The sequence below is a fragment of the Sylvia atricapilla genome, chromosome 1, assembly GCF_009819655.1.
Source record: "Sylvia atricapilla isolate bSylAtr1 chromosome 1, bSylAtr1.pri, whole genome shotgun sequence".
Taxonomy (NCBI): Eukaryota; Metazoa; Chordata; class Aves; order Passeriformes; family Sylviidae; genus Sylvia; species Sylvia atricapilla.
Window position 1 is genome coordinate 124,593,657 of NC_089140.1, and position 63,327 is coordinate 124,656,983.

General features: G+C 40.0%; 3 protein-coding genes across 4 annotated transcripts; 1 reads left to right on the plus strand and 2 right to left on the minus strand.

Annotated features, from left to right (window-relative positions):
* Positions 1-21,452: 21,452 nt before the first annotated feature.
* Positions 21,453-31,158, minus strand: IMPA1 (inositol monophosphatase 1). 2 transcript variants are annotated; one of them, XM_066332816.1, is made up of 9 exons: positions 31,101-31,158; positions 30,931-31,012; positions 29,507-29,640; positions 27,463-27,567; positions 26,152-26,197; positions 25,903-26,011; positions 25,086-25,194; positions 23,663-23,814; positions 21,453-23,234 (listed from the first exon to the last, which is right to left on the minus strand). In XM_066332816.1, the coding sequence occupies exons 2-9, from the start codon at positions 30,991-30,993 to the stop codon at positions 23,116-23,118; spliced, it is 837 nt and encodes a 278-aa protein (XP_066188913.1). In that variant the 5' UTR covers positions 30,994-31,012; positions 31,101-31,158; the 3' UTR covers positions 21,453-23,115. The 2 variants fall into 2 exon arrangements, with proteins under 2 accessions (XP_066188913.1, XP_066188923.1); XM_066332826.1 differs by having other exon boundaries at positions 31,114-31,132.
* Positions 31,159-34,869: 3,711 nt separating this feature from the next.
* Positions 34,870-42,477, minus strand: ZFAND1 (zinc finger AN1-type containing 1). Its single transcript, XM_066332727.1, has 8 exons — positions 42,411-42,477; positions 41,346-41,388; positions 40,034-40,073; positions 39,548-39,675; positions 39,371-39,462; positions 38,473-38,597; positions 35,508-35,663; positions 34,870-35,369 (listed from the first exon to the last, which is right to left on the minus strand). Exons 1-8 carry the CDS (start codon positions 42,463-42,465, stop codon positions 35,199-35,201), a joined length of 810 nt encoding a protein of 269 aa, XP_066188824.1. The 5' UTR covers positions 42,466-42,477; the 3' UTR covers positions 34,870-35,198.
* A 1,047-nt stretch (positions 42,478-43,524) lies between these two features.
* CHMP4C (charged multivesicular body protein 4C) lies at positions 43,525-59,999 on the plus strand. Its single transcript, XM_066332742.1, is given in 8 exon segments — positions 43,525-43,555; positions 43,558-43,611; positions 43,614-43,837; positions 43,839-44,052; positions 51,063-51,240; positions 52,457-52,571; positions 55,083-55,191; positions 57,407-59,999. Coding segments are annotated over 8 exon segments (990 nt in total). The 3' UTR covers positions 57,472-59,999.
* Positions 60,000-63,327: the final 3,328 nt, after the last annotated feature.

The following is a 63,327-nucleotide window of genomic DNA, read 5'->3' on the forward strand; positions in this document are numbered from 1 at the left end:
AAAATTTCACCCTTTTGATTAAGGTTTTGATGTTTTCCATCAAAAATGTTTCCCATTTTTTCTTATGGAAAATAAAGATATTTTCTTATGGAAAATTAAGATATTAAAACTTAGCTTACCTTTTAACAGTATTTCTGTGATAAAAATACAATTTTTTTTACCAAAATTGCTTGTGTCAGAAGACTGACATATGGGTTATTAGTAAGTGGATGTAATGGCAGAGTTGAAAAGTCCCTTCTAAGTGAAGCAGATTACACAGCCTGTGCAAACCTCACAAAGCAGGCTACTCCCTGCAGTTTCATTTCGAGCCTGTGCTGAGTCTATTATTCTTTCTTTGCCTACAAGATATTCTATGGATATTCTCTGTCTTCATAGTTATTGCCACCTTATTCTTGCAAATAAGATAATAAACTATTTCCTCCTCTCTTCTATCCCTATTTCTCTTATTTCTGTTTTAAAATGTTGTCAATAAGAGTTTTTTAAAAGATAATATCATATATGCATTCACATATCTTCTATACATATATGTGTATATGTACATATGAAAATATACATAGAAAACATGTCTTATTAAGTTCTTTCATATATTATAGTATTTTTTTGCAGGAGGTTGATCTCAAATTCCCAAAAGGTGATCAATGACCTTTCTAGATATGGTGAAGGATGAAAAGAAACAACTGTTTCAGTATCATGATTCGAGAAAGACTCATTTACACTCTGTCCCTAAGTGACCCCATCCATGTGACACATAAAACCCAGACTTTTCTACTGAATGATGACACATGCTACTTAGGCAGAGCTGATGTTAAAAAGTGTCTCAGAAGCCAATCCACAAGCCCTTCACTTTCATATCTCAGTCTTAAACCCACAGTATTTCACTTTTCCCATTAACGATTCAGCTGAGTCTGAATTCCCATTAACAATCTTTATCTGCTTCCCACTCCTCTGCTCCATTCTCAAAGGCATAAGAGGGCAAGTCTAGATAAGTGACTTGGCAGTTTTTCAGGGAGGCTGATGATGCTGGTATGGGGGTGTACATGGGATGTTCAGTGCTCTGGTCCTTGGCTGAGCATCAGCAATAGGCAGGAAATATCAGAAGGAGCGAGTGGGAAAGTATCAGAGGGAGACATTGGGACATCTAGTAAATCTAGGTTTAAGATGGCTTAAAAGGTTAGTGTATAGTGATGCAGAGGAAAAGAGTAGAGGAACAAATGAATATTCAGAGGACAAGAATTTGTGGGTTTGAGAACTTGATTATACAATGACAAAGGACTTTTTCTGGAACCTTTGAAAGACAAAGCAGAAGTGAAGTTTCTGGGGGCACTGGGAAGGAGTGATTGCCATTGAAAAGGAGGTGAGGAAATTCAGGGGTATGCTATGAGTAGAGAAATGGTGATATCACTTCTGTATGTTGGCAGCAAACAGAAAAGAAAACAAGACAAGTATGAAGAGCTCTGCTCAAATAGTCTGTGTGGCTGGGGGAAAACCTGCCTGAACAGCTTCAAATATCCAGAGAAGGAACATGAGCTGGGAGTTATCTGGGCAGTATCCAAGGATTTCTCTGTGTAATTCATGGAGATGCTGTTGTCAGGAGCTGAAAGCTGTATATATGTTTAAATATTAACTAAACAACTGCCCTTGCCTTCTGCTGGTGCTATGTGTTTTTGACCCTGTTTCCCTGTTACGACATAAATGGGCTGGAGCTGGGAGACCAGCAGGTCCCATCAGGTTGTCTGGCCATACCACGCATTTTGTACCATGGTGCTCGTTAGTGTTGCCTTTTTTTGCAATAGCCATTGAGGAGGTGAATAATTTAACCTCTGAGTAAGATACCAGCAGAGGAACTGAAGGAAAAATAAGCTTGCTGGGTAGAGAGATATGCTGAAATTCACATTTATGCTTTCTATTGCTTAGGTTCTTCCTTGGTGTTAGAAGCAGCAGCTCATTCTGTGCTCTTTAGTATCATCACAACTGGAGTTCTAATTATTTCACTTGATGTAGGTCATCTGGAGCATAGCATTTTAAAATGAATTCATATTTAATTTGTATTTAAGACTTTTCTTCAGATCTAAAATGGATGTAACCATTGGAAAAATTAAGGTTGGTTTGGAAGAAAGAATTTTCTCAGAGGAATTTCTTGCTTCTGAATGTCTGTATTTATCACATTACCTTTTTTCCCCTGTGTGCTATATTCAGATTCCAGAGCAATTTATAATCACACAGTTTTCAGCACAGCTGAAAACTGCTGTTTGCTTGGGAGTCATCTTGAAGACTTTTCAGACGGTCCAAACCCATCATTGTGTAAAATTTGGGATGATATGGTGGTGAACATAGCCCACCTACCACTCTGGAGATTTAGGAAGTTTTGTTAGACCCATGTCGGGGGAGAGTGAGGGTGGGTGGACCCCTGCTCAGGGCACTGTGCACTAAGAGGACACACACAGAGGGCTTGTGCTCAAATCAAGAGAATGATGTAAGCAACAGAGAGTATATAAGGAATTAAAGCTCCTAAGATTAATATTTCCTTCTGGAAGTCTGTTGCTTCATGACTCTCTGTGAAAGGACCTGGGAAACTCCTGTGCTCCCAATGAGACACATGCCACTGCAGGAAATGCTGACCAATTATTCAAGCTACCAATGTGTTATTTCTGGTGTCCAGCTCTCTGTGCCCTTACCATTTCCCTAATCTTCTTTTCACTAAATCCTTTTCTAAACAATTACTTAAGAGAGAAAGCAGTACCAGGTAAAGCAGGATTAAAATACTGATCTTCTCAATGAACTGAGACTCAGAAAAATGAAGGTATCTCACAAATATGAAAGCCACTAAGATTTAGTTTACTTCTGCTGAATAGGATTAAAAGGATTTTGACAACCTGATGATGTTTCCCCAAGGGTCTCCTCCCCAACACACTACCCCAGACAATCATGTAGAAACCTATTGAAGAAATTGAAGAGTTCTCTGAGTTTGAAGTTTTAAAATAAATTCTTAACTGAGTCATAGACTTTGTGTATAAAAAGTACTGAATGATGTTCAAAACCCAGTGATGGATATACTGTTGTGATGTGGTGAAAACTTGTTATTAAAGAAGAGACTCTTTAAATAGTGGTTGTATCACCATCGGGGCATAACAGTCCAAATACCCTTCCCACACCTTCACAAAAAAAGTGCAATTTGCCTTTGGGAACGTATATGGAAAAATACACACACCCTCCAATACCTGATGGGAACCTTACCTGTGTGGGCAGGGCTGGCTGATAAAAGTCTCAGGTGTACCAGCAAGGCTGGCAGATTGCTGCAACAGCATTTTCTTTCCAGAGAAATTAAGTTTTATTTGTTTATTTTTTTTTTTACATGTAGCAGGTGCCTTGCTAAAAAAAGCAATCCAAGCTGTGCCAAAGCCCTGACAGGAGCTGATGATGAAAAGAGCCTGTAGCTGTGTGGCTTCACCTTTGGTGAGCATAACTGTAGTCTGGAAGCCTTGTCATTGCTAAGATTGATCAGCAGAAAATTATAAAAAAAATTGAAAAAAAAAGTACCTTATCATTTATCTTCCTAGCAAAACAGGATATATTATTCTGTGTAGAACAACAGCACAAGCATTTCTTCCCTTCACAGAAGGAGACGTGAAATTCTGTTATGACACAGATATTGATGTTTTCTGGTATTCACCTTATTTTTTTCACTGTGAGTTATTCTGTGCTATTATCAATGTCCTATCAGTGCTATGGTTTTGAAAAGCATCAAAAATCAGTCCAAGCACTATAATAGATCTGACCTTTCTTGTAGCTTTTTTTAGACCATTTTTTTTCAGAAGAAATGTGACCATTTTCTGATTCCATCAGTTTTGGGATCATTCTCCATACTATCTGCACAGAATACTTCTGCTCTGCTATCAGTGTTTCCAGTTGATGGTTCCTTCATAGTTTCCTCCAAGTCCCATGGGAGACAGAGATTTTCATGTAAAATCTGAGTTTATGGCTTTGCTGACTACAAAAAAGCCCAACCCAAAACCCCACTAAAGATGTGTATCTGAAAAGAAATAACACCTAATTTATCAATATAAAATACATATATTGAAAATTAGCCATATGAGATCATTATTGTTTGTTGGGGGTTTTTAATATTGGGGACTGACTACAGTGAGTTTTCTTACATATATATTTATTTCTCTATACTGTGGCTAGTCAGAGGTTGGTGTTGACTGACTGCTAATATCATGTGTCACCTAGTCTCCTCTGGCTTGTACCATCAGAGGACCCTAAACTTCTGCTGACCCAAATCCATGAAGATGTTTAAGAAAGTGGTGAGGTTTGTAAAGTAATAACAGTGTTTACAGAAAACCTGATATGTAGAAAGAAAAATGTGGACTAACTTCTGAGCCCACCAGGTCTCCCAAAGTTTTCTTTGATTTTCAGTCTTTTATGTGCACAGAACTGCAGGTACATCAGCCCTGTGGGCTACTGCCCATGAGGCAAAAGGCCTTCTGCTCAAAATCAAACAAACTCTAACAAACAGCTCCAAAACTTGCAGTTTTGACACTGTGTCCATGAGTTCTGCAAGCTGTAGCAAGATCCTGGTGAGCTGGGTTGCTCACTTCTGTTTGAAGGGCTTCCCACCAGGCATCAGGGCTGGACAAGGCTCATTCAAGGGAAATTAGGTATCAGCTCCTGGACCTGGACACGTTCCCAGCCGTGGGCAGTGTGGTCATCCTGAACAACTAACTATGGTGCCCAACAGGAGCACTGGCCACCTGTACTATTGCCATGGTAGCCGTGACTCTGGACTTTGTCCCCTCCTGTCTTTCCCAGGTCACACTTGCAGTGTGAGCTGAGCATGGCATTCTCCCTTCTCCCATCACTGCTGGCATTGCAGCCTCTGCTGCAGAATGAGTTCTCCTGAGGACAGCTCCCAGGTCCAGAGGCAGATGCAGTGAGCTGGTAATGGGAAGATGGTGAGCAGACCACATAAGTTATACCCACAGGACCTGTTATCTTATAGACCCATTATCCAAGAAACCTTAGAGTCACTGGTGATAAAGCAACAGTTTTCTGATATCATCATAATGGCAGATTCATAAGGGTTTCTCATCTTCACACATTGTGCATGTACACACAGATCACTGGGTGGGTTATTTGAAAAACAAATCCCAGGCTCTTCAAACTTTGTCTTCTCTTTGTTACTACATGAGAAAAAAAAACCCAAAAAACAAAACAACCCTACAGGGCCCAACCTACTCTATTTTTGTCCAGTAAGGGGAGGCATTTTTGCATTTTGGAGACAAACTCTGACAGAGCATTCAGCAAACAGAAGAAAATAAACCCCAAACCAGTCCCATGCCTCTCTGCTTCTCTCACCATCCCCTAAAATGAAAGTACCTTAAAATAAACTCAATTTTCATCTTATAGTTTGGTTTTATTCCATTTCATTCTATACCTTCAGAGTATTTTAATTTTCAATAAATGTAGGAGAGTGAAAAATGCATTCTACAGATAGAAGTGGTTAAGCGCAATTTTTTGGCTTCTGATAGGTTTTTAGAAGACAAAAATCCTCAAAACCAAGAAAGAGAGAAAGTGTAGAATCTATGAAACATTCTTCAGCTTGGGATAAACTTAATACACTTAGCAATACAGTTAGCATAGCTGCACTGCAGCCATAAAAAGAAGGTAGCAGGTTTTTATGAAGCCAAATGATGCTGTCAAACTGATGGTTTAGGCAGGAAAAAGGGGGTTTATTTCATCTTGATAAATAAGACATATATTATTGTCAAGTACATTATTGTCTGGTTATCAGAAACAAGGAGGAAAACAAAAGAAAGGGTCTGGCTCATTGTGGATGAATTATAAAATGCCTGGACAGGGAAAGGCCTCTAAGAACAGTGTGAATAACATCCATCATACTGAGTGAGAGCTGTGTGATCCAAGCAGAGCACATACATATAAAAGTGAAATTGGCTGTGATTTCATTTGGAAATTACTGATGTTGGTTTCGTTTAAGAGCACTGAAGATTGAAGGGTCTAAACTCAGCGGACTCCTATAAACCTGCATCTCTCCCTTCATCTTATGTATGAATACTGAGCATCCATCATACTCAGTATCACCCACTTCTAATTAAACAGTTTGTAGAGAAGAGCAACAGATTTTAGCAGCACTTTCAGGAAGAAACATTTTCCTAAAAATAGCAAAGACACAAATAACTTAACAAGTAATTTTTAGCTCTCCTTTTTCACTCTAAAATGTGGTTCATACACAGCAGAACACAGCATGACAGAGGTGGGCTGAGATAGCTGGCTTTCACAATGTCCTACAGCTTTTCAACTAGGTCATGAGTCTTAAAAGAAGGCTTTGATGTGCCAATTTAGAGGTAGAATGTCATTTAGCCTGGGTTTCCCATCTCAAACTATTCCAGATACAGACATCCAAGATTCTTCATCAGCCATTTTCTGGTATGGGCAAGAAATTACCTGACTCCAAGAGAAAAACTGGTCTTTAACTGGATGGATGAGCTTTTCCCTGACCTGGGTAAAAACCAGGTAAATCTGAGCTGTGTGGGGATTCTTCCACTCCTTGCCTACCTTGAGTTGCCTCCAACCATGCCCAGTTACTCACATCTCCATGTTCTGGCTTCTGTGGGTGCCTCCTCTATGACTCTTCCTTTCCCCCTGTTCTTTGTTCCTGCCATCTCTGCTGACTTCTAAAGGAAGGAGACCTGAGACAAGACACTATGTACTCCAGGCAGTTGGAGTCAGGGTCCCTGGAGCTTGCTGGGACACACTTTGTGTGCTGATTTTGGCTGGCATAGTGCTGATTTTCTTCACAGTGGCTGGTAGTGTTTTGAATTCATGCTGGACACAGTGTTGATAATATAGAGATGTTTTTGTTACTGCTGAGTGAGGCTTGAACAGAGAAAGGCCTTTTCTGCTTTTCATACTGCCACACTGGTGAGGAAGTTGGGGTACTTTGGGAGGCTGGGATGAGACACAGCCAGAACAGGTGACCAAAGGGATATTCCAGATCATATGACATCAGCATATGAAATGGAGGGAAGAAGAAGGAAAGGTGGAGATGTGTTTAGAGCGATGTCATTTTTCTTCCCAAGTCACTGCTCTGTGTGGTGGGGCCCTGCTGTCCTGAAGATGGCTGAACACCTGCCTGCCCATGGGCAGCAGTCAATTAAGTCCTTGTTTTGCCTTGCTTGTGTGCATGGCTTTTGGCTTTTTTTGTCTTTATGTCAACCCATGAGTTTTCTACCTTTTACCCTTCTGATTCTGTCCCCAACCACTGGTATGAGTGAGTGGCTGTGTGGGGCTCGGCTGCTGGCTGGGGTTAAACTACAGCATCCCACCCAGGGGGCACCTGCATTTCTGTGTGTGTCAGTTCCTGCTTTTCAACTTGGATCCTATTTCTCCAATTGCCCAGTGAGCACCCATGAGTTTTTTTAGTTCATTCCAGCTGTTCCAGAATACTTGTAAAGTTAATTTCAATTATTTTTTAGGTCAGCCTGACTCTGGACAATTTTATTATTTTACAGGAGAGTCTCTTTTTATTTTCCCAGCATTGCATAATAGAGAGTTTGATTGCATTACAAAATGCCTGGGCTGAGCTGCTTGAATTTTGCTGCAAATGTAGCTGAGAGTAGAGAGAGAATGCCCAAAAACCTGAGATCAGAAATCATCAGGTCTTGTTTAAACAAGCAAGTTGAATCCACTACAGGCTTTTTGCTGAGTGTGCAAACAGCAACAAAGAACAAACTTCAGTGCCCAGATGGTGTAACTGCTCCATTCTCTTCCCAGTGGCTCACATCTGACAGCTTGATGAGCTAAGCTGCAGAAACAAATGGGACACATTTTGTTACCTTCATAAATGTCTTAACAACATTTTTCCCACTTTCATCTGTACAAAATCCAAGTTACTGCATTTGGTGCAACACGCCTCTTCAAGATCAGGATTTTCTCTATGTGACCTCAATTCTACCATTTTGTTAGAGGTTTAACTAACTCCGTAATTAATAGCTAGGGTCCTCATGGCCTTGCCATAACAGAGGTTGGTATCTTGAGCGCTGTAGTAGTGGTGCCCACCGATTATTAGAGAACCTCTCCTGGTGCCACTGCAGATGAGAAAACTACTATTACTTGTTACTATAAATATTTATACATCTTCCAACTCTGCAGCAAGCCCTAGAGGAATGAAAGTAGATTCTGTTTCCAGAACTTCTAACTGCCCTTACACTTATCATATAAGCAGAAGTTTTGATTTCTGCATCCAAATTTGTTTGCTTTTTATAGTCGGACACTGTCCCAGGGACTTCCAATCTCCTGAGGCAAAGAAGCAAAGGAGAAAAATCTTCTAAAGTTTTTAGCTGGATTTTCCTCCAGTTGCTAACGTCTGTCAAATCTGCATCTGTTTGTATCTCATCACAGAAGTCAGGCAATATGGCTGGAAAGGACCTTGAGAGGACCTTGGCACCGAAGGGATCAGCACTAACACTGCATTTCTGACGGGTATCTGCATAACTTGCTCTCGAGAACTTGCAAGTAGATATTTCCCACTCTCCCCCAATTTTTTTTCTTATGAGAATTAATCTGTCTTGCTGCAGTTTAAATCTATGATCTCTTGTTCTGTCTTCACTGAATGTTCATTCTTTTATTTTTTACAGAAGCCACCTGAACATTTCAGGTAATACTAAATATGCCCTCAGTTTTCCCATTTCTGTTCAATAACTTTCCTCCTTCACAGTCCAAGTCTTTCAGGTGCCAGATCCTTCTTGTTGCCTTTTTCTGACCTCCCCTGACAAACACAGCAAGATGGTCTTTTTAAACTTGCTGCTTCCTTATTGCTGTCAATGCTAGGCACACTTTTTAGTAATGACTAGCAAAAAACTTTCAATATGACTCTCTGTCTGGTCCTTCTGCAGAAACCAGTTTAAAAAATACTTTCATTCTGAGATGTATAAAACCAGATTATGAGGATAGTTATAGTCTTCAGCTTTGTTTTCTTAGTCATTCTTCTGGCAGAAATTCAACAACATTTATGCGGAAAGAGCTCCAAATTCTTCCACGTACAGACTTGCAAGTGAGAGGAAAGGCAATTAGTGACCCATTTATGTGTTGAAGGAGAGGCAAGTTCTTCGTGAGGCAAATGAGCAGAATTTGAAGAGATGAGTTTCCAAATGAGGAGTTAATGGTCCTGACCAGAGAGATTTGGTCCTGACCAGAGAGATTTGTTCCTAACCAGAGAGATTTGGGGGTTGCAGCATGCAAACACACAAGCTGATGCTTTAAACTATGAACTATGAACACTATACTGAATGCTAAAGTTAAAAGTGTTCAAACACTACCTGGAACATTTTCTCCATGACCAGAATATTTTCTTTTTGTCACCAGAAAGCAAAGCAGAGCTTCTGTTGGTTCCATGCCTCTGCTCCTGACACATGCAATGACTTGGTGATGGTTGAGGCAGATCACCTCTGACTACATCAACCACCTGGGAGAAATGCTGAGAGCATCCCCAGGATTTACATCACGTTGTGTCTTCCCTGTAAACATTTATTTCCTGCATTCCTCTACCTACACTGACAATTCAGCAGTCTGTTGAGAACTCAGCAGATATATTCATTTTTTCCAGTGCAACTTATCTGCTGCCTGGACACACAGCTAACTTCCTTGTGCTGGAAAGGTTTTAGACACTGTTTTCACTAAATAAAGTTTTATGAAGTGTGAAGCTGCAAATGACATATTAAGTTTGGATATAGTGCTGTTATCAAGACCAAGAGGCTCTTATACACACACAGTGTGAAGCAATCTTTACAGTCAGAGGTGTTTGAATCATAGAAAATTATGGCTGGAAAGAGCTTCCACAGATCAACCATTCTACCTCCTACCCAGACACTGGATAAACTCTACCTACAACTTTCCTGGCAGATATTTGTCTTATGTCTTGGTAAAAGTTTCCTATGATAAAGCTTTTCACAGATTTCCTTAGGCAATTTATTACAGTGCTTAACTATACTCAATCATTTTCCTAATGTGTAATTTAGACAGAATTATCTTTACAGAAGAAAGCAGTATGATCAGAGAAAGGTGATATTTCTATTTATCACTAGTATGACTGCAATAAGAGAGTGACACACACATATCTTGAAAGCACTAACCCAGAGAGACCTGTGCATAAACATGTGTGGATGTGAGTGTGGCAGCAGAAAAACTGACAGGGAGTTATGCAAACAAGGTGGCTGGAAATGCTGAGCTCTGACATTTTACTGAAGTTCCTCCCTCTCTGGGTCATCAATGGCTGAGCCAGTGCTGTGAAGTAATGCTTCCCTCCATGCAGATTTTACAGCTCTGAGCCTTCACCTGGGGCATCTCCTTTATCAGAAAGTGAGAGCTCACTCCCGTTCATCAACACAGATTGGCTGGAGGAAAAAAATCTTTTTATAAATCACTCTATTGTGAAGCATTCATGTGAGCTGAGGAAAATTGGGTTCAATGCCCTCTCTTGCCTAGTGAGTCCTAACTCATAATTTGCACTCAGGTTCCTTGTTTTCAGATTGCTCACAGTTTCCCTCTTTCGCAATGCCCTGCTTGACATGGAAAAAAAATTAATTGCACTGGAAAGCAAGAGTGTGACTTACAGTATTGCAATTAGATTCTTACAGCAAAGCTTGGAACAGTTGGTTTGGGTCTGGCCACAAGGGTTGCATCAATATTTTATGCAATATTTGTTTCATGTAAAATGCAAACACAAACTTTGGCTGAAAGAGCATCACCCTCCAGCCCAACTGCTTCTCTCAGGAATCATGCTTACTTTCTGTGACTCACCCAGCGTTTAACTTTTCCACACAGTGGAACAAGTTCAGCAGGTGAAGCAGAGCCTCCCCTGCCCTTGGTTACACACCCTCTGGGAGGTGAGCAATGGTGCTTTTAATCCTTTCCCACAAAGAGAAGAACGAACCCTGTATCTCAGTTCTTGGTGATTGTTGCAGGGTGTTTAAAATATTTTTTATCTAGCTACATTTTGAAGGAAAACAGCAGCTTCCATTGGGCTTCCTGTGGCTGGGGGGACACAGACAAGCAAGGGCAGGGGCTGAGCTGCAAACAGCCATCCCAATGGGCGTAGGAATGGAGTTGCAGAGTGGAGACCATGGCAGAAATGCCCCTTCCTTCATGGTGAAGTACTAACGAACACAGGTCTCGAGGGTTAAACAACTGGAGCTAAATTTAAATTGTCTTCCTAAGCAAAAGAATGATAAATCTAAAAACTTTTCATGTCCTGGTGAATGAAACATAGCCTTATAATGCCACTAATGTGTTAGGGGAGAGTGACTGCTTTTAAGAATGTTATCCTGCATTTTAGAGATCAGGACACCAATTAATTAATTAATGTAACCTTCTTACTACTCTTCATCAAAGAAATTTTATCTAATTATAGGAGTTTACTACAAACTTTTCCTCGGGGAGTTTCAGACTGTGGTATTGGTAGATGTGCTGAATTAATTAAGGGTGCATATTTCTAATTCAACCATTCAGGAGTATTTTAGGGCCTAATTCTCACAGAGTTTCTTATCTCTGTTGTTTTAATTTCTGTTGTCATGAAGTTAATTCTGGAAATTACTTAATAAGCAGTAGAGGGAATCTGATACTGAAATTGGCTTGCATAAATGTAGACAAAAGAAAAAGAATTCACAAATAAGAGGTGAAGAAAAACGCAGACTAGGAAAGCAAAACCACAGACCCCACAAAAGAATATTTGACTAAATTCAGGTATTGCATCCCAAAAATTTCGTGTGAAGTTGATGAGAGGGAAGGTTAAGCTAAGAAGAATGGCCATCATTCAGAAAGGATTAATAGGAGAGACAGATACAGAAGCAATCAGACAGAACACAGAGGCAGCTTGCCTCCTTGTCATTTCATCACTGCCCTCAAATTCAAGAGGAAAAAGAAATTAAAATGAGGTCATGTTCACAGTTACAGGAAAAGAAGAATGAGCTTGAGCAATTACAGACAGTATCTGAAAGACCAAGGCATAAAAGATGTCAAATAACAGGAAATTCGTCTTTAAACAACCTTAGAAGGAAAGAGCCAGGCAAGAGAAAGGCATCTTTGCTTCACTTGCAAAACAGCTTGATAGGGAGAAGGCCAAAACATCAAGTTATTTCTTTTGTTTTTGCTTAAAATGTTCAATGATGAGCTGGTGTGTAATAATTAATATAAGTCCAAAAAGTGTAAGATTTCAGCCTGGTGAAGGATGGGATAGGGAGATCTTGGAAGATCTTAAAGATCTTGACAGATAAAATTCTTATATGTTTGATGCTTCAGCATGGCTGATAAATTGTTCAGAATGATATTTAAAGACAGCCTGAAGCAACCTGAGTGGAGAATATACAGGAAAGGAACAAAAGAACTGGAGGGGACATGGGGAATTCTAAGTATTTGGGTGCTACAAAAAAATTCTGTTACTTGACAAATTATATGTGAAGAGGAAATTATGTAATTTCAACATTTTCTTCTTCAAAAGGACCATTGTGCTTACAGTTCAGGAAGGAGTAATATTCCTTTTTGCTGTGATTAGAAGCATTCAAAGAAAAAAAAAAAAGACTGAAAATGCAATAAAAATAGTTTTTCCTAACTCTAGAAAGAGAAGAACCCTCCCATTAATTCATGAAGTCACGCACTTGCACAGCTTTGAGAATTATCTGTGATGTATGTGAAGATCACTATTCATCTGTATCTTTTATCTTTGTTTCCAGTAGCTGCAATCATAATTAAATTCCAGCATTGCTGTTGTGGTTCATGTTAAAGCTTCTTGCTTTGGTGTGGCATAGCTGAGACACCTATTAGTCTCTGGTGATGTTAATTAAAGAATGAGCATTGATGGCAGAGAATATTAAAAAGGGTTTGTTGTGGGAGAAAAAGATCTATATAGAAATGCGGGCATTTATCGAGAGAAGCAGCAGCAACATGGAGAAAATAACTCCAATGAGTGAACATAACAAAAGAGCTTCAGCAGATCTAGTTATCAAAAAGAAATGTCACTGTTGTCTCCTTGGAATCAGCATGTGCACTGCTGCTTCCTGGGATGGAGAGCTCTGCTCCAGCAACACCCTCAAATCTTTGCATGTCCTGATATGAACAGCCACAAATGTGGAAGGATGAAAACTTCTGCAGAAAAAAGAAAATGTTCTGCTGAAAAATACTGACAGAGAAAAGTCTGCCAGCCTGGAACTGTGATGCAGGCTTGGGGAAGAGAAACATGCTTGAGAAATGCAGCTGAAATTTCTGAAGTACAGCTGTGTACCTGTAAACCAGAGACATGCTGAAACATTAGTGATAGCCCCCAAATTAAGAAAATTTATTGTCTGAAAAACTGGAAACAGTCTGGAAAAATAAAGTGGTTCTATAGGAACAGCAAACAGCATCATCCGTTGGTTGATACACTGCAAAAATGGAAATTCACAGCATCTCTTGGCTGCTTGAAGTGGTGACATCCCACAACTCCTTATGCCTCTATGATCTAAAAGGCGTTTTCACCCAAAGTGAGGCCACTCTCTGAGTACTTCCTATGCTTCACTTGTTTTTCTTTCCTAAACAACTTAAATCCCACAGAAACTTTCAGTGAGCACTTGGTATTCCCTTTGGGTACAGTTTTGGGGGACTGTCTTACCACCTCTGGGATGGTTGGGTAGCCCCTCTGGGGTCAGTTTGTCCTCTTTTTTGGGATGGTTTGTCCTCTTTTGAAATCTGTCTAATTCACTTGATACTGGCCAAAATTATATACCCATGGAAATAATCCATTATAATCTATTCACTAATTATGTTTGGAATAACCTGTAAAAACATATACTCCCTTTGTTGCTACTACACAATTGGCTGCTATTATCTGCTGTACTAATGATGAATACTATTGATTATTAATTGCTTATCATCATTTTTATTGCTTGATATATGTATATCTTCATTTTATTCATCATATCCACTTGCTATTGTCGATTTTTGTGTTATTAGTGCTAACCTGTAACAAGGTAGAGAAATTTAGAGGATAAAAGTCCCCATGTCTTTGTGTATTACGGAGTTCTAGGAATCAGTTATGATCCCTACCCATCCACAAGCCAGCTAGCCCATTAGATTGTGACATGTTCCCAGGCATGTACTTAGTTTCCCTAAGCATGCTCCATGGTGCCTTTGGGAATACAAGTGGACCTAGAGGTAAGGAAGTGACAAAATGTTTTGCTGGGTGTACAAAAAACTGTAAAAATCAGTAACATCCTACAGATAAGATCACATAGGAGGTTCAAGTGAAAACACAGCTGCATTAACCAAATGGCTTCTCACTCACTGAAGATATTTGAGAAGAGGCTGCTCTCTTCAGATCTGTGGTGTTGCAGGGTTCAGCTGCTGAGCATTGAGCTACTCACAAGGCCACAAGCACTGGGTGATTTCAACACTTGCCCCCGCAGAAGCTGGGGGAAAAGGGACTTTACCAGAACCACCTCCTCCTCTCTGGCATGGTGTTTGTCACTGCTGAAAGTGGAGACTTAGGGATGTAAAGCATTTTGGTGGTAATGACAAGAAAGTATTTGACTCAAAGTCTCCTAGCCTAGCCATGAAAAAAGCAAATCGATGGGAACAAGTTAAATTAGTATTTATCATGTAAAAGTTAAAGATTTAAACTTCATTATACATGATTTTTTACAGGAAATTTAACTTTTCCAAACCTGCTTTTCTGTCTTTATGTATCTGGATATTGGCTAGTTAATAAATATGTATAATATAGATGTATTGAATTTGGTAGATTAACATAACATTTTCTCCTCATACTACTGGGAGTCATTTCCGTGGCTCCTGAATGTGGCAGTATGAAATCAGTAGTTACACATAGAACTACCTTGCCCGTCCAGGTTTCCTCCCCTGCTTTCAGTCACCTAATTAGTTCAAATTGCATCAACTCCAGTCTAGTTTAATGTGACAAAGTACCTGCTGTATGTCTCTTCAGGCCCACCCACGTACCTCCTGTGAATGTGTTTGCTTTAAAGAGCTGGTGAACTCAGAGCCAAAATTGAACCAAACCAAGCAAATTCTGTTGCATGAATCTTCTGTTTACCCAAATATCTTCCTTCTAGCGGAAAGCTATTGCAAATTGTCCTTTCTATCATCAGCTTGCAAGATCTCTGGCACCATAAGACAGCCCCCCCCAACCCCCCTTACACGCCCTTTTCAAAACTGAGTGCATCCTGTCAATGGTGTTGCTGTCTGAGTTCATTAAGTTCATGCTGTCTCTGAAGTCATTGATAGAAGACATTACAACAGGCAGGGTGGGAGTGGATTTACACTTCCTGCACTGTGTTTGGAAATGCTAAGGATAAATTTTCACAGACTGTAATGGAAGAGTCACACATCTGAGACACTGCCTCTGTGTGTCATCATGCATATGTGGGAAGATATAAAGCAAAGGCAGGGAAAAAAGCCTTCAAACGAAAAAAAAATTAATGAGCATGCTCAGGTAAAGATGAACAGAGCAGAAAAAAAATCTGTCTTCTTTTATTTGATTTGCTGCCTAGGTTGTCTCAATAGCTGTAATTTGATTTGGGGGATTTTATTGTAGCTGATGCCACTTCTAGAAAATCATTAGTCTCTTTATAGGTTAAACTATAACTGAGTTTTTCCTGCTTTCTTATCCTCTGTTTCAGCTTCTATGCAGATGGTGCCTTTTCTTGTGAAAGTTAAGCCAATTTAATAGCTTTAAATATTTGTAAAAAATTCTGACTACTTATACTCCTAGATGTTCTGCTAAAATAAAATTATTTTTCAAAGAGGTGTAAATATCTATTTTCCAGAAAGCTCAATCTAAAGTCTTTACTATGGATTACATGAGATCCACAGGACTCTGCATAGGTACAGACCCTCCTGGACCAGAGCCATGTGTGGAGCTGGAAGTAACTGCATTTAGTGCTCATTTCAAGTAAATAAAAAGATGTACTTCCATTGTCTCTTTTTTTTTTTTTCCTTCATCTCTTGAAGTTATGTCATTCTAAAAGGAAAAAACAGGAGGGCCTCTATCCTAAAGAACTCCAGTGAAGAATGTATTTTCCTGAGAGAGAGAATGGGGTTGTGATTTCTCTCTCTGCTTCCCATCCTTTGAATATTTTGTCCATAATTCTTTCATTTCATTAAAAAATCAAACCAAATCAAACCAAACCAAACCAAACCAACCAACCAACCAACCAAACCAAAAACATAAATCAAAACCAAAAAAATAGCAACAACAAGAAAAATCACCTAGACAATCAACTCTCTATTCTGGATGAGCCAGGAGAAATAATCCACTCAACTTCAGTTGAGATGCACTGAGGATTACAATGAAAACTTTGGGAAGAAGAAATAAACACTAGTAACAGAATCCACTGAACTGGAGGAAATAACTGGACATAGAATTTGGTGGCATTTCCTAAAACTTCAGGTATTAGTCTTAACAGTTGGTGGGTACAACTGGCAGAAAGAAATGCTTCTGACTAATAACTTCTGGCTAATAACTACTAGTTATTAATTTTCCATGATACTTAAATAAAAGACAGGAGGAGTTAACTAAACTGGAATATGTACTGTGAAAAACATATTTTGCCTACCAATTGATTCATCTGACTGAATAGCAGTGTTTTTCAGTGTCAGCCACACAAATGACTGTTGATGGGAATCATTATGTCCAGGTTTGCATTTTCTTTCAGTGGAAACTGCTATTAACATCTAAGTGCCTACAGAAGCAAAGCTTTTTACCTCCCTCTGCTATGACAGTTTGTCATTATGAATTCCATTTCAACACAGCGAGCTGAACAAGGTGCACAGATGAAGTGGGGTACAAATTACTTTTATGCAGCTATTACATTGCTAATTGCAACTAAATAAATATTGAAACAGGAATTTCTAATAACATTAACCATTGCTCTCTTTTAAATGTGTTTTGCTGGAGGACTGTTGAGAACTGTAACCACAATTTCAAGTGTAATGATGCAGAAATAAAGAGTGTTTTTATTATTTTTGCCTTTCAGTAGTGGGGTGATTGTTTGCCTACAATAGGCCAATGCAAACATCCAGTAAAGTGGAAGTTTATGCCATTAATAATAAAGTCATCCTAATGAACTTTTACACCTGAATTTACTTGTTTTAATTCTGGAGAATCTATAAAAAATTGAAAATCCCTACAGAGGTTTTCTATATACCTCTATAGATATCATACCTGTTTGTTATGAGAGCTGGAAAAAATGATATTTCTAAAACTAGAAATATTCCCTGCAGGTACTAATATAAGGTGGTACCAAACTAAGACCTCCTGTCCCTGCTGCTGTTGGCCTATTTTGGCCAAGTCCCTCTCCTACCTTCCCCAAGATCCCACACCACAGCAAATCCCAGATCAACACATCTCAGCTGAGACACTCTTCCCGCAGCTATTTGTCCTTGGCCAAGAACCCCAGTGCCAAAAACAGCTTTAGGAGGTTTTCTCTTGTCCAAAGGGAAATTTGCAACCAAGGAAGGAAGGACAGTGTAGAAGTCCTACAATACATAGAGAAGTCACATTAGAAAAGAGACAAACCATGCTGATCCCCACTAGAGTAACTTATTTTAATTTACCCTGAGATGTATTAAAGGGCACTGCAGACAGTACAGGACATATCTCCCCTTGCACTACTTGCTTTTAGGAAACAGAGTACCTTGGGGCCTCCCCCACAGCCTTTGGAGATGTGCTCAGGAGCATCCTTATGCTGGGCATGTTCTACGTGGTGTGCCCTGGCAGGGCATCTCCAGATGTGTCACAGGGAGGGCAGGAAAGCCTTTTCCTGAGAAAAGTCTTTTCCTGGGAGGCAGTACCTCTCAACAGCCACACTGAGACAAATAGTGAACCTTTTGTCAATAAGGCATTGGCACTTAACCTCTAGGCCACTGCCTTCATAGGCAAGGTCATAAATACAAATAAATGTTTTACAGGATACAGCACAGAGACCCATGAAACCCTGAAATAAGCAGATGTGTTACCTGTCCATGCTTGAGCAGATCCTGAAATATATAGTCTGAATATACTATTATACAGGGACAACGCAGACACAACTACTATCGTTCCTTTACATCATCACTACACATTTGGAGGCAAAATATTGAGTTTGTGTTCTCTTTGGAAAATAAAAGAGTTATATCTCAAAACACATAAAGACATTCTTATTTGTGTATGTGTTTGTTGTCCCAGGGCTGTATCTGCATACAGATTTATACACGCAAGCCCAGAAGATTATCTGGTAGGCTTAAAGAAAGGCTTTAAAAAAGCCATGTCCTAATTTATGATAGCAAAAAATACAGGGGAAATTACTACAGACTGAAATGCAGAATAATCTAATGACTTTTATGGGTTTTTTATCTTATTTTAGAATTCAGATCTGTGATCATTTGAGGTTGATACCACAATCTTCAACATACATTGAAAAGGACAGAACATTAATTTTGCTGGCACAAATACTGTTACACACTCTTTCTCAAGTCACGAAAAACCAGAGAGCTAAAGTCCTCAAAAAATTCTGGCAAAATTCTTCTGAACAGCTCTCAGTTATTGTATCCAACAATAACTACAGGGAGCAGAAAGAGGGTGGAAGGGAGATGTCGGAATGTTCTCTAAAGCGAAGGAACCCTGGGTCTCCCGGTGGTTCCCGGGCTCCGGCTGCCATCTAGTGTTGTGCCGGGAGGGGCGCGGCTCCCGGCGGGTTTGTGCCTCTTCCCCTAGACCGAAACAGCAGAGGGAGATGTAACCCAGAAAGCTGAGGAAGAGCTCCTATGAAATGATTCCTCACGCATTTGCAGTACAACTGCTTCTAAATAAAGTGATTCACATGGTTGTACACGTAGTCTCTGCAGAGCTAAGGAGTGACATAACAAAATGTAAACCTGGATCTGCTGCTGCATGAGAAGAGCAGGTTTGGTTTACCTATTGCTGTGGCACAGGCATTGCTGTTGTATTTTCCTCCTCTTTTCCTTCCACTTTAATGGGAGTACAGAAGGCCCAATTCCCAACTAAGCAACTTTGGTACGGAGAGAATGACTTGTGTGTAAAAAGATCACTGGGATTGTGCAAACCAAGTATGACATGGTATACGCAGGCAATGTACCAATCATCAAGAGAGGCTAGAAGCTTCTGGAACAGGATGTACCCTCACCATTTTTTTAGCATCTTAATAGCTTGACTTGTGCTAGAAATTTAGTTCTGCTTTGCTTTGGAAGGGAGCATTCCATTCTTTAATCCATTCTCGTCCTCAGACAGGCGGGAGTTTGTAGCTCTTTCATACAGTGCCATAATGTGCTCTCGGCTGAGAGCAGTTCTCCAATTTGTTTGTTCCAAGTGCTGCACACAGCTTTGAAGTGTGTCAGCTTTTCTTTGCCCTGTTGTTTTAGCAGGCAGACAGCAGATAGCAGGCACAGAGGATACTTGAGAAGCTCCTGATCTTTGCGTGAAGTTCCTGGAGAGTGATGTGACAGACTACATTCACTGGTGCTCTTGGTGCTGGACAAGCAGTAATCCACAGCTGGAATGGATTTTGCCACCCAGGAGATCTGGCTGAGAGTCTTGACCTGTCACATCATTGACATCCTTGTGATGCTTGGAGTCTGTGCAAATGCAGGTAGCCATGCCAGCTGCTGTAGATCCAAAACCAATGTGCTGTTGGAGAGTTCCTGCCAGCACTTCAGTAACAGGAAGGAATTACCTCCTCCACAGGTAATGAATAGAACTGAATCAGCAGCTGGCTTTGAGAGAATGGGAAAAACCTCAGGAAAAGAAAAGGATGTTCCTTATTTAAAATGCTTCATTACCAAGGCCACAGATGACATTTTATATCTAGTCAGAATGCCTAGTTCCAACAGGCATTAGACTAAGCAAAATTAAAGCACAGCTTTAGGTCACAGATATTACAATGGATAGTCCATATACCATAAGGGGAGAAGGAACAGAGGAGGGATTTTTTGCAGGGCTATTTGAGAGGTCTGGGCAAGAGCCTGAAGCCTTTTGTGACTATAGCAATATTTCATGGTGGGAAAAGCTCTGCAGGATTGCATCTACTGGAATACTCTGGTTTGCAGCTAGAGCAAAGCTCTGCAAGCCATCATAGGAAACAATCACAAATGATCAGCAAATCAATAAATGGAGAGGCCCAGGGATGGAGGATTGCCAGGATAGTAGACCAAAGCTACCTCCCCTCCTGCACACACAGCAGGGCTAGAAGTCACTGTTACCTATTGTATAGTATTACTTGTTTTAGTACTGGGCTAAAAATCAGCCCCCTATTCTGAAGACCTATGTTAAGATGAGCAGTAGGCTCTGTAGTAACTCTAATGACCATCTTTACCATTTAAAGTCTCTAAGTAAAGGCAAAGGGACTGGTTAAATAGACTCATATAGCCCGTTAATTTCCAGTATTATTTTTAGTATTTTTTTTTCTACTTGCTCCAGTTGCTGACTCTGTCCAGTTGATCTTCCTGCACCTGTAAATTTTGAACATTCTTCACTCAAAGGTGAGGTTCAAACAACAGTGGAATTTACTAAAGGTCCTGTGTTATCCACTGAAAAGCTATGCAAAAAAGTTTCCTGTATACTTGATCCCTCATGAGGAATATTCATTACCTTGACAATTTGTCTGTTCAATCTGTGTTAACTGCCCTTCCTTTCCAATTGTCTCATTGCCCAGCAAAAGCTATCTTGTAAATACATAATTTTATCTTAAATAATAATAAAAAAAAATCTAAGAGGATTAATTCTGCCACTCCATCTTTCGAAGCACAAAACCACACTTATAGTTTTGAACATTCAGGGACCACCTCCTATATAAACTCTCAAACGCATTTTGACTACACAGCAATCTTGACTTTTTTTGTGTGAAAAAACTTGCCAAAATTGAAGGCTAGAACAGAGACAAAAATGTCTTTCAACTTATTAATTACATTTCAGTGTCCTTTCACATGACAAAAGAAGTGGGCACATACTGAAGAGGTATCTGAGAAGGTAACGCTTAGCAAAATGACTAGTTTCCAACACAAATAGAGTGAAGGCCAAGGTAAGAAAAAAATCTTTTTTTCCCTCAGATAACGTAATTAGGAAAGCTAACAATGAAAGCTACGTGCTTCAATCAACTGACAGACCTCCAACACAAATGACTGGCAAGATAATCCATAAAGTTTGAGTCTGAGGTTAGAGATGATTAATGAACTATGATCTCATCAGAACAAGTTAAAATATTCACTCCAAAACCCCACTGCAGGTGCACAAATAATTCTATATCTAAAGGCACAACAGTTCATGATCTGTCCACATCAAAGGCCAAGAAGAAGAAAAGGTGTACAACTCAGAGGGTTTGAGGCCCACAGATCCAGCTCGATGAGTCACAGCCTGACCCTGATGAATGTTAAGAAAGGAAAAGCACAGCTAAAGCCACTGCTGCTGAAGTGTATTTATTTCTAACATGTTCTCCAGTCTTAAGCACTTTTTAGACAAACCTCCATTTTACAAATAAAGTTACAGATTTTGTTAGACGCAAAAGCCACAGAAATGGTACAGAAGACTTCTCAAAAATAACCATGATCCCACACACGTTGTTTACAGCAATAAAGTTACAGTGAAATGCTCTAAAGGTTTACATTCTTGTCAACAGGAATTTTAAAAGTAAAGTAATTTTAAGTCTGGCTTTTTGGGAAGACCTTTAAATAAGAGACTGATCTTGTTAACATTAATCATCTGGCATTAGATACATCTTAAAACTAAGTGTTTCTGAAAAATCTGCAAAAATCAACTGATATAAAACCCTGACATTTATAATATGCAATCTGTTGAAACTTCAATATACCATTTCTCAAAGTAAAAAGAGTGGGACAGCAGTACAGAGTCAGGTTTTCCAAAGCACTGCTGTGTCTTGATTAAACAACCAATGAGACAACTTTCAACACACAAAAAAAACCCAGTCTAAAAAACGATCTGACATCTTTCTTTTTTTTTAAAGTGCATTAATTATCTGAACAGTGCACTGATGCTTTTAACAATCTTAAATACAAAAATGCAGAGAACCAGTATAATTTTCAAAGTTTACAACTGACACCTAAAATTAAATCACTAATATTTCTTAATTTATAAACACTTTAGATTCAGGTATGTATCTTCCCCTGTGTACACTCTGTAAAACACAATGGAAACCTGGTTGGTCATTGCTTTTGCAGCTTATGAAAAATTAGAAAGTTATGTAAAAAATATGGACTATAAGCTTGCTTATTTTTTTGCCAGCTGAAGTACAACTTTCTTGGATTTAATAATTCCTTAGACTTTGAAACGTACTTATCTATGAAGAAAGCAAATCAAAATGAATAAAATGCAAATCATACTGCATCTTAATTTCATGTAAGTATATTTGGTGATAGGTGTGCTCAGACCTTAAATCTGGAAGATGCACATATTTTCTGGCACAATAACTATCACTTTCAAATTGTAATGGATTTGCAAGTGTACTGGCCACACACGAGGCAAAAGAAGAGACTGTGTCCATCTACCGTTGGAAAGGTAGAATGATGACTACAAAACCAATGATAGATAAATAATAAAGGCTTTAAACTGAAGCCAAAACTACAAGCAGCCAACAAGTTCGGAAATGTGTGAACCACCTCTACAAAAACTACAACGAGGTAAGGAAATGGCTGCACTGGAGACTAGATTAGAGAAAGACTGCATAAACAGTAATGCCTTCCATCTTTTTGCGTTCAGGATCAGATGTGATGATGTGGTGTTAGGACAGTGGGTTTTGTTTTTGTCACTTACAGAACTAGAGATCTTTATTTATCTATATATCGAAGAGTCTCTTGCTGTCTGTTCCAGTGTAGTATAAAACCTGAAAATACTAGTTGCATATTGCTTATTTTTCTAGATTTTTATCTAATTGTGATGTTAAATAAAACACCCAACAGTTAAAGCTTAGAACGTTGTTCAATCTCAAAGCTCTACTTAGCAGCCACACCGGTACCGTAAGACTACCATCTATTCAAGGTGCAGAATGACCACCATGGGGGAATATGAGACAACATTAGATAAGGACATTTATGGTGCAGCTTTGGTGTTCAGTCGGTTGCATCATCTCTTCTCAGAGGAATGACCTGAAGTGCTTTGGCTATTCTCTCTCCAATAGCTCGACTACTCGCTGCAATTATTCTTCGAGACATCAAATCAAATGGTCCACCTAGAAAGCAAAGCAAACAAAGCAACCAGTTCATACATGAAGAAAATGAAAAGGTGGTATGAAAATAAGCACTGAAAAAACTGAGTGTAAATGATACATTATTATTTAGGAACAAGTTTTTTCTCTGCACAAAAATGCATTTAACACAACAGGTGTATCATAGGAGCTGCATTTAAATTCTCTTCAATGTATGTTTAGTGTCTTTTTTCACTTTGCCAGGAGTCCAGCTAAGAGAGTAAATGTACTCTTGTTGCTTAAAACACACACAATTAACCCGTTCTTAATCCATTAATGGGTTGGGAACTGTTTAGGAGTGGTAGCTTGGAAAGAGGAGTGAAAAGAACTCCTTGCCTTCTCTTCAGCTTCATTTTTCTCCCTATGAGCCATTTAAAAGGACAGAAAACTATTATGCAGGCCCATGTGTTTACCTGTTACATCCAGCAGTACTCCACCAGCTTCAGTAATGATGATTCCAGCTCCTGCCATGTCCCAGCAGTGAATCCCCATTTCGTAATAGGCATCAGCTCCACCCGTTGCCACAAGGCACATGTTCACGGCTGCTGTACCAACAGCTCTAATCCTAAAGGAGAGACAAGATGTTGTTTGAACTGAGAAGAGTTTGCATGAAAGTTACAGTGTCTGGGAACACTGCACAGAGAACACAGAAATGTCATGATGGAAGTGAACTAGAGAACGCGTGGTGAAATGCTGCAGTGAAACATATAAAAATGGGAATGAAGAGTTGCTTAAGTAGCTTGAAGAGTTTTGAAAATACAGCAAATTTCTAGAAAAATTCTGTTAATCAATTTTTGTTTAAACACATCTTAAATTATTTTCTAAAGTAAAACGTATTATGGAAGATAATTTCCCATGAAACAGTAACAGTCTATTCTGCTCTTTGAATACAAAAATTCAAGGAGAGTGTACACTTTTCAGTGCTGAAAAGCCATTTTTTTTTCAGTTTCTCTGGTGATGCTCAGTAAACATCTTTGACGTGCCAAACCCTCTAATAGTAATCACAAAAAATAAATTACACAGCATAACTTTGGTCTGGATAACTTCACCAAACCCTTGTGTCACAAGCTCCAGTTTCTTTTGGAAACGTCAATGCACTTAGCAAGAGTGACTTGTACAGGAAGGTGCAGTTATTTCAATTAACAGTAAACTGTTACATTAAATTGTAACTGATAGCAGCTAAACTATTGCAAGAAGCAATTTAAATCAACTCCACTCTCAAACTATTGTCTACAAATAAAATGCTTAAGCTGAACTCACAATACATCTAAAATGTATTTCCTACTTACATCTTAGCATATATTCTTTAACAACATCAGAAGCCTTTTTGGAAGTAGAAAAAATCTACATGTTAAGTGTCAAAAAAAGGAATCCTGAGAATCTCAGCATAAAACTTGTTAGACCAGAAACATGAATATGGTTGAGTAACGAAAAGCTGTCTACTGAAACCAACTTTACACAAAATGGTTTGTGGAAATGTAGACTTTGGGTTATCTGGAGGAGAAGAAGCAGTGAATGCAACCAAACTAAGAACAGTTTATGGACAATTCAAACTATTCAGAAAAATTAAAATTGTATGGTTTTGAAAAAGGAAAGGGAGATCTACTTTTGTCTTATATATATAAAACAATTTTCATTACAACAAGGAAAGAAAACTAAGAAATGTAATATAGCTCCTGTTCATCCAGTTTTATCTAGGGAAAAAAAACCCCCACAAACTTGTATTTAATTTTTTAAACCAGTAAATACAATTATCATATTTAAAATTATCATATTTACAATATTAATCACTGTCAATATTTATAAATAAATATATCAAAATAGGAAGCATCTTACCCATGAATAGGAATACTGAGAAGTCTTTCCATATTAGAAAGAATTATTTTTATAGTTTCTGGATCACGATTTGACCCCAATTCTGTTACTAAAAGGGATTTTGTAATATCTGAAAAAGAAACAAAACCTCACTCTTCCAACAGCACAAATTAAATAGTCACAGTAACTAGCAGAGTTTACTTCATTGCTTTCTTCCATGACTGAATACACATGAGGTATCTTAATAAAATATTACATATATCAAACATATAAAGATCTGGTACTGTTTGGAAAATGGCAGGAAAAAAATTATATACAGTGAAACAAGCAGGATCTGCTCCAATGTTCATATACATTAATCGATGCCAGTACTAAATAAAGTTCCATTGCTATAAAAATTAAAACAGTTTTGAGATGCTTGAAGATCCCATTTGAAATACAGATTTTACTTGATGTAGGGTTGTTAGCATAGGAGAGTTGTGCTGACTTAAACCAACAGGTCACACCTGGGAGAAGCTCAATTGTTTGGCAGATTTGTTTCACTCTAAAGAACAATCTCAAACATATTGCAGACATACAGGGAATCAAAAACAAAGAAACAAACTAACAAAAACACAACACATGGGAAATAAAATCTATTGTTGAGTCCTGATTTTGCACAGATCGCATCAAAGAGAACATAAAGGGTGTTTCTCAAAACTAAACCGCCCATGGCCCAAGAAAGTCTTGCAAAACAAAACTATGAGTTAAGAAATACCAATATATTCAGGTTCCAAATTTCTCCTGTCTCACTTGCAATGTGATAATTATCAGAAAGAAGCTACTCAGCTCAGCCTACCTTCTTGGCCTGATACTTGAAGTTTTTGACCATTGCAAAATGCACCTTTTCCTTTCCTGGCAGTATACATCTTGTCCTCTACACAACTATACACAATTCCAAACTCTATCTGCAACAAAAAGGAAAAATACCTTGAGGGTTTTCTTTTCTCTTTCTTCCTATTTACTGTGAAACAGGAAATTACAGAACTTAGTTGTAACTAGAAGGAAGCAATTAATTTGATTAGATATTAAGTAATAAAAAGTATACCTGTTTGTTTACAACAAAGCCAATTGAAACTGCCACAAATGGAAACCTACAAAACAAAACATTTCAGTAATTTATGGAGAGATCTAAATTTCTTTTGTTGCCATGCTTACGCTAAATAGAGACAGTGTTCAGTTAAATGTAATGTGTATTTCAAAAACAAACTTGGACTATATAGAACATTTTTCTGGAACTAGAACAATTTAGCTGAAAACAGAGCACACAACACTGATCACCATTTGAAACAAACTTTTCTATCCACTAGGGGCTGCCATTCCTGATACAGCTGTTCCTAGCCTAGGGACTGGTTTTTACAGCCGAAGAATGCAAACAAACCCCTATGCTGCTAACCTTCCTCAGAAGGAACAAGCTGGCCAAAATGGTCTCATAAAAATAATCCAATTTACCTCTCCCACCACCTCCCCTTTCTCCACCAAGGCCCTGACAAAGACAGATATTAAAGAATGCAGCAACAGTGAAGACAGTGGGACTATGTAAGACATGATGGATTGCATCTCAGTCTAAGTTTGAAACAATAAACCAATTAGGTTTTTTTTTTTTCCAATTCCCAGACATTTGCTTTTATTCTTTCTACAAAGAATACCAACTTTTAAGCCTGCAGATTCAGTAGAATGGATTATTTTCTTATACCTGTCTGACCATGTTATTTAGCAGGATTCAGAAGGTGTTTGAAAGCCATTGTGCACAGAGCAGCAGTCTTTTCAAAACTGAAATCGAGCAGACTCAGAAAAGCCCACTGGGGCCAAAATCTATCACATTTAAAAAACTTAAGGAATTTAAACACTGTCAGTGTTACTCTCCAAGTCCCCTCCTCATCTTGGTGTGAAATACCACTGATAACTGCTGGTGATGTCCTGCTTTCTTTCATAGCTGGGGCCCCTAGATATCAGTGGATTTGAAATTTCTTAGAAATCAGCACCTGAAGCTGTTATTCCCTTTCTGAAGATGCTGCAACTTCTTATTCTGTATCCTGTTTCTGTGGAAATCTGCCCATCTGTCTTTGGAATCCATGCCAAAGGCTGCTGTCCCCTGCTATATAATACAGGCTTCATATGGGACAACTGATTTAGGTAACAGAGCAAGACTATTAAGATACTCACAGGAATATTATAATGCTTGCAAAAACTGCCCAATGGCTCTCAATAAGCAGCAATTTGTAACTATTAACAAGTTCATAGTATCTCTTTTAAAGCAGCTTAAAAATTAAAAACAACCTTACTTTCATGGAACTGGAGAAAGAAAAATGGTAATTAGCTGTTGAGGTTGCTAACATGAAAAAAGTGAAAGGTGGACCTGTGTACAAAGTTGGTAGTTCCATCGATAGGGTCTATAATCCACGTGGGGTTATCTGTCAGGATGCTGCCCTCTCCAGCTGCAACAGACTCTTCTCCAATAAAGCTACAGTAGAGACACATTTAAAAGAAAGAAATTGTTTAAAGTGTCAGAATTACATTGTCCTTGACACTGAAATTCATAAAAGTGGAATGAAGCTCTGAGCACCACCAGTGATCACACACAAAAAGCTGAGGAATACAGGATTTATCCAGAAAGCACCAAGCATGTCTGACCAAGCTTGCGTGAGTATTTCTGATGTCAAGGATAAGCAAAATATGTGGGGAAAAGGATTTTATGTTTCAACATAGAAATAATACCAGAATTTAGCACTCAAAATATACTAGAATAATACCAGAATCTAGCATTCAGAACACTGACGCTTTCATAATTTTCTTCCAGTAACAGCATCATCAAATTTTGTTCAAAATACTTATAGCTATTTGCACCTTTCAGCTTATTTGTGCTACACAACATTATTTTGTAGCTTGTGTTTTCAGTGAAGAAAGCCTTTGTGGTCTTACCTACCTGGTTAGAACACTGCAGCAACTGTTACATTTAAAGATTGCTTTCAACCCAAATATGACAGAGTTGCTAATCTCAAAACTTTAGTTTTACAAGCGTGACAAAATGGTAACAGAATAAAGGGATGAAATTCCAACCAGAGTTCCTGAAGGTGAGTGAATGCTCAGTATTAAACCCCAGGGACACAGAATGCATAGTGCCAGAACATGCCAAATTTCACAAGTTTTGCTGCTCATGAAAGTGTTTTAGACTGCAAAATTATTAGAATGAGTCTAAGTGGGTGGAATTCTCTTTGAGTCCTTTTGCAGGTTGTCACAATTTATCACACGTTACTCAACCTATGAAAAGTTTGCAGCAAACACATGCTTTCCTCCAAACACATGTAAAATAACTGCTGAGAGGAAACAAATGAGGTCCCTTTAATATTGATTGGGAGTTTTATGATTAACTACAGAAGTGAAGATGACTAATCAGAAAGAAACAGCATGTTTCCAAAAAGCAGCAGACCTTCAGAAAAATGAGACTGAATATAGGTGGATGAGTAATTCACAAGGAAGAGAAGTTCAGCATCATTATGTCTGACATGACATTGGTTACCTAAAATAAAAAGAAGCTAAAACATTTTAAAATGCTTTTTAATGTCACAGAAACTGTTATTTCAAGGTCATTCCACAAGTCTGTATGCTTACACTGATTTGGTTACTGAACTTTTGCACCACCTCAGTTGTTCCAGTTCTACACAGATTTCTTACATTTCACATGTACAGCCACAGTAACAAAATCTCCAAGAAAACTGAAGAAAAAAATAGCAAACTGACTTTAAGGAAACTGTATTAAACTTCAGCCATTATGTCAAAATGCTACAGACATAATGGCTGAAGCATGTAAGCAAGTAAGCAAAATACATACAGATCACACTTCAAGAATACATTCTTCAGGGAGTGGGAGACAGGAGTATAGAGAAGGGAAAAAAGGGGAAGAGCAATTAAGAAAACCAGTATTTTGTACCAGTATTCTGTACAGTCTTTCTGTTATGCAGATAGAAGATCCTGTCTTCTTTTCAGGATGTTTTATGTTGTAAAACTGTATGAGATTTGCAAAAGGCACACTCAGTTCCACAGGACCCATCCAACAAAGACAGCAAAGGAACAGCAGTTTCAAAAGCAGACAAGAAATTTGGGTTCCAGGTCTCCTGGGGCCACCTTTGATTTTCCAACACAATAACCAAGAAGTTTCTTACAGTTGGCTCAACTGGAAGTGGCTTCTGGTCTAAGTTTTCTCTCCTATCAGTAGTCCTGGAGACACCTGGGCTACAGCCCTGGGCAAAACTTCAACCCACTACTGCTCTGAAACAATTTATTGAAGGTAAAGGAGAATGCTACAACTTTCCAGCATGTCACTTGTAATAAAACTTTACCAAGCAAAATCATAAACTTCCCATTTTTCTTCTGTCAAAAGCACACTAGTAAACAAGCCATACCTGTGAGAAGGATACTTTTCTTTTATCAAAGAAATAATGAAGTTTTCTACTTTTTGATCAGTTTCTGTCACTAGATCTACAGGTGAACTTTTAGTCATAACAGATATTTCTTCTTTGAGTGCTCCACGGATTATCTGTTAAAGCAAAAACAGAAAAAGAATCTTTCACTGTTAAGGATATGGAAAATGTTAGTTTTCAAAAAAACTTCAAGCATAATTTTTACAGCCATTTTCTATATTGCACACACAAAAGACAAGCAGTGACATAACCTGGATTTAACTGCAGGAGCTGGGACTTGCATCTCTAGTCCATACTTTGTACAATGTTTTACATGGCTTTAAATCTAAGTACAAAAGGAACATCTCCAGGTAGATGAAACTGGGGTCCATTTTGTAAGGACAAGTTTTAGATTTACAGATTTAAATACCAGAGTTGAATAAAACACCTAACACTGAGCTCAAGTCAGCTATTTTTAGCCCGACCCTGCATTTATGATCTTAAAACTATCAGTATCAGCTTAGGCAGGAATCCATGCCTCACAGCCCACAGAATTATTTTACTGTAACTCAAAAAGATTTTCTGCAGGAAGGCTTTAATGAGGTCGTTGCAGAGACAATGTTCCACAGATTTTGCAGCTCCAGGGGACAGAATTAGAACATGTGCCATCGTGTCTGCCCGCCTTCAAATGTACTGAGCAGAACTACTAACAACCAAAACATTTGCTAACTGCTCGTGTTGCACAGCTTTGCCAAGATGTACAAACTTTTTCTTGTTCTAAGCCATCTTAGATCTCAAATGGCAAAACATCACCACTGTAAGGGATGGTTCTTATCTACAGAAGCAAAGCAGTCTTCATGAAGAGAGACGATCATAGCATGGTTTGGGTTGGAAGGAGCAGGGACACCTTCCACTAGACCAGACTTAGAGCTCCATCCAACCTGGCCTCAGACACTTCCAAGGATGGAAAGAACACAGTATGGGGTTGTGTGCCACCAACAAGTCCCTGTACAAAGTTGACTGAGGTGTTCACAAGAAAGACTGTCACCAGCTTTCAGGTGGTAAAATAATAAGTAAGACAGAAGTAGTTTAAGGGCAAAAATCTAGGTGCTCTTGGTTTACCACAATTCTAAATTTTATTTTTTTCAATCAAACTCACGGAACAAAAAGTTACTCCTTAGACTTCAGTGAGACTCCAGGCCAAGGAAAAGCACGAAGTTGTTTTCTAAAGTTAACTAAGTTGCAAACATAAAAGACACTCCAATCTTGCACTTGAACAGCACGAACTGTTATTAACTGTATTCTGCCCATTTAGGTTTTTGACAAAACACTCTTCAAAAGAAATCCCAACATCAACCTCCTTCAAAAGCTACAGACATATCAGATTCAATAAATCACGCTATTATTTATAAAGAGCTTATACATACCTCCCCAGCTTTCCTTGCTAAACCAACTGCATAATCCATACATTCTTGCCAGGGATCTGCCATCTTTCCCGAAATAAAGAGCCTAGCAAAAGGAGAGATTAATGCAAAAAATTATTATGGCTCGTTTTCTTTCTTCTTTGTTTTTACAAATTCCAAGTTTTTCTCTTCACCTGGTTTAAGCACAGGTCAAACGAGGAAATAAGCTGAGCGCACGCCCCGCCCCGCCCCGGGGCTGCCGGACGCGCAGCCCCGTCCCGTTGCCCGAAATGGCGGCGGCGGCTGCAGCCCGCGCTGCGCTCACCCTCACCGTCACCCTCAGCGCTGCGCTCACCCTCAGCGCTGCACTCACCGTCACCGCCACCGCTGCGCTCACCGTCACCGTCACCGCCACCGCCACACTCCCCGCTGCCGTCACCGTCACCCCTCCGCCGCCGCTCCGGCCCAGGCGCAGGCGCGGCGCGCGAGGCCCCGGGCCCGCCCCCCCCTCCTCCGCCGCTCTTTGGCGGCCGCGCCTGCGCGTGAGGGAGCGCTGGGCCAGGCGCGGTCACATCGGCGCCGCCGCTGTCAAAATTTACGGGGGAAATGTTGAAACTGGGCTTTGATGTCGACCTCTGGTTAATAATTGGACGTGGCAGGGCGGAGATACCTTAAATGCTCTCCCGTGGAGCACGCGATTGAAGTTTATCATAGGATTGAAAGGATGGTTTGGGTTGGAAGGAGCTTTAAAGATCATAAGCGAGCCCTCTGCCGCGGCCAGGGACACTTTCCACTTGACCAGGTTGTTGAGCGCCCCATCCAGCCGGGTCTTGTCCCCTTCCAGGGCTGGGGCAACCACATCATCTGTGGGAAACCTGTGTCAGTGCCTCAGAACCCTCACGGAGGGCGAGTTCACGGAGTTCAACGAGTTTTGAAAGCAATTTGCAGTGCAGCTGATGCATCTTCAGTACCAATTAAAATCATACAGAGGAAAGAAAAGTTCCAAGCCTGACTGATGCCAGTTTAATTTTTTTTTTCTGTGGTATTTTGAACCTATTTTCTGTCATCAAGTAAAGGCAAAATGCTGAGGGCTTGTCCTCACAAATTGCAGCTGGTGTAACTGAGTGTCCTATGTAAAATGGTGATCTGGCTAAACAGGACAAGGGTTAGAGTTTGGTTTATGCTTAAAATAATCATAAAATGTCTACCACAGCAAAAGAAGCAGTCTTACCCCATTGCCTCAATGCCAACCCGAGGCACAGCTGGGCCAAAGGGGGCTAGTTTTGTCCTTTCCACATCACTGAAAAACAGTTTTCACTCTCACTGAATCTGTTGTATAGAGCAAATCAATCTGCAATTCCACATTTCCTTCTTCCCATCTCATAAAGAGGAATAAGCCTGCTTTTTAAGGTATTACAGTAACTGAAGAACTGCAGAGATGGTAAGTTGTGCTTTTATTGATTATTTTGCAAATCATTCTTTACAAGGTTATACCAAAAGCACACAACCATTGAAAGAGGCACTTTGGCTTAGATTCAATTTTTGATGAAGCAAGCAGCTGAACATGCCTCAGTACAACCTATATAGGACGGCACAAGTGTTACGAAAAATGGCTTTTTTGACATCATTAATGTATACTTAACATTACAGCAAGGGCTTTACAGGGTATTTCCAATTATACATTCACCTTAAAATCAGCAGAAGTAAAACAGGAATGCCTGAAATTCTCTCCTAACTAGTGTAAGAATTTTCCTAATCCAAACCACAATGTCTATTCCAGCTGAAATGAAATTTTGTATTTTAGGTATATACAAGGCTACTAGGAGGAAAACTAGTATTATTAAAAATAATTATATTTACATAATATATAATGTATAATATATATAGTATATAATATATAATAATAAAACTAGTATTATTAAAAATAATAAGCTGCAAGATGTATTTTTATGTGTCACCTGATAAACTGGATGAACAGTTTATCAGGTGACCTAGTGATAAAAAGTCTGCAATCCAAACTGATCACACCCCAGGGTACATACTTTTCCAAAACTGGCACAGAAAGAGAAAATTGTGAAAATAAAAGTGTGAGAGATTACTGCCTGCTTTCTTAGTGTGGTATATTATTTCTTGTTTACTACAGCATTGCCTAGCTGATCTAACAGGTCACACATCCATGCAGAGTTGAACTCCTGATGTTAATAGAACCCTTCCTAACTGTTGCATGTATTACAAACCCATGCCAGGCAACCTTGTAGCAATTTTTGAACTGGAACAAGGCCCTGAGCTGCTACCAAAGCATCTCATAAAATGTTTGTAAACACTTGACCTTGTGCATTCTCTAACATCACAGCTAGAACAACTAAAATGCTTGATATTCACCTATTCTTGTAGTCTGGCTAAAAGCATTGTTCATTGTAAAATCAAGAAGTATTTATTTTGATAAATTCCTCTTCTTACTAGCGTAACTTCAACTTCTAGTAGAAGAAAAAAAAAGTATGTAAAGTTTTATTTATTACCTTTGAAGTGAAACAGTTCAGCACCTTCTAAGCACAGGCCTGTAAAATTAACAGTGGTTTCAAATGTGTACTGATTTCTCCAAAGTCTTTTGGTTTTTTGTTTTTTTTTCAAATGCGGTTGTTGAACTTTCTGTACGAAAATGTGCTAAAACAATAAGTTTAATAAACCAAAACAAAACAAAATGCTAAGTAAAGAGATCTTGGAATCTAAACAGGTAAAATGAGAGCAACTCTAGCCTAGGCAAGATTCTAAAGGTCTGGAAAAGTTTCTGGTTTTGTTCCTAGTACTATTGATTAGGGTGGAGTTTTCACCAATTCTCAATAATTTTATCTGTCAGACTAATTTGGTTTTGCTTCTCAGTTTCTGAAAACTACCTGGAATGAGCTTCTGTGTACAGTCCTAGACACATTCCTGGAATAAGATGATAGTGAAAACTTTTTGGAGTCTTAGCAACTGTGACTTACATGTTTGTACTGTCATTTACAGGCCGATAGGCCTTAGCTGTTACTGGCGATGGATGAAAGCCACCCTGGTAAAACCTTTGAGGTCTTCCCAAAGGTTTACTTTCTGCATCCCAAGTCTATCTTCTCTTTATCCACAAAAAATTGTTATTTCAATTATTTTGCCTGCAAATGCTAAGGCAGAAACATCAGAGACAGGAGGAAGGGCATAAGTAGATAAACTCTTGAAGATTTAGCAGAAGATTTTCTGCTAAAAAAAAAGGGATCCTGTTGCACAGAAGTATTTTTCACTTTCTTTTGTAGCAACAGTGTGGGGAAAAAGTTCTGTTTAGTGCTCTTCCCAGCTCATTTGGTTCCACGCTGCTGATTGGGCTGTTACTGCATATTCTCAACCACAGCAGCCTAAGATGAAAAGAAAGATGAATAGACAATTGCAGATGAAAGGGAGGAAAATAGATAACAAGGGAAAAGGGAGCTGTTCCTCTTGTACTGGAAAGCAAGATAACAACTGGAGAGACAGGCAGGGGAAAGCAGAAAAATGCTCCTGTACTTTCAGCTGCCAGGAGACAAAGATTTCCAAAATATCCAGCCACTGAAAACCCTTTCCTTCATGGAAACAAAAACCACCTTGTGTGACATCTATACCACATCCTGTAAAGTAATTTATTCATACCTAAGTCACATTAAAACTCCAGTAAAGAGTACTGTAAAGCAAAATAAGTGACAGGCTTACTGAGATCTTTTATCCCCCACCAAACCACACAATGAGATTTACAATCAGAAAGACACCTGAGTGAATTTACTTTTGCTTCATAAAGCTTTCCTTCTAAAGGTCATTAAACTATTGTAAGAAAGAAATATGGGCCTGGTGTATGGACAGTGCTGGTTCCCAAATGCAATCAAATCCGTTCATGTAGATGTAGAAAAGATGCTGCAATTGCATAGTATGTTTCTTTCCTTCAGAAAACTGTCATTCACCAAGTTTATATTTTCATTATTTATTAAGGAATACCCCACCACTTACACAAAAATAAATAACAAATTTAAGAAAACATTATTGATATTATATGGCTCAATAGAGCAAGAATTTATTCTAGAGTGTGAATATCTGTAATACTAGTTACTATTGTTTTCCTTTCAGGACACAGTTCTTCTGTCAGTAAAGCAACTGAGATAGTGATGGGAACTGTGTCTTTACAATGGAAGACAGATTCTGGCATACCAGTTATTTTAAAAGAACACTGGACTTGCTTTAATACCACACTTCTGAAAATTATTGGGTTTTTTTTTTTGTTTGTGAAAATTTATTGACTAACTAAAGTAGGATTCTGGATCTTCTATAAATAGAACGTCGTTATCAAGATACTCCAGAATTATATTTCCTCCATTGTACAGTGGATAGTCTTTATCAGATAGCCACGTTTCCAGTGTGTGCTCAAATGGCAAGGCTTCTCCAGAGGCAGTATGACATAATCTCAGTTTCTGGAAGACAAATAGCACTGCAATTAACACCAAGATTTGCCTATCCAAGATGAAAGAAGTGGGGTGGGAGAGGCACAAAAGGCTAAAGAAAAAACCAAAACACAACAACCTGGAAAGTGTTTGTTATTGCTGACTTACCTGGGATGTTGATTTGTTGTTGTCATTTTTAAGGCTTGCTAAGGAAGCTGCAAAATCTACTACTTTGCCAATACTCCACTTACTGCAAAAGAACATGGGTTTGCTTTTCTCTTTGTTCCCTTTTGGTAAAAATACTTGAAAGTAAATTCTTTCTGTCTAAAAAACATGAAAAATAAACCAAAAAATATCCACAGAAGAAACATATCATTCCAGTCATATACATCTAGTAAGTCTTTTTTAAGTAAAACTTAAAACTTTTTCAAGTTTTTCACTAAAAAAACCTTAAAACTTCAGCCCCAAAATTAACAACTGAAATTTGTTTTATTCCATAAAGACAATTTCATATATAATGCAAAATATATATGACCAAGATCATCAAATCCAATCCTCTCCAGCTGCACGTGTGTATATATGACAGATAGTAAGTTCTTAAAGGTGGAGAGAACATCTTTTCCCACCAGTCCCACAGCACACTGTTATATACAGTCAGACATGAAAAGGTATCTGCCCTCGTGAGAAAAAGGTGAGTTTGAATAAGCGGTATTTGTTTTTGGCAGCAGTATAGTGTCTCAAACTGGAATGCAAAAGCAGTTAGAGCACTTCACTGTACTAGAAATGCCTGCTTCACAAACCAGCATTCAGATCGTGACCAGCTAATCCTTTATCCTGTGCTGTATCCTCCTTTTATGTACTAAACACTCTTTCTACATGACTGAAAGATTTGTTTAAGAAATTACAAGAGTTATCTATGAGGGAGAGATTCTGAAAGGGATTAGGGTAAAATATAGCAAGCATGACTGCTATATATTCATTGTTTAGGATCATCCTTGCTGAGTCAAAGCCAGAAACTATCAAACAAGACAGAAGTCTTCTTTTTAAAGGATTTATTTATGCATTCCCTAGGAACATATGGAACTACCTCAACCATGTTCATAAAACTGACTCTGAATTTCAACCTGTGCTTTTTCCTTGAAATTTGAGTGTTCTCCACACAGAAGAAAAGAGAATCATGTCCTGGACCTATCCCTCGAAACATCAGAAAAAATTAGTAACTGGAGTAAATGGAGCAGTGGTTTCTTATGCAATTGTTAAGGTAAAATTGGAACTCCATTTTGTCTCCCTGCATTTCCCAAAACCAGCCAATGCAACCAGGCACCCTAAATACATTCTGTGAACTGCATTCAGGGGAACACCAACTGGGCTATTAAAACAATTGATGAAGAAACAATGCCAGGGCCTCACACAGGAGGTCATCTTTTCTAGGGACCAAATGGATTGTGGGCAGGAAATAAGCTCCCCGGTCCACTTGGTAAATTAATTATGTTGGAATTCTCCCTTGAACACCCAAGTAGTGGTGTTGCACCCTTCCTGGAGATAAAATAAGGAAGGCTTATGGAAAGCTTTGCTTGTGGTAGAGCTGATGGTCTTACCACTCTGGCAGGATTTAATCAACAGTTTGCTGACACTCCTATGCCCTCTGCTGTGCAGTTTGACAATGGCATTCATTATAAAAAAAAAATCCAGGAACGGTAGGACAATCATGGAGTTGACTGGTGTTCCACCTGTTCTCAAAGTAATGGTGCAGTCAAGAAGTGGAATGGTCCACTTAAATGAGCTCTAGGGCAAAGTTCCCTTATGGGAAAATGGGGTAAAGCCCTACTTAAAGCTGTTTGACGTTTAAAATAACCAGCAGACACCCACCAGATGCCCAGTGGAAGCAGCTAATTTTCCTGCTCTCCAACCACTAAAATGTCTAACAAACCCCCTACTGTCAGCCCTTCTCTTTTTTCAGGGTGATAATGTTCTTATTAATTACCCCTATGAAGTTTAAAATACCTGTCTGTCCCTTTACTAACTCCCAAAATAAAGGGCACATGAAAAAATGTTCCTAAATGGGGTCTTTGTTTACTTTCCCTGAGGTTTGGATAATTCCCAAGAATGAGTAATTTCTTATCATTTCAGGAAATGAGTGAAACTTGGACAGATTTTTTGGCCTGAACAAACCTAGAGTATGCCCAAGGAATTATCACTTTACCTTAATAGAAACCCCAGCTGTAAAAAGATGGTCACAACACCGGCTGTGTTGTACTAACCATTATCTGTACCTCCTTCCTCTCTGTTTCAGGAATGGGATGATAATCATGTCATTCAGTTTATGAAAAAAATTTCTCAAATGAGGTTTTTACAGACACAAATGGTGTTGTATATCAACACACTCAATCTTCAGATGCTAATTCTGGATGAGTAGCCCAACTTGCACCTGAAACATCTTGCTACCAATCTAAGTTGGCATACTCTACACCCTCAAAATTTGCGAACTCAAACTTTTAAGGTACATTCTTATGATAAGACTACATTGTCCACTTCAATGCCCCAACGTATTAATTCAGTCTGGGTGGAAAAACCAAGCAATTGCATGTTTCAGGGCTAGATGATCTGAAATACTGATACTGCTAGCCAAGTATTAAGATTTGACACTATCAGCAAAGGGTCCAGGTGATAATGAACCACAGGCTAAGATGTGCTATAAAGCTCTGTGCTGCACTACTTACAAAATCGTGATTCTAGAAATCCTCTTCTAGTCTAATAATAAAATTCTGTGCTCTACTGATCATCGAATTCTGCTAAAATAATAAGCTTTAATACAACTTAGTGCTGTCATCTTTCTGTCAAGAATCCCCAAAAGACCCTGTTTATGTCTGCAGTGCTATGGGACAGCCATGGGGAAGGCAAATACATTTCTGCTATAAAATAATAGAATTTCACTCCACTGCTCCAAACCCCACACAGACATAAGACTAGTGAGATTGCTTTTGGGTATCAGGCTGAAATATACATTTAAGGGATTGTGGTCATGAAAAATTAAATCCAAAACCAAGTTGAGGGAACTCCATGATGATCAAGCAATACAGAAAACTTTCCAGTTCCTTTGAGAATTCAGTTATTGAAAACAAACATCACTGACCTGAGGTAAGGACTTGTCTCCACATGCGTGCATTTTCAGTTTCATTAATGCCACTTTTGCTGCTGTCTCACTGTTTTTTGCTCCTTTACGTTTTTTGCTTTTCACTTCGTCACTTTTTTTAGAATCTGAGAACAATATTATTCCTGTTAGTGTGATCATTCTCAGAGTTTTCTGAGCATCTTATATGACATAGACCCACTTAGTCTGTTTGGTTTCATTGTATTGCCAAGGATCCCATCCCCTTTCATGTCTGTTCATATTCTCCCAAAGTCAGTATCAGAATTTTTAGTTCTAGCTGAATTCCTTTACATTGAAAGGTAGATGAACATTATCACCATGTAAACACAGGCTGCAAAAGCCAAACAGATACAAATTCTTAAGTTTCTAAACCTGTGGCCATCACAGTATTCATATGGCAACAATTTCAGGTCCTCCTTTCTACATATAACCCCACTGTCCAGCTGGGCAGCGCTGTTTATTCTCTTTCCCATCCTAAAGCTTGTTTAAAACCTGCAAAACATGGTAGAATCAGACTTTTCTGGCCATATTGATTGTGTAGGTGTGATCCCAGCAGATTGACATGCACATGAATTGATATGTAAATAATAATGGCTAGTTACAATTCATTATATTATAGTACTTGTAGAATGACAAGATAATAATTCTGAAAGAAACCTGCACCCTATTTGTTCTTTAGAGATTTTTCTTGTACTGTTGTTTTGGCTCAGTTTAGATGAACAGTATTAAATGCTAACATGTAAGTTCAGGGCTATTGAACCAAGGAACTCCCATTCTTTGTTCTTATTTGGTCAAACCTGGCCCCTCCAAGGAGTTCAGAAGCTCAAATAGTGTTCTGAAAAAAATATAAGACAAAGAATATATATCCCTTTGTACTTGCCTATAATATGCTGAACAAGCTGCTGGGTGGCAGCCATTCGAGGCTTCGGTGTGTCCAGCTTCTCACATTCATGGTCTGATTGATGACGATGTCTGTAAACAACAAAGTAAAACTTCTACTGCCTTTTCCATATATTAGTGAATTAATATTGATGTTTAAACACTCTGTTCCACTCACCTGAGACAAAAATGTTTTTCACAGTAAGGACATAACACTGGCAAAAGCTCCTTTCCATTGCAGTCCTTGTATGAGCATGGGTAAGATCTGTGCTGATCAGGTTTCACAGAACTGTTTCTTATATTCACCTAAAAGTAAGGAGAAAATATTTTGTGTAAATAAACAGATACTACAGATATAAGTTACCATCCCAGCTTTCTCAAAGATGTGTGCTAGCTCTCATTCTATGGGCAAATCTGGTTCAGCTATTCTCTCCTACTTTTGCCCTGGCTATGTTTAGCTCAGAGGCAGAAAAAGAACCATCATCCTACTCAAAGAAAATTTACTTCTGAAAGGAAGAAAAAGAGTAGATTCAATTTTTTAAGCTTTTCACATTCTCAGTTAAGTAATTCATACTTACATACCATATGCATTCATCTAGTCTGAAAAAACACAGCTAAATTGCATGGAATTTTAATTTAAGGCTATCGTGTATTATTAGATTACCTCAGGACACCCATGAGCATCCCGGCTCCTGTGCTGAAGGCTTTGTGGAAAAAGAAGAAAATAACACACTGTTATTAACATTCCAGGAAAAAAAAATTGCACATGAAAACATTTAAGTGTTTAAAGAGTATTCCGACAATGGGAAGTATTCCGACAATTTTATCATGGGAAAACTTCAATTAGATCATGAATATTCTCCAAAGTTTGTTCTATCCTATGCATTTCACTTCTTGAATGGATAGATCATATTCTTTCTCAGAATGTAAAACCTTTAGCTTTTGGAACTTATGCCTCAAGATAAACAAACCATTACAAGGGAATGAAGACATAAGCACGCTAAGAGTTCAGTTCAAAGCAACCAGAGTTTGTCTGTTTTAATGAATTTCCAATCACCTTCCATAATGGCAGAAATCCCCTGAAGGTTTCTGATATGTTAGAAGTTAAATGTGTCTCCAACCTCTGAGTTTTCTCAGCTGCCCTCTGCTAATCTGAAGTGTAAATCAAAGTGCAGGCCCTGATTTCATCCTTGCAAGAAACCTCAAATTTTTTTCAAGAAGAAAACATAAGCAGCCACCTCCTTTTGTGACAAGGTTACCCGTTTAGAGGACATAGGGAAGCCAGCAGATGTGCTGTTTTGCATTTTAGCAAAGCTTTTGACACTGTCTCTCAGAGTGTCCTTCTGGACAAAAGGTCCAGCACACAGCTAGACAAGTCTGGATTATGATGAGTGGGCAACTGGCTGTTGGTTTGGGCTCAGAGAGTCACAGTTAATTAAACTGCTTCAATGTGGTGGCCAGTGGAGTTCCCCAGGGCTCAATTTTAGTGCCAGTGCTCTTTAATATTTTTATAAATTATCTTATCCAGATCCATGTTATGATTGCAAACCATACCAGTGAACAGCTGTGAAAAGCTGTGAACTCTCTTGAGTGAAGAAGTCACATAGAGAGATTCTGGACAGACTAGAGAGCTGGGCAGTCACCAGCTGTATGAAATTTAATGAGAGTAAGTGCAGGATTCTTCACGTGGGATGAGGAAATCCTGGTGACCAGCGTACAACATGAGGAAATAGAAAGAAGCCGCGTCACAGAAAGTTCAGGTTGAACATTAGGAAGAGGTTCTTAGAGAGGGTGGCTGGGCACTGGAATGGGCTCCCCAAGGAAGTGGTCATGGCAGCAAGCCTGCTGGAGTTCAAGGACTGTCTAAATGACACTTAGTCGTATGCTTTAGTTTTAGTGCTGTGAGGAGTAGGGAGTTGGACTTGTTGACCCTTGTGGGACCCTTTCAACTTTACACTCTGATTCTATGAACTTACCAAAAGATTCCTGAACAGCCATCACATACAAAGGGGAGAAAATCTGAAACAAAGAGATATTTTTTTCAGTTAAGACAAAGTGGTTATTGTTTTGCTAATAGTTTCTAGCTTAACTTTCAAATTATTAACTTTTGCTTACGAACATCACAGGGTAGGTATCTTTATAAGAATACTTAACAACTGCATCTACACTTTAGCTAGAAGTGGCTTTTGTTAACTCCCCTGATTAGTATTACAGAAAAACATATGAACAGGTAAATTATACTTATATACGTTCCAGAAGTTGGAATTAGGCTTTAAATTCTTCTCTTTTTTTTCAATATCAATCTATGACACTGGAACATATGGCTAGCCATCAAAATTACTAGTTATGTTAAAAACTGAATTTATTGTGAGACCGCTCAGAACACTATTTACTGACAGTGGACAATTTACATTTTTTTAATGGGCTGCCAACTGGAGGAGATGCTGGCTCATTGGAAGGGAGAACATTTCCTCCACTGGACAGTCATAATGATCCTGCTCCTTCTTCACATCAAATCATCCATACTGTCCTTGGGTGATTAAAATTGCTCACACTTCCTAAGCCTCTGTACACATCCTCTGCTTACTACATAAATTCTTACAGATAAAATCACCGTCTGTCGAACTCTACCACATCATTAATGGCAGCAAATGCCAGGTCCAGCCCATTACTCTGCTTCTCCATCCTTCGCGTTTTATGCTGACAGATCACCACGCAACGGGACCACGCAGCTCAGGTCACTATCATCTCGATCCCTTCATCTCTGAGTGGTCCCTCAGAAAGCTTTAGGTACAGGAGGTTCTGCTGCTTCTTTCTGAGAGGTTACATTTCCAGTCACACTCTCCGAGATCACTGAAGGCAAGTGTGAGGAAGCGGCAAGCGGGCTATTAACCACCCAGCGACACAACCGAGGTGACAGGCGCTGGCACCGGATCGTGCAGGTTTGCAGCAGCACAGAGGACTGCCCGAGCTGGGGGGACACCCCTCGCGACCCCCGCCGGCCCACCATCTCCGCCGGGACCCGCCGCGCTCTCCCTTACCGAGCCGCCGGCACTCGGGCACCCCGCAGTGCCGCCCCACCTCCAGCTCCGCCATGTCCGCCGCACGCAGGAGGCGGGGAAGCGGCGGGATCCGCCCCGGGGCACAGGCGGGGCCGGCGTCGGCGGGGCCCTCCCGCGCTGGGCGGAGCCGGAGCCGGAGCCGGAGCCGGAGCCGGAGCCGGAGCCGGAGCCGGAGCCTGTCCTGCCGGCTCGGGGCTGCGGGGTGGCTGGCGGGAGCGGCTGTAGCACCGGCCTCAGGGCAGCCTGCCCTGAGCCGCTTGTGTCGGCCCAAGCCTCAGATTTCAGTGGGCCCAGAGCCGCGCCTGGTGCTCCCCGAGCTGTTCCAGAGAAAAAAAACCAAAAAACCCAAAAAAACCAAAAAACAAAAACCCACAACAACAACAACAACAAACCCCTCAAACAAACAAACCAACCCAGTATGTTTAGCAAGTTTTGCGTAGCTGTTTGCGTCGTCCCTCGGCGCAGAGGCTGTTCCCGGGGGCAGAGTGGAGGTAACCGGGCTTCCCGAAGCACGTCGTGCACCCTGTAACCTGTTGGTGCCACTGAGGTTTCCTTAGCGGCGCACCCGCTTCTGTAAAAATCCCCATTCCTTCAGAATTTAGTGTTACTTTCCCAGCCCTGGCCGCGTGCACTCCTCTGCCCGAGGGCGATGCCCTCCCGAAACACCTTCCTGCGGCATGTCTCCAGTTTCGGGCTCTTTATGGAGAAAGACACGGAGCTCCTGGAGAGGATCCAGCAGAGAGCTACAAAATTTATCAAGGGAATGGAACATCTTCAGTCTTGAGAAGAAGCGGCTTGAGAGGGGGCCTCTCCAATGCCTACAAGCATCTTACGGGAGGGTGCCTAGAGGCTGGGGGCAGGCTCTTCTCCGTGGTGCCAAGCGGTAAGACTATGCGATAGGCAGAAACTGATGCACAGGAATTTCCACTTGGATATGAGGAAGAACTTTTTTTATTGTGTAGGTGACCACGCCAATGAACAAGTTGCCCAGAGAGGTTGGCAGTCTCCCTCCCTGGGGATGCTGAGCCGCCTAGATGCAATCCTGGGCCATGTGCTCTAGGATGACCCTGCGTGAGCAGGAAGGTTGGACCAGATGACCCACTATGCATTCTGCAATTCTATGACATGGGGAAAAGTACGGGGAAAGCACAAACTCGGCAGCCGCCGCCTCAGCGCCGGGCCCAGACCCTGCGGCTGCCCGCGGAGCTCGCCGGCTCCTCCCGCCGCTCTGCCGGCGCCGGCGGAGGGCAGCGGCAGCTCGGCCTCGGCGGAGCCGCCCCCGGGCCCGCCCCGCCGCCAGGTGCCGCGCCGCCGCCGTCCGCGGGCTCGGGAAGTGCTGTCACGGCGTGTGCCGGGCGGGGAGGCTCCTGAGGACCGGGCTGGCCAGAGCTTTCCGTCGGCGGGTGCCGAGCCGGGATCGCCGCCATGAGCAAGATCTCCAAGTTTTTCAAGGGGGGCGGCTCGGCCGCCTCCAAGGGCCGCGGGGGTCCCTCGCCGCAGGAGGCGCTGGCCCGGCTGCGAGAGACGGAGGAGATGCTCAGCAAGAAGCAGGAGTACCTGGAGACGCGGATCGAGCGGGAGCTGGCGGTAGCCCGGCAGCACGGCACCAAGAACAAGCGAGGTGAGTGCGGGCCGGGCCCCGCGCGATTAAATCCCGGGGCCGGAGCGCCCTGGGTACGGCAGGGACGCGAATCCCGCCGGGGCTGTGGCTGGGTCACCTGGCTCCGCAGGTGCGGTGTGGTTCGGCTGTGGGCTCCCGCTGAGGGTCACCACACCCGGGGCGGGATGGTGGGTTTGGGTCTTTGGCATCTATTACTGTTTAATGACGTGTGGATTCATATAGTGGGATGGGAATTTGTTATTCCTCACAAATTTTACTGTCTGCTGGCTGGATAAACGGAGGGCAAAGTACTGCTCTTCAGCGAGGGGAGGCAATCACTGTTTTGGGGGCTTAGCATTGGCTGAACGAGATGAAGGATGTGCAGATCTCCTGTATATTCATGAGTAAATGTACATTATCCCCATTGCTGACAGCTGAGGAACAAAGTGATGCAATGCTCTGTCCAAATCATGTAAGAAGTATATGTGCAACCAGAAAAAGAATGATAGCTTAGAGCATTAGTTAGTGACTACTGCTCTGGGATGCTGCTGGCTACAAAGGAGAGGAAGCTAAGGGGTCAGGTGGCCTGGATCCTGTGTATACTGACGTTGTCATCCCTGGGAAGCATATGATGGTAGTCAGTGTCTTAGGGATATACAGGCCTCAGAGAAATAAGTTAATTACTTCCTGAATTCACATGGAGGCCTGTTTGTCTACTCTGAGCTGTATTTTAATTTAAATGCTTCAAAACAGAAGAAGAGCATTTTGAATTAAAGATCTGTGATGTAACAAGAAAGTAGATCTTTTGCCCACTTGTTCTGTTACTCAGTAATTTAAAAAATAATGCCCCATAACTTTGAATTTGTGTGGAGAGGCATCCTGGTTAGCCCTTTAATGTATTTGTAATACTTAAGCATTTAATAATTATTAGAAAAAGGCATGTTAACTAACTTTTAGTTAAAATAGATTTAAAATCGTGGGTCAAGATGGGACAGATTTGAAGGCACAGTCAGGGGAGTAAAGTTAGTTGGGAGCTCAATTGAGCCAGCTGCTCAAGAGGATAGAAGCTGTCACAGTCTCTACATCCCTGACTTCAGCTGGAGTGTCTCTTGGTCCCTTGTCCAGGTACTGGCACCTCTGTACTGTCACAGTGAGCTAGTTCAGGAAGGTGATCCAGCTGGGACCTAATTTGCTATGGGACAAAGTGGCCAGGTGGCTCCTGGGGCTGAATTTATTGTGCAAAAGCCTGAGCTGCAGAGCTGGTGCAAGAAAACAGGTTGGTTCCTATGGCTGTAGCAATTCCTGGTTAAATCCAGACATGCTGCTCTGGAACTTCATCCCAAACCTGAACTATAAGCTGACACATTTGCAGAAAGAACCATTTCCTGCCTTGCTCTGACCTTGTGCTGCTCCCTTCCTTTCCCTTAGCAGAGCTCCCTGAAGGGTGTGTTTCAGAAAGCTGAATATGGTAAAATATTGTGTTTTTCTTTGCCTGAGTTATTTTTTTACCCAGGATGATTTAAGTGCCACTTATCCAGTTGACCTGGTAGCTACATAAGTGTTTGTGAACCTGTGAAGGAGAGAGTGGGGCACAGACAGGAATGAGAATTTGTTGAGAAAAGGTGGATCTGCTTGTTCTTTAACTCAGCTGGTTGATAGTGGTTTCAGGTGTGTGTTGCCTTTTTGCATCAGGCACACAGCATTTGATATCTGACACTTTTCTCCCAGGTCGTTGTTTCCACTGCAGTGCCCAATGTGCAATCACCCTAGGTTTTTATCCATGAAATTATTCACGGAGTCATATTGCAAACTGTACTGTTGAGCTGATCATGGTTAAAAATAACTGCCTTTTATTTTGTCATTTGCTCAGGGACCAACAGTTAAGAAAGTAAAAAGACAAGAATAGGGCTAAAAGTGCAGTATGGCAGTTTTTATTCATGCCAAAAATGGTTCTAAAACCAAAATGGGACAACCTAAGTACAGTCAGAGGAGAAACAATATGAACCATATGTTGTTTAAAATACAACCTTGCAGTGCCAAAGTGCTTAAATTTAGCAAAATAGTCAGTGAACTTAAGTCCCCGATAATATGTCTTCATTTGATATGTCAGTTGCTTTACAGTTTAATTACTGTTGATTTACATTGATAGCATATTAGCTAGTGTACAGTACTGTGTAGCTCAGAGAAAATCTGCGCTAACCACCATCTTTTTCTAACATTATGTAAACATAAACACAAATGAGAGAATAAAGATTTTAACCTACATTGCCTTGTTGAAGTGAGTGTTTCAGAGGGACATCACTGGTAATTTTAATGTAGTTTTTTTTCTTCATTGCATCTGTGCAGAAGCCTATGGAAACTGAAATGAGATTGTCTGCAACTGGAGCAAGATGTATCTAGGGATAGAAAATGCACCAAGTTAGCATGATCTCACTTGATTTTTAGGTGCATGAGTCTGAGCCAGTTGCACCAACACAAGTGAGAGGAGATTCAAGCACCAGCAATTTCTCATGACTTCATATGACTCTTGAATGGGTTTCATGTGACATCAGGCTTAACTTGATTTAAAAGCTGTAATGTGTTAGCTATGCCATTGATGTGAAACACCACTGAAATACTTCTGGCTTTTCCTTTATGAAGTATCTCTGCAGTTCCTGTACCTTATCTGAAATTAGCTATACTTTTGAGGTGATTACATTTCCAGCATTTCCCATTAATATCTGTTTGTAACTAAACCACTTCTGGGTTTTTTGTTTGCTGAAATTCCTCCTGAAGAGGTTATGTCATGAGAAGCAATATTTTTTTTCAGAGTTAGCACTGACTTCTAATGGCTCTCCATTCCCAGAACAAATGCTTTTTTAATGTCTTGCTGTACTTTTTGAGGGTTTCTCAGTTTCAACCAGTGCATAGCTACCAACTCCATCTACATATTGGCTTTTCTTCTCCATTATTTTGAAGGACACAGAAGAGAATTTAAAGAACAGGAGGTGATACTGAATATTTGAGAACTTTGTTTAAAAGGGAATGTATTTTCTGAATTGTGCCTGTAATTGTGAAAATAACATACGCATGAATGTGTGTTGTTTCAGCCTGGTGTCTTTCACAGATCATAAAAATATTGAAAAACATAATAAAAATAATAAAGTTAAGATAAGCTGTCCAGAATAGGATTTAATCTTAACCATAAAGAGCCACATAGTACTAATGAGGACAAAACCTGTGAAGAAAGAGGGAATAACAGGGAGGGTTTCACAACTAGATGCTGCCAGATATGCTGCGTGTTATGTTTGGGCAGGGCTTATGTAGTCGTGTGGCATTCCTTTCCAGTGAGTTAGGTGTAACCAGGAGGCTGTGGAAGCCAAACAATGATGTGGTGGTTGTGTGCTATGATAGACAGGTCAGTCATGCCTACAGCAGGCTGTGGGACATGAGGGTTTCTGGCAGGAACATAAAGATAAGCCCTTGGTGTGTCTTTGCTCTGTGAGTTACAGTGATTGTTCTCTGACTTTCAGTACCACATTTCAAGTGTCTTGCCATGAGCTGGAATACTTATAACTGGTCCAGCTCATTATTGTTCTTGATTTAGCTCCTCAGTTGTAACTGCCTGTGGCTTCCTCCACAAGGCTTTAAGGACATGAGGTGCTGATAATGAGCCTAATGAGGGTCCTATGATTTTCATGGCCTCAGCAGCACTGCCTTCAGTTGTCCCTGGAGTGAGGAAGATCAGAAGCTACTGTTCATGAATCCCTTGGAGGCCTGAGGTGAAGGTTTGTGAACTGTATCCAAGAGTGAGACCTGATATTTTCACAGTGGTGTTACGTCTTCAGAAGAAACACTCTTTTCCTACTTAAGTAGTTTCCTCATGGGAATTATAAGGATTATTAGACAATTGTTTTATTTCTGCTTCAGAAGATGAAGAGATCATTGGTGTTTTCTGTACTGATGGGTGTTGGTGGTGGGCTTGACAGGTAAAAGTGGTATTGCTGTACTGTTGCTTTTCCGTCTGATCTGTCATGAAATCATGAGAAGGGTGCCACAACTCTTCCTATGTCATTACTTCTGTTTTTCCTTTTAAAATCTGGATATTCAGTGTGGCCAGGATTCTTATTGCCCAGCTGGCCATTTCTGCTTCCTTAATGAAATGTCAGCATTGTAGCGATATTGGAAAAGTGCCCTTCTGTATGTTAATAAAAGGAGTTCATTAATATGCAAGCTTAAACTGACATAATAGTCTTCTTTTGTTCCAAACACCTTGACTATAAAATAAAAGCTCATATTAAAAAGTTCCTAATCTGTTGAGCTGTGTCCTGCTTCCTGGACTCAGGAGTACAGGAAATGTACTAAAGACCAGCCAACTGCTGACCATTATAAAATTCAGGAGTTGAATTGACTTCTTTGGAGCACAAAAGTATATGAGGCCGCTTTTGTTTTTGTTTTTTTTTTTTTTTTTTTTTTTTCCCGGAGAAGCCCTCCACCTCTTCCTGAATGAATTGCTGTTAATTATATTTGCTTCCTCAGACTCTATCTCTGCTCATACTCATCCTCCCCAGGCTGTCTTCCTTCTTTGAGATGTTTGGAATGGGGAACACCATTTTTCAGTGCCATTCTTAGACCTTCAGTGAAGTGAGTTTGTGTTCTCTGCTCAATTTCATTATATTTTAATAGATACATTCTTTTCTAGTTTGGTAGTTAGAATGTGGTAGCATTAAAGAGCAGAAGCATTTTAATCCTGTAAGACTTGCACGCAAATTTAAAAGTGCTTGTAATGTGTAGTAGAAAAGCATTAAAAGTTCTAGGTGCTTTGTAAACCACAGAAGAATAGATTTCAAATAACAAGGAAATTATCCTTAAATTATAAATTAGTGATAGGAGCTACTGAAGCAAAATATTCTGCAATAAAGGACATTCATTTAACACAAATAAAGAAGATCATAAAATGTGGTGTGAGAATTTATAGTGCTTGGGTTGGTAAGGAAGGGGTATGAATTTATTTCTTATGAAGTGCTTTGTTCAGAAGTCATTAGTAAAACTAAAGAAAAGGAAGATCATATATTGCACCACAATAATTAGGAAAAGCTCTTTATGAATAGCTGAAGTAACAAAGAGTTTAGCGTCTCCTGTGTTTTCTTGATTTGGGTGTGGTTTAATTAAATGATCTTCAGGATTTTGAAAACAACTGCTTTGTGAGTAACTGAGGAAATCCATTTTCTCAGTGAGCAGCCAATAATAACAGCACCATTGCAGAGTCCCATTTCTGAAGAACACTGGCTAGAAAGACTGCCCCATGGTAGATGCTTGCTCCAGCTGAAGTCTTTCTGCATCAGCTTGTTAGTGCTCCTCAATCCACAGGGCCTCAGAGTCCTCTCTGGCCCAGCTGGTGTTATGTTTGTCTGGAACCTCCAGCTTCCTAACCTAAGAATCCAGGATCAAATTTCATCCAATGGAAGCTAAGAAAGGAAGTGGCTGGTGTCTTAACTCTACCAATACTAAATGTAGGGAAATAATAAGTAGGTAAAGATTATTTGGGATTAAACAAAAATTAAGTATTTTAGAATTGCCAATGAGAATTTTACGATTCTTACATTTGCCGTGTGCACGACATCGTCTGGTGTTTGTGCAACTTCTGCAGAATATGCATGATCTTTGAACCATCCCTCAAAACCTGGGGAAATCTTGGATTTGAATGACATGATTCATCTGTTGGGATTGCGGTTTGCTGTCCTGAAACATCTCACTGCAGGTGGTGGAAGGCATCTTAGCCTGTGTGAATGTCCTTGTGCAGCTCATGATGAGCAATTTTGATCATGTTGATTCAAGCATTTGTCAACAAAACATTAATTTTTTTGGTGTGCTGTTACACACCATGAATCTTGGTGCCCTCCTTGGGGGAATCCTGATTTCATTTGAAAAGTTGTGTACCCCAGTGTCAAGGTTCAGTGTTATTGCACATGGACAGTTTTAACAGGATTGCAATAGTAGCTGCTGCTGTTGGTTGAGTTTGGGGGGCTGCAGGGCTGCTGGTGTTTGCAGGCTCTAAATCTGTTAAAAAAATTAAATGTAGGAGACAAGGAAGGGAATGGAGTGCTAATAGCATTGAAAGAAACCAAACAATGGGTTAACTTGGTCTCTTAGTTTCGTTTGGTGGGGTTTTTTTGCCTGGCACACGTGCAGTTTGGAAAGGATTGTCATCAAGAAATGCTTGTGGCAAAATTGTGTGTGTTCCACACCCTGAGGCCAAGAGAAAGTTCTTTTCTCCTCATGCTTGTCACGTGCATTTATTCTGGTAATGATTTACTCTGGGCAGAGTACATTGCTCATAACTTAGTGAATATAAAAGACTAATCTCGACAATTTACAAAGGTAATAGGATGTAGCTGGATTTGACTGTGGCTGTGTCTACAAAGTTCTTTATGTTCTCAAATTCTAAAGTTTAAAGATCATGTTCCTAAGTGATTGTAAGAAATAGGTGAGCTAAAAGCTGAAAAAATGCAAATCCTTCTCTGATCTAACCCATCTGCCTGGCTGGGCCATTTGGGCCCTCGGTTGCACAGCACAATTATTCCTGCTGAGACAAAGTGTAGAAAGGGCCATTGGTGGAGTTGAGGTTATCATGGCAGATCTTCTTGCACTGTCTTCCTTAGGTTTTACTTGCATTTTGCAGCTTATTCTTTTCTTCTCTCCTCTGTTTCCTCCCTTCTGACTTCTCTCTGATGTTTTTCTTTTTCCTTCCCATCTCCCCTGCCTTGCCTGTGTGCACAGGATGGAGTTCAAGATCTCCCACAGTGGAGGAAGAAGCTGCTTTTCCTTGTGGTGCTAAAAGGAGTTAATCTAAAAGAGGCTTCCCACCATGTTCATGCAACAGCCTGTTGGTGATTAACAGGCTGCCGATCTGGTGTGGTCAAAGTTTGTCTCCCTCACAGTAAGGTAGGAGGGTGAGAATTATAAATTCTGCAGGTCAGCTTGGTGCTGAGCTACTTGTCCTTGCATTTGCTATGAAAACACACGGTGCACTTTGCCTCTTCCCATTCCAGCTGCCTTACAAGCACTGAAGAGAAAAAAGAGATATGAGAAACAGTTGAATCAAATTGATGGGACACTTTCGACCATTGAATTCCAGAGAGAGGCATTGGAAAATTCTCATACCAACACAGAAGTGCTCAAGAATATGGGTTATGCTGCACAAGCTATGAAAAAAGTACATGAAAATATGTAAGTGTTTTCTAGTAGCTTCCAAGTTGAATTTATTAATCACTTTCAAATTATTCTATCACACAGACTGTTGTATCAAGTTAGATAGTTTTGACTTCGTATTTGGTTTGCGTATTGAATGTCAAGAAAGCTAATAGTGTTATAGTGTTATATTTGGCAGCAAAACATCTTTTCCTAACAATACATTTAAAAGGAAGTTCACTTAACTAGTGAGATCTGTTTTCTTAAGTCTGTCTTGGCAGTGGAGGCAGTCTCTGCCCTTGGTTTGTCTAGAAGAAAATCTAGTCAATAGAAACTAGGTGGACTCTTTTTCTCAGAATCCATAAGCTGGAGTGTAGGATTCAAAGTACTAATTAGATCCACCCCCTTCTCCCCCCACCCCGCATAAGAAATGATTAATTTTTTTTTTTCATATGTGCTATATTGTTTCAAGGGGTGTTTTTCTGCCTGAATAAACAGAGTTAAATCAGAAAGGTTGTTCTGGGAGAAATAAACAGGAATTGAAACAATAATGAAGCTAACAATAAGAGGAAACCCTTAAATGGGGTACAATTCTGTTAAGTTCCCCCCAGTTCTGGTGAAAGCTTAACATCAAAAAAGATCCATGAAATCATAGAATAGTTGGGTTCAAAGGGACTTTTAAAGATAATCCTGTCCAAACACCCTGCAGTGAATAGGAACATCTTCAACTGGATCAGGTTGCTCAGACTCCATCCAACCTGACCTCGGATGTTTCTAGTGATGGGGATTCACCATTTCTGGCAACCTGTGCTGGTGCTTCACCACCCTCATTGTAAAAAACTGCTTCCTTGAATCAAATATAAATTGACCCTCTTTTGGATTAAAGCTGTTACCCTCTGCCCTTCACAACAAGCCATGTAAATACTTGTCCCCATCTTTCTTATAAACCCCCTGTAAGTACCAAGAGGCCTGTAGAGAGACACTGATCTTGGGGATCTGCCCATGGGCTGTGACTGGCTGGCAGAGGTGTGAGGAGCACAGCGAGGGAGAGACAGAGCTGCTGCAGTTTGACTTTTGTTATAATCCCATCATGGAAGTAGCTGGACTGGGTTTAGATGAGGAAAATTATTCCCTGTGAATTCTGCTGTTTATAGAGTCATGGGCATAAAAACAAATAGGGTCTGTTCAAGTGAGTTTGTTCTGTAGGATTTGAATGATATATCTTTAAAAAAATGTTTCCATGTTACCTTGCCAGGGATTTGAACAAAATTGATGATTTGATGCAAGATATCACTGAACAGCAAGATGTTGCTCAGGAAATTTCAGATGCTATCTCCAGCCGAGCCACCTTTGGTGATGAGTTTGACGAGGTTAGTACTTCAGGCTGTGAGTTTTTACTCCATATTTGCTGTGCAGTGGTTTGTTTCTCAAAAAATGTGGAGGTGAAATTCACTGGTTCTAGCTTACCCTAACTAGGACAATTGCATAATTTTAATGTAACTATTAAAAATTAATCAAAACTATTATATATAAAATATATAATGTAGCAAATAAAAATCTTAAAATGTAAAAATATAAAAAATATTTTTATTTTGATATAAATTTTAAGAAAAGCATTTGTAACTGCACTCCTGTAATTATTGTCCTTATTTGAGCCTTGGATGAAGGTCTCTAAAACATGTAATTTGTGGACACTGAAACATATAATTTTTTGTTGCTCCAAATAGACATCCATTTGACTTAAGTGCATGTCCTTATGTCATAGACTGGCTGCTGTTTATAATTCTGAATATTTTGACCATTTTTTAAGGTTGTTTTTGGTGCTTGGAGATGCAGGTCCTCTCCCTATTGCCCAGAGCACAGAAGTAGATCTGATAGAAGTAATACCTGTTGAAAGCAATAAGTTTTCATTCTAAAGCTCTTTTCTTCTGAACCTCCCACAAGATATTTAGGACCTGTTACAGTAGCTTTCATCCAGTGCCCCCAGATTTGATTTTGTACATCTAAAGAGGAAGTAACTTATTTCTGATCCAGCAATGGTTGAGGACTCAAGGGTCAATGTTACTCAAAATTCTTGTAATCTGTGGAATGCAGAGGTGGGTATCGAGCCCATTATCACAACCAGTTTTGTTTTTCAGTTTTGTTTCAAAATGGCCTAGCACTAAGAATCATGTGAAGAATGTCCTGAATACTCAAACTATTCACTCTATTCCAAACTAATTTGTTCCTGTGTGTCCAAATGGGCAACAAAGAAAAACATAAATGCTATATTGCACATATTTTCTTGGTTGGGAGGAAGAGGAAGTTTCATTCAACAGTTCTAATTTGTTGAAAATAAGAATGATTCTTTGTATTTTGTTCCCATTACCTGTTTTCGTGTATTTCCACTTTGAATGTAAGTAGACTTTCCAAGAAACGTTTAGTCATTACTGGCACAAGGAATGGGATTTGGCCTGAGCTTCAAACAATTGAAAAACATCCTGCCACCCCAAACAGCTGTAGAGTGTCTTACTTCTAACAGTGCTTAACTTTTTGGAGTCTGGGCTTAGTAAGCATGGTGTAGATTGACCTGGAAGTTCCTAAGGGATACCAGTTGAAGCTGATGTGCATTGTTCCTGTTTGAGAAATAAGCCCCTGTCACTTTGGAGCATCAATGTACCAGCTTTTGCATAGGAGCCTAATACTTAAACCACTTGGCAGTAACTGGGAAACCTGGTTTGCAGGCTACTCACCTTAAGAGTGCTAGAATCAATGACTTAATTTCTGGGATATAAGGTGGTTTGTGTTGAAGGATAATATTTAATTTTAATTTTTTTAAGGATGTTTTTTGCATGCACTTGGATGTATTTTCTTTTCACATGTGTGCCATGGCTGTAACAAGACCATGGAAGCATGTGATTTCTCCTGCTTCAGACAGGCACAGAAACAAAAGAGCTCCTTCTCCCTGGGTTGACACAGTGTATGTTTGCCTTAAATTATAAAACCATGAGAAAGTAAATTCAGATATAAAGTCCTGTGGTGGCTATGCGACTTTCATTTTAACTTCTACACTGGTGATAAAATATAAACGTGTAGGCAAAGCCCATTTCAGTACCTAATAGCTCCTCCTTTACAACTTTTTTTGACACTTACCCAGCACCTCTCCAGTCGTTTTTGCCTGTTGTTTCTTTTGAACCATTTTATCAATGTGGCAAAGGTCCATTTCTTTACAAATATGTAACACTTAGCTTCCTTTGTTTGGGAGGCTTCAGCCAAGGAGTAAGTTCCTTGCTTTTTTAAAAAGCGTATGGCCTTTTTAGTTTTAGCATGATTAGCTCATCTGTCCAAATCAGCCTCTGCACCTAAAAGCTCACGAATGCTGTGTACTTCAAGAGTGAAAAACAGGACCCAGGAGATCACTTTTGATTCCAGTGCTGCTTTGAAATCACTTATCCTGGACTTATATGATAGACCTGAAGCGTAATGTTTAATGACAGTCTGCCTTATAACCAGTGGAAGGTGTTTGCCTTTTAAAATGGGAGAAATGGCATGTTAAAGATAGAATCCACTAAAGAGTACAGGGTCTGGACTTGGATCAAACCTGAGGACAGCAGAAAGGCTTTTTACTCCCATATTTGCCTTTTTGGCATGTATTGTACTGCTGTTAGTTTTGTTTCTAATTCTACTCCTTGTCTTGTTTCTGTCATTGTCCTATTTTCAATGTTCAATTAAGGTTTACTTAATTGCTCATACTTAGTAAAAATTACACTTTAGTATGCTGTTCATATGTCCTTTCAGGTGTAAACTGGTTTTTTCAGTAGTACTTTGCTTCACGGTGGTTAAATGTGCCCTTGTGTGTGATCACTGTCAGTATTTGTAAGTAATGTTTTCCTTGAATTTAGGATGAGTTGATGGCAGAATTAGAAGAACTGGAGCAAGAAGAACTGAACAAGGGAATGAGAGATGTCAGGTTGCCAAGTGTTCCGTCCACATCGCTGCCTTCTCGCCCTGGTAAAATGCCTGCTTGCCATTTTACATTTCTGATGATGAAGCCGTGCTGTGAGAAAGGGGAGAGGAAGAGAGGGTTTCAGATATGCATTTGACTCTATTTTAACTTTAAAAATGTTATAAATCCCTTTTCCTATTTTTGTATCTGCTTAATAGAAAAAGCAGAGTGGGATTCCATTTTGCTCTGTGAAAGCATTTAGGACCAAATTCTCTGTACGTTTGGGGTGACAAACTTGGGGAACTTGACCTTGCACATATACTGATGAATCTCCTACTGAAACATAGTAAGATCATTGAGGAATGATCTTTTTTTGCCTTTTTTTCTCTTCTTTTTGGCAATTAGTCTCTTTCAATTAGAGTCTGACCTAGATTCCAGATATTTATGTCATAAAGATCCAGCTTTGCAGGGCAGTGGTTTGGTATTTTCCAGTGGTATTTTAATTAGAAGTGAAGGAGTAACCAGGAAGTACATGTTTAAAGACATATTTTCATTCCCTTGCTTTCTTTCTACTGAACAGGCTTATTCCTGGTATTAAGCTGTAGTTTTATTTTTCTGTAGCTTCTCCTGTTCATTTTGAATTCAGCCAGAGGCAATCAACTTTTACTACACTTTTCACTGTCAGCTGAGAGACTTGCTGTGTACTGACATTAGTAAAAGACTATAAATACTTGATGTTAAGGACAGCACACATATGACACAGGTTGTTTATGGTTTCTGCTGAAGAACAGGTACCTAGACCAGCTCAGCTCAGATACTATGAGAAGTGTTTTGGCAGATCCTGAGAAGTCATTTAAGTCCTGAGAAGTCATTTAAAATGTTCAAGCTGAGACTGTGGCCTCACCTACTGAACTCCGTTGCAGAACAGTAAAAAAAAAAAAAAAAAAAAAAAAAAAAGGATTTAGGAAAACAGTGAAAATTCAGTCTGGCAGTTTATGATTAGTTCATACATTGTCTTCCAGATCCAGATCCAGCTGTGCCAGTTGACATTTTTATTAAACCCAGACCATCCCCATGTGCTTCTCACTATTTTAATTTTCTGCTTCATCCATTTGTAAAGCTGCTTCAGGCAAGATGAGCTGGTTACAATTATATAGTTCAAGGCTGTGAAAAAATGGCTCATGTTTTATGAAACTCTCTGCTTACTGTTACACAGCAACAGCAAAAAGTCAGACCAGTTGATGGATCTGTAATGCTTCTAATTGGAGATGCACGTTGCCCCCGTGATTTTGAAGATGAGGAAGCTGCAATGGAGTGAGGCATAGTGACCTTCCCCAGTCACACAGTGAACCTGGGACTCTTGCAGAACAGGGACTGAAGCTGTGGTCCCCTATGTGCTTCTCCCACTCTTAGTCCCTGAGGGTGGCAGTTGCAGTTCCCCTCAGGAGGGCGGCTCCTGGCCCTGCAGCTGCCTCAGGTGGGAGCCAGCTGGCTGCTGTAAAGGTGCACATGCAGGTGTTGGACCCAGTACCAGTGTTCCACTGGTGGCTGGAGAGATGCCAGTCATGCCCTGCACAGCCCACAGATGGAGGAGGCAGCCTGAGTTGAACCTGGGCTCTTGGGCATCTTGTTTGCAGGTCAGCAAATGGAGACAGTTTGGGTGAGGTTTTACTTTAGTGAATGCAGGTGATGGGTGATAGATTTGGATACAAAGTGTGTGTGGGACCTGATCCAGAGCTAGGAATTTCTGTTGCTGTGAACACAGGCAGTAAACTGATGTAAACCTGAGCAAAGCAATTTCAGGAATGTCTTTCTCTGTTTAATAAATGACATCACCCATTAAAATGGAGTGAGTTCATTCAGAGACTTGCATGTGCAGAACCTCTCAGCACTATTTGAAAAGGTAGCAGGATGTGTAGCTGGCCAGGATAGGTCACTTTTGCTCATTTACATAGTGGTGAGAGAACTGACAGCATTCCTGTGGGCCTTTTCTGGCTGTGACAAGCTTTAGAAATTAAATGTTTTTTTCTGTTTGTGTCTTTCAGTAGGAATGACATCAGATCTATATTGGGAACTTTAGGGTTCTGTAGGAAATAATAATGGGGCAAAATAGTCCCATCTCTTATGAGCTTCATTCCTACTTTACTCATGTTCAGCTTGCTGCTCAGTAAATTGGTCTGAGATCTTCAAATGGAAAAGCACTGTGCAAGTCCTCATGCTAACACAGCAAATGGCTCTGACTGTTACATTAGTTGATGGTTATTGTCTCTTTATCTGCAGCATCGACCAGGAAAAGAGCAGAGGATGAAGATGAAATGAAGAAACTGGCTGCCTGGGCTTCATAAGAACATCGTCATTTTATAACTCCAAACATTACAGTGCAGAATGTAAAGAGCTGTGCTGCTGTTTTATAACCACACTGATCTACTGTGGTTGCATTTCATACAGGTTGGGTTTTTTATAGCACGTCTTACTGAGACAAGTGTTACTGTCATTTTACAAAACTAGCTTAAAAACCAGCAAACAAAAGAATTAAGTAGTTGCCTAAACCTTCAGGCATCATTTTTTTTCAGCCTCATTAAGAGATTTCTTTTATTATTAGTATCAGTTTTTAATAGGTACTATCTTACCATATCTGTTGGTTTGTAAAATCTATGTGCCTCATTAATGCTCAAAGCTGGATTCATTTTTGAAATGAGAAAGTAAGTCAGTCATCAGGGTACTATAACTAGAGGATTATTTGGTTCAGACTATTTGAATATTAGCAAAACAGCTTAATACGTGTCCTCATTTGCAAGTTCTTTGAGCCCAAGAACTAATAACTATTCGTTTGGACATGAAGATACAGTCTGCCTCGGGCAACTTATGGTGTCCTAGATATTAAGAGGAAGCTCTTTTGTAACCTTATTGAAATGGGATGGGTTATTTGTTTTGTTTTAACTGGCCAAAATGCTCATGCACTTCTATAGGTCAACTTGAATTGTATTTTGGACTATTTCTGACTAGGTTACAGAATTACAGTGATCAAGGAAAGTGAAATGTCTAGGTTCTTACAGATTCCTGCCAAACACTACTGATTTTCATTAACCCTGTCAAAAATTCAGAAGAGATTTGACCTTCCTGTGTTCTTCTCCTCTGCCTTGCCTTTCTAGGATGAGTCGTTACTTTGTATACTACTCATCTTCATCTGAGGAATTAGCAACATGCTATAATTTTACCATTTCAAAATAGTTTTAATTTCTGAGCATCTGATTCTTTTCTCTTACTGAGTTTGTGAATGGAAATAATACCATTGTGTGTTGCATTTGCAGTGCCCTTTTGAACACTGGTTAAAAGCTGATTCTGGGTTACTTGTAAAGTTGGTGTGTTACTGTGTAACTGACAGCGTTTTAGCCTAAGGAGTAAATGTGGCTCTTGAGTGCTAAACTACTACATATATGGAGAAATCACTGTTCAAATACAACCCAAAAATTAAATAGGCTGCTTTGTACTAAGAAAGTGTTAAATAAGTCTTAAGCTCTATGCTAGTAGCCTGCTGTCAATCACAAGGAAATAGTAAAACACTGTGGAGGTCCTAGGATTGTAGGAAGCAGAGTCCTTGATCTAGGTTTCTTGTTTTCAAACGAATTTAAATTTAGTGATGACTGGACCACCTGGGGAACAGTGGTGGGCTTGATTTCTGTAGATCTTCAGCAACAGAAGAAGCAACTTCAGCAACTGACCTCTTCTTCTGTAGGCTTTAGCCTGTGATTTGTTGGGTATTCAGCTTCAGCAGCCTTCAATAGCCTTCAACTTAGTGGATTTTTGGTAAAGAGTAAGCAAATATGTGTTCTATGGCCTGCTCAGAGCCTTTCAACTTGAGCCCCATGGATGAAACCCAAAATGTATAAACTGTGTGAAGAGATTGACTTTCAGAATTTTCATTCTCTGTGAAGGAATTGCTTTTGGATTGTATCTGTATGAGACCTGAATCAAGCCTTGCCACTTTGAATAATCTTCTTACAGGAAAAAACTGCATGTGTTAATTCAGTCCTAAAATTTGGAGGTATCAAGAAAATAGTCCCTTTTTGTTGAGAGTAGAAAAAGTCTGGATTTATTTTGCTTTTGTTTTAAATACAAAATAAAATGGGAAAAAAAAAAAGAGAAAGACCTAGCTGCCTTGAACTTAAAAATACATTTTGAACTCTCAAGGAGTAGGAAACTAAATACTAACAAAACACTACTTGGTTTTAATGCTTGCTGAAATTCAGCATGAGATGCATGCTGAAAGCAGGAATATTTAGTAAAATAGCAAATATTCCAAGTTATTTCAAATTCATTTGCTAACCCTTCTGGCTTGAATCCTGTCTTCAAGGTGTGCAGTTTATGCAGGTCTGAATCGAGTACAGAACATATTATCACACACTGGGTGCATGACCCTGCAAGGCTAGCAGTGTGCTTGTGGACACTTCTGGTATTTCTAAATATGAGGCCATGCCAACATAGTCCCATGGTTTGGTAAAGCTGGCTTCCAGCCTCTGTTCTAGGTTGAATAAGTAGTTTAACAATGCTTGGCTCTTATGTAGCAGTTGGTATATTTGAAGTGCTCTACAACCTAATGGGTCTCTAAGCTTCCATTTTGAAACTAAAGTGACTTTCAGTCTGCTTTGGAAAATGTGAGCCTGCTGTTTTTGAATAAGAACTTTTCATGTGAACACCCATCAATGGAAACAAAAAAATCCTGTAGAGAAGATCTTTGCAAACCAGTGTTTGACTGCTGACCTCCAGCAATGTTTTGGCCAAGTGTTAATCCTGAAAAGGCTTGAGGTATGTTCATTTTATTAATCTCTGACCAAGCACTTTAAAGACAAAATTTTTGAAAGGTGAAGAAATTCAGGTGAGCTGCTCTGAAAGCTTACGTATAGTCTGAAAGACAGACCCATGTACTAGTTCACCAGTTCAGGCCAGGATGTGAGGTTGGTGAAACACTCAGAAACATTGTAGTGATGTACAGAAACCAAAATACACCATGGACCTCCATAACTGGAGTGTTTGTTGCCATTTTTTTTGGGACACCATTTTTCTTCAAGGGCAAAGAGGTTTTAGGAATTTAATTCAGCTGAGGGAGTGGCTCTTTCCTGTGTAAATTCAGATAACACTGGGGAAAATGGCTTTCTTTTTTGAACATATGGCTCTCTTCATGCCAAGATGTTATTTGTTTAGTGTATATAAGCAGTCAAGAGTGAATAGTGTCAGTGTGTTATTGTAAATGTACCCTACTGACTGGAACATATTTTACAGGAGGACTGTGGCAGCAGATGGTGTACTGCAACTGACTTCCTTTCTTGTTGCTTATTTATTCTGAGATTGTTTTTTCTCCTAACAGGCTTAGACATTTTTAACCTGGTTAACTTTAAAAAGGGGAAAGTAAATTAATAAAAAGCAAAAGCAATTAATATATGTATATATATACACACTGTAAATAAATATTTGGATGTCATGTTTGTGTTACATGATTTTATTAAATTTCTTTTCCTATCAGGCAGAATTGTAAGTACCCTCCTTACACTGTCATTAGGATATATGAAGGTGGGTCTTTTAAAGAATGTGAGAATATTTTTAAACATTTCTTGATGTATTAATCTTTCAGCAGCCAGTTAGGATTCAAGAATTCTTTGAAGTTGATTTGGTTTAAAAAACAACCAACAAAAAACCCCACCCCAGTGTAACCTGTGGTGTTTGGGCTGCATTCCTTCACAATTGACCATTGTGTTTCAAGAAATTCTTCTAATTTAAAAATCAAAAATACCTCCCTTTCCTCCCCTCCCCTCTGACTCAAAGATCTCATCATTGTTTTAGTAATAAGTGTTTTTCACTTTCCAGGCCTTACTTGAAAGGAAGGATGATCAGGTCTTTTAAAAATGAAAAATAAAAAATATGATAGGCAAGGATGAAGTGAGACAAATACAAAAGGCATTTTTTCATTCATCTTGTTAGAATCTCTTTAAAGTCTATGTGTGTATATAGTGTCTCACCTTTTATGTTCACACACATGTATTTATGTATGAAATGCTGGAGCAGTGATTTAGGACCACTATTCATTATCTGGTTTGGAAAGGTTTCAATTGCTTGCCAGCTTCTCTTTTCCTCTTTGTAAATCTTAAAGGCTTTGTCACAAAATGCCAAGGAACTGCTGTGGTACAAGTACCACTGTCTGTCTCTACAGCTGTGGGGGGTGGAAGAACAGGATGAATGCAGTGCAGGGGGAGTATTTAGAAAATCTCACCATTTTTCATGATGTAAACCTTACATTATTTTTTTAGAAATAAGGACGAAAATTTAATCTCAATAATTATTTAGCAGCACATCTTAAGAATTACAAGCAGTATAATCTCAGGTAGCTGTCATATTTTCTCACATCTGTCCCCATTGCAAGGGACCATGGCAAGACCCACCTTCATAGCACTGTTGAGTCAGCTGTATATTGTTGGGAAAGTAGAGCTGGTTCATGTGACTTTGAACATAGTTTAAATGATTTGTTCTGTTATCAGCATGTAATTACCTGGTCACCACTGAACTATACTCTTAGGATCAATATCTGTAGATGAAACTAGATTATATAGTTAGGAAATGCTAGTATGTGCCTAGAAATTTCCGAACAACCTTGTATACCTACTGTGTCTGGCAGGGTCACACAGGCCCCTCTGCTGCCCTGCTCCCCTCCTCTCCTGCGCGCTACACTTGTGTTTTCATGTTTTGTTTGTATCCATGCTAGCTGACTTTTCCCCTGCAAATAGAAGTCTTCTGATAATTCCCTGGTTGCTGTTTACTACAGTTGATTGATTGTCAAATTCCTCTTTACGAAGACAAACTTCAGGCAAATGCCATCTTGGGGAGTTTGGGCTTGGCACTCACCAAGCCCCTTACAGCCTGTGCTGTCTCAGCAGCCACTGCAATCCAGGCTTTTTTAGGGCAGCAGGGCAGTGTAGTACTCCTCAGCTGCCTTTCTCAAAGGGCAGGCATCCAGTTCTCCTAGGATTAAAAGGCAAGTTGAGGGTCTGTGATTTGAGCTGAATTTAATCAGATAGGTGCTAGGCCAATTGTGGGAGCTGGTGGTCTGCTCCCATGGAGGTGGTAAGTGTCAATACCTCCCATTCCTGTTGTTGTGACATGAGCTTTCACTTTCTAAGTCTTATGGGGCAAGGAGTGTTTTGTGGGTTCAAACAGGATTTCCATGGGCACCCCAATTCTACCCTGAGTTTGGCAAATTTTCCTCAAAAATTAAACTTGCATTTTAGGAGTAAAGTGAGTGTTTAGATACATTTCATTTGTAAATATATCCAGGTAGCTTTACTTTTGTACTCAGGTTACTAAAGGGACCTTGGTGCAGCTGCTGAACAAACTAAACTCAGCTGGGACTGCAGATGTATAGGCATGTGTAGGGTTGTTATATTACCCTATGCCTACCTATTATCTGTACCCTGTGTGTATATGGGGCATTGGAGTGCCTGGTGCAGCTGCTTTGCTGCCCAGCAGCAGTGGTGAGCTGCATCAGTGGCAGGGCTGGCACTCTGCAGACCTCCAGGAGGAGCTCTGGGTTCAGCATACAGCAAGAAACTCCAGCAGGCTGGAAAGGGTGCACTTTTCTCATAGGACCTGATTTCAGTCTTATTGCTCAGGCTGGAGGAAAAGGGCTGCCTGGAAGTGCTGCTCAAAAACCAGGGGTGAAGGCCTCCCACTCTTCTCACTCCTCCCACAAATCCCCACTTGTTCAGAGCTAAAATGCTCTATTAAATACCAGCCCCCGTTCTTGGCTGCTTCTCTGGCTTCTGTCCCTTCCCTTCCCCTTGTCTGTGGCCACCTTGGCACCCAGCTCTGTTCCCTGCTCTGCAATGATGCAGGAGCTCTGAAGCAGATTGTCATGCAGCAGTTTACCAGCCCCCTCTCTACACACTCAGGCCAGGGCAGATTTAAAACCTCAGAGGTTTATATCTGTTTAAAATACTCATTTTCAAGAAGTTTAATACTGGTTCAGTGATTTGTGCCTTGCAGTGACCAGCTGCAAGCTGGATGTCATTGGAACACACTGAGGACACTGAATTGCAACAGGGATTTCTCAGTCAAGACTGTCTCGGACCCTGTGAGGGTTCAGAGCACGTTGGTCATTGTGAGGTAATGTCAGAGCTACTTTGGGTTAGGCATGTGGGACACACCTATGGAGA

Excerpts from the sequence above, each read along its gene's own strand:
- IMPA1 (XM_066332816.1), bottom strand. The coding sequence starts at position 30,993 with ATGGCAGATCCCTGGCAAGAATGTATGGATTATGCAGTTGGTTTAGCA. Across the intron at positions 27,568-29,506 it reads GAAAAGTATCCTTCTCACAG|CTTTATTGGAGAAGAGTCTG; the intron begins GTATGGCTTGTT and ends TCTCTACTGTAG. Across the intron at positions 23,815-25,085 it reads CTCAGTATTCCTATTCATGG|GATTAGAGCTGTTGGTACAG; the intron begins GTAAGATGCTTC and ends TCTCTCCTTTAG.
- ZFAND1 (XM_066332727.1), bottom strand. The coding sequence starts at position 42,465 with ATGGCGGAGCTGGAGGTGGGGCGGCACTGCGGGGTGCCCGAGTGCCGG. Across the intron at positions 40,074-41,345 it reads GGCTGTTCAGGAATCTTTTG|CCTTCAGCACAGGAGCCGGG; the intron begins GTAAGTTCATAG and ends TTTTCCACAAAG. Across the intron at positions 39,676-40,033 it reads ATGCTCATGGGTGTCCTGAG|GTGAATATAAGAAACAGTTC; the intron begins GTAATCTAATAA and ends CCTTACTTTTAG.